At 44.2% G+C, this 72,089-nt stretch overlaps 1 protein-coding gene and 1 non-coding gene across 2 annotated transcripts; both read right to left on the bottom strand.

Annotated features, from left to right (window-relative positions):
- Window positions 1–30,477: 30,477 nt before the first annotated feature.
- Window positions 30,478–61,114, bottom strand: ZNF365 (zinc finger protein 365). The gene is made up of 5 exons (XM_029061269.2): window positions 60,988–61,114; window positions 59,177–59,920; window positions 43,259–43,439; window positions 34,564–34,601; window positions 30,478–33,711 (listed from the first exon to the last, which is right to left on the bottom strand). Exons 2-5 carry the CDS (start codon window positions 59,905–59,907, stop codon window positions 33,450–33,452), a joined length of 1,212 nt encoding a protein of 403 aa, XP_028917102.1. The 5' UTR covers window positions 59,908–59,920; window positions 60,988–61,114; the 3' UTR covers window positions 30,478–33,449.
- Window positions 61,115–64,021: 2,907 nt separating this feature from the next.
- Window positions 64,022–64,161, bottom strand: LOC114810871. Its single transcript, XR_003758561.1, has one exon. It is a non-coding gene; the product is annotated as a small nucleolar RNA SNORA7 (small nucleolar RNA).
- Window positions 64,162–72,089: the final 7,928 nt, after the last annotated feature.

Raw genomic sequence — 72,089 nt, 5'->3', positions numbered from 1 at the left:
CTTATTCTTGCTCAGCGCTTGAAGAAAAGTTGATTCATTATCAACTGTCACCACCTAGTGGCAGTGAAGACAATGATCCCGGCATGTGAATCCACCATTTAAATCTGCATTTCAATCTGTGAGAACCCTTTTAAATAGGCCAGCGATGGCAATCCCTGCCGTAAGCCATCAGTGTCCCTCTCGGGCATCTGAGGCCACCTTTGAGGATGTAAGTACTAAGCGTTTCATGTATTAGATTAGAGTTGAATGACTTTTTATCATTTCAGTCGGCAAATTAAATTAGACCCCCATTGGATGCAAGCTGCATCTTGACCTAATTGACTCATCGGATTGGCCTAGTGGTAATGCATAATGATGGGCGTATATAAAGGACCATAGTGATGACCCACGTTAAGCTTTTTTATTGCTTCTTTCCTTGTATGTACACTTTTAAATCATCCACCAAAATATCATCAAAATGCAGATCTTTCCTATAACTTCCTCCAAGAGTGGGTCAGTAATGTGTAGTCTAAGCCATATTTAGTTTTTTTCAGGACAGAGACATCTGACTGCTCCTTGAGGACAAGGATCCTGTATATCATCTGCATTGTATGTTCCCAAGAGTTAAGGTCACTGCTCTGCCCAAAAGTAAGTGCTCAGTAACCACAGATTGATTGATGGGGAAGCAGCATGGCCTAGTGACTAGAGCATGGGCCTGGGAGTCAGTAGGACCTGAGTTCTAATTCCCGCTCCGCCACTTGTCTGCTTGTCCATGAGCAAGTCACTTCACTGGGACTCAGTTAGCTCATCTGTAAAATGGGGATCAAGACTATGAGCCCTAAGTGGGACAGGGACCGTGTCCAACCTGATTAGTTTGTATCTACCCCAGTGCTTAGAACAGTGCTTGACACTTAGTAAGTGCTTAATAAATACCATCGATGACTGAAGATCTTGGGAAGAGTTCTGGGCTAGGACTCGGCGAGGCCACTGACAAGGCCTTCAAGAACAGATTTCAGCCTGGGAATTGGCTCAGCCTGAACTCCTAGTGGGTTAACAGTACCCAAGGATCCGTAGCCCTCGGTGGGGGAGCCTCAGACGGGTGGCCATTCAGTTTTAGGACATCACGAGGGAGACGCCAGCAGAAGTGGGAGCACTGATTTCCATTACTATGCATTCCATTTTTGACATCAGTCACCCAGCAAGTTCCTGGAATCCTACCTGACTGTAAAATTGAATAAATCAATTATATTTATTGAATGCTTATTGTATGCAGAGCACTGTATTAAGACCTTGGGAGAGTGATAATAATCATAATAATTGGGAAATTTCTAAATAATAATGGTATTTGCGGTTTTTGTTAAGTGCTTACTATGTGCAAAGCACTGTTCTAAGCGCTGGGGGGATACAAGGTGATCAGGTTGTCCCACATGGGGCTCACAGTTTTAATCCCCATTTTACAGATGAGGTAATTGAGGCACAGAGAAGTTAAGTGACTTGGTCAAAGTCACACAGCTGGCAAGCGGTGGAGCTGGGATTAGAACCCATGACCTCTGACTCCCAAGCCCGGGCTCTTTCCACGGAGCCATACTGCTTATTATGTGCCAAGCACTGGGATAATCAGGTTGGGCCAATTCTCTGTCCCACATGGGGCTCACAGTCTCCATCCCCATTTTTGCAGAAGAGGTAACTGAAGTCCAGAGAAATGAAGCAACTTGCCCAGGGTCTCATACCAGACATGTGATGAAGCTGGGATTAGAACCCAGGTCCTCTGACTCCAAGGCCCATGCTCTTTCCACTGAGCCATGCTGCTTCCCATGTACAATATATACAAGAGTACAGTACAGAGTTGGTAGACATGTTTCCACCCACAATGATCTTACAGTCTTGAAGATAAAACAATTCCTTGTATAAAATATTGTCTTACCTCTCTTGCCATCACCAAACGGAGTCCCACCCTAAAAGTTGTTTTACCGGGGACCTTTGACGATATCCTTGAAGGCTTCATGCATTAATCAATTTTATACCAAGTGAGTATCCTTCACCTGACTTAATTTTTCATTGGAAAAACTTGATTTTTAAACGTGTATGCTACATGAAGAAAGACCGATTCTCAGCTCTTTACTTACCTTGGCCTGGGCTCGTAGCCCACTGTAGACCTGACTGGCCTCCAGGCAGCTCCCAGGGCTCATGTAGGCCGGAGGTTTGTTTGGGAAAGCTATGCCAATGGCAGATCCAGGCTCCACCTGCAATGGACATTCTAGTGGACCACTTAGAAGGTCTGCACAAAGAAGCTGCCTTATCGGGTACCCCCAGCAGCGCTTCCACACGCCTACCTGCAGATCCTCAGGGAGAACAGGGATCAATTGGAAGAATGGATTCACTTTTTTTTGGATCGAAAACAAGGCTGAGAACAATTGGCCTATTAAGCAGTAGGTGGGCTCAGCTGCTCTCCCAGCAGTTTAATGGGATCGGGACCCAGCTTTGAAACCCCTTGGAAAATCAACTCATTTGAGTTGAAGATCATGTTTGAGGATCATCTTACCAGTTACCACAGTTTGAATCCCGGCTCTGCCACTTGTCAGCTGTGTGACTGTGGGCAAGTCACTTCACTTCTCTGGGCCTCAGTTACCTCATCTGTAAAATGGGGATTAACTGTGAGCCTCACGTGGGACAACCTGATTACCCTGTATCTACCCCAGGGCTTAGAACAGTGCTCGGCACATAGTAAGCGCTTTACAAATACCAACATTATTATTCACTGAATTACAATCCTTTCACTTGATGCCTAAGGATGGTAGAGGCCAGAAGAGAGCTGCAGAGATATCAATAAATAGATATGTAATACACAATATATACATGTATAGTATTGCTTCCTTCTCTCTGTAATGTATTTACACATCTATCTCCCCTTCTAGACTGTAAACTCCTTGAGAAAAGATCATATAATAGTGTTAATAGTAATAGCAGTCACAATGTAAATTAGCTTCTGTGTTTTCTGTGCAGAACACTGTACTAAGTGTTGGGGAAACATATATGGGTGAGAATTAGATATGATCCCTGGTTAGTGCTAATTCTATTGTATTGTCCCACATGCCTTGCCTAATACAGTGCTCTACCGAGTAGGTGCTTAATAAATGCTACTGATTGCTTGACTAATCAGATTTCTGAAAAGTGATGCATTGGACATCATTATTTTACACTAGTTGTCCAACCTGATAGATAATAGGATAATGATAATCGTGGTATTTATTGAGTACTTAGGAGGGATAGATACAATACAATCAGATCAGACACTGTATCTGTCCTATAGGGGTCACATGGTCCAAGGGGGAGAGAGAACAGATATTTGAGCCCTAATTGACAGATGAGGTGGACTGAGGCACAGAGCAGGGTAGAGAGAACAGATATTTGAGCCCCAATTTACAGATGAGGTGAACTGAGGCACGGAGCAGTTAAGTGACTTAAATTGCACAGTAGGCAAGTGGCAGAACTTGGATTAGAGCCCAGGTTTTCTGGCTCCCGGTCCTGTGTTTTTTGCAGTAGGCCATGGTGCTTTGCCATGGAGCACGTATCTATCCATCCAGAATCCATGAGGACAGACAGAATCCATGAGGGTCACCATTACCACCCAATCCTTCCCATTCTCATCGGGCCAGGACACAAAAGGTCCAGCACTGAATCAGGTCAGCTGGGGTTAACAGGCAGCCTGAAAATCTAATTGAGGCTGTTTCAGCTCTTTGAAACAAATGTTGATGTTAGAATATAAAAAGTCAATGTTTATTACAATTGGTTACATGCCCTTGAGAGGAAGGGAATACTGGAAGTACTACAAGATAGAACAGGACACTATGGAACAGAGTTTGACATGGATTAATTTAATCCTTTAAATAAATGATTTGTTTCACAAAACCAACTCTGACTGGTTGGCTTCTTAGTGAAGATAGACAACAGTTCTTTCATATGGTATTAAAGTGATTGCTACCATCCTTTTCACTGGGAAGCCTGGAGGGGCATGAATAAATCCATTTTGAACACTGACTTTGTCTATTTTTTTTTTTTTTTGCCTTGGTGTTATAAAGGAATGCTTTGGTTTAGAAGGGAGACGTACCAGTGTAAGTAGCTGTGACCATTAGGATCAGTGTACCAAATGCTTTAATTTGAAAGGGACTTTCCTCTTACAATAGGTTGGAATGCAGGAACAGAGGTTATGCTCATTTCTTCCTAGGAGTACGACTAGAAGCTCTACCCTTCCACAGGGCTTTCTCTTGGAAGAATCCATTCATCTCACTCTCTCCCTGGCAGCAATTCGGAGGGGTAGAATCTTGCTTTGATGATTGCGACTCCAGAAATCCTGGGGGCCTGGGTGTTTTATGTAGGAATCTAGTCATCTGGTCCCTGAGCTTACCGTGCCTTATACTTATGGCCCTGGCAAAGGAGAAGAAGGCAGGCAGCCTCAACTGTTCCCAGATACCCACGGCATGAACCTAAATCAGAGAGATCCTAGAATCTGGAGCTTGAGGGGATCGTCTTCATCCTCCTGTTCTCACACCTAATCCATCCCACTCTAAGGAGAATCTTCCTTTTGTCAAATGCAACCCAAACTGGTAGACAGAAGGTAAAATTAAAATCAAATTTCATTCTTAAAAATAATCCTTGCTCTAATCTCATTTAGTTCTTTTCCTAACAGAGTTGGCATAACTCCTTGAGGGAAAGGTTAGTGTTTACTTACTCTTATTGTACTCTTTCGAGTACTGAGTAAAGTGCTCCGCCCATAGAAAGCACTCAATAAATACCACAGCAATTTTATTGGAGATGGAACTTCAGGTTTTGATATGGAAAATGAAATATCATCAGTCAGTGCTTGGTTATCAGTCATTTGATTTTCCAAAAGTTGTCAACAGGAAAAACAATCCTCTGTACCTCTTACTATACAATCAAATCAGACACAGTACCTGTCCCATAAGGGACTCACAATCTTAGGTGGAGGGAGAACAGATATTCGATCCCCATTTTTGAAATGAGGGAACTGAAGCACAGAGCAGTTAAGTGCAGTTAAGTAGTTCTTATACCCTCTTCTCCTGTCTACCATCATCTTCAGACTTTTCAATCCGTTCACACTCCATTAGCCCGTATCTTTAATGAATGCCTTCTGCTGGCTCCTTTCAGGAGCCTTTCCTCACATACTGGTCCGGCCCTCTGGGTTACAAGTTCTGGTTGGGTGTCTTCTGAGGATTAGCCAATTTGTCTGTGTAGGTGCAGTGAGCATCTTCTTCCATCTGCTGAAAATAATGAATTCCAGGACTGTCGGTGAAACAATGACTAATCCGTTCTCACTAATGCAGTCCATCTGTGAGGCAGCAATTTCTATGGTTTCCCCCACTTTCCATATTGAAATGTTGAATACTAGTAATTGGAGAGGCAGAGATAGTTAGCCTGTCCTGATTCTACTAGAACAAAGGGACAAAAAAACCCCAGATGATTCAGAACCCATAGAATGATTCAGGCTGCCTGTTCAACCATTTACAGTGCCTCAGTGGTCCCCTTGCAGACTGCAATCTCCTTGTAAGCAAGGATTATGTTTTCCAATGCTGTTGTATTGTCCTTTCCCAAGGGCTTAGTACAATGGTCTACACACAGTAAGTGCTTAATAAATACCATTGGTTGATTGAATATCAAGTTCCTTGTCATATACAAGAAATCAGACAGCAGAACTAAGGTAGATCCATCAGTGGGTAAAAATACATTTAGTACATTATCATTTTTGCTCCCACTTAGCTTTCAACAGAATCTGTGGGAGAGCTCTGTGAATTCTCTCCTTCTGGAATAAGACCATTGTAATCTTTTCGCCTACTGATCTAAGCAATGATAAAACTGAAGAGATTTGAATCCCTTTTCTGCCACTTGTCAGCTGTGTGACTGTGGGCAAGTCACTTATTCATTCAATAGTATTTATTGAGCTCTTACTATGTGCAGAGCATTGTACTAAGTGCTTGGAATGTACAAGTCGCAACAGATAGAGACAGTCCCTGCCCTTTGACGGGCTTACAGTCTAATTGTAATTAACTTCTCTGTGCCTCATTTACCTCATCTGTAAAATGGGGATTAAGACTGTGAGCCTCATGTGGGGCAATCTGATTACCCTGTATCTACCCCAGCATTTAGAACAGTGCTCTGCACATAGTAAGCGCTTAACAAACACCAACATTATTATTATTATCATTATTATTATTATTATTAAGACATGTAAACTTGTTGTGGGCAGGGGACTTTCCACCAACTCTGTTCTGTTGTGTTCTCCCAAACACTCTGCACACGGTAAGCACTCGATAAATATGATTGATTTATTGATATGTTAAAGACCTTCTTCTGCTGCTGCTCATGCAGTCCGTGAAATGCTTGTCAATCAACCAATGGCATTTAAAAGGGAAACACTGTTAATCCTTCAGCCAACTACTCTGAGATCCAAGTGATAATCACATACTTGGAATACACAGGAGGACACCTCTAGAAATCCAACTTCTTTCTCAGACACCTATTACGTTATAATATGTCATGTAAAAAGCATCATCAATCTATCTGGTCTAGAACTCAACCTTCCCATGGTCACTAAAAACACTATTGATTTATTTTAATGGAGTTGACACTTAACTTGGACCATTAAATGTTTTAAGCTGGACTTTCTGTTTTAATTGTTCTTGGCCTTGATTATTTATTCTCATGATTCTACGTAACTGCTCTGCCTCACTTGGACTTGGAGCCCTTTGAATGGTTGGTATTTATGGTATGGAGAAGCAGCGTGGCTTAGCGGAAACACGCGGGCTTGGGACTCAGAGGTCGTCTGGCCTAATCCCGGATCTGCCGCTTGTCAGCTGCGTGCCTTTGGGCAAGTCACTTAACTACTCTGTGTCTCAGTGACCTCATCTGTAAAATGAGGTTGAAGACTGTGAGCCCCATGTGGGACAACCTAATTACCTTGTATCTACCCCAGTGCTTAGAACAGTGCTTGGCACATAGTAAGCGCTTAACAAATATCAGCAGTATTTTTATTATTATTATTATTTATCCAGCGCTTACAACCATGCTTTGCATAAACTTAGTACCCTCTAGATTTTGATAGTCAATTAATGTTATTTATTGAGTGTTTACTGTGTGTAGAGTACTATACTAAGCTCTTGGGGGGGGGGGTACAAAACAGCAGAGTTGGTAGACACATTCCCTGCCCACAAGGAGCTTACAGTCTAGAGGAGGAGCTTACAGTCTACAGGCTCAACTTCAACGGAAACTGCATTTCTGTCTTTGGAGATTGGGACCTCCAGCATATAAGTCTTGACTTGTAATCTTTACTAAGAAGGATCCTTAATTTATTTCATGTCATAATATTCACTTAAAAACAACTCTAAGTTCTTTAAGTCCAGGGATCATTTCTATCTACTATATTGTACTCTGCCAAGTATTTAATATAGTGCTCTGGCACACAGTAAGTTCTCAATAAATACCAATTAACTGATTGAGGAGGACTCTTGTGGGCTATTCTTTCTGATAGTCATCTTTCCCAACTGCGTAGCTGTGCCTTGACTGGGCAGGAGATTTCTTGTCTTCTCATTCGCAACAGACTTCTTTCATTCATTCAATTGTATTTCTTTAGCGCTTACTGTGTGCACAGCACTGAACTAAGTGCTTGGGAGAGTACGCTACAACAGTAAACAGTGACCTTCCCTGCGCAACGAGCTCACAATCTAAAGGCGGGAGACAGACATCATTACAATAAATAAAATTACTGATATATTCATATGTCCCGTGGGGCTGGGAAGTGGGGGAAGAGCAAAGGGAGCAAGTCAGGGTGATGCAGAAGGGAGTGAGAGATGAGGAAAAGAGGGGCTTAATCTGGGAAGACCTCTTGGAGGAGATGTGCTTTCAATAAGGCTTTGAAGTGGGGAGGGTAATTGTCAGATTTGAGGCGTGAGGGTGAACCAGGCTAGAGGCACAGATAGAGGCACAGCGAGAAGGTTAACACCAGAGGAGCGAAGTGTGAGGGCTGTGCTGTAGAAGGAGAGAAGTGAGGTGAGGTAGGCGGGGACAAGGTGATAGACTGCTTTAAAGCCAATGGTGAAGAATTTTTATGTGATCCGAGGTGGATAGGCAATGCCTGGAGACTTTTGAGGCGGGTAACATGTCCTGAATGTTTCTGTAGAAAGATGACCCAGGCAGTGGAGTGAAGTATGGACTGGAGTGGGGGGAGATGGGAGGTTGGGAGGTCAGCAAGTAGGTTGCAGCAGTAAACTAGTTGCAATAGGAAGAGTGACATTCTATAAATCTACTAAATTCATTTCAAACTGAAGATGGTGTAACACATTCTCATTCTAGCTGTAAGCACCAAGTCCAGGGAACATCACCATTACAGTCCACGAGTTGAAGATGGAATCAGCATGACTCAGTGGAAAGAGCCTGGGCTTCACAGTCAGAGGTCATGGGTTCGACTCCCTGCTCTGCCACTTGTCAGCTGTGTGACTGTGGGCAAGTCACAACTTCTCTGTGCCTCAGTGACCTCATCTGTAAAATGGGAGTTAAGACTGTGAGCCCCACTTGGGACAACCTGATTACCCTGTATCTACCCCAGCGCTTAGAACAGTGCTCTGCACATAGTAAGCGCTTAACAAATACCAACATTAATGAACTCATTGGAGGTGGAACCCAAATGGGAGGGAGAGTTCTACAGTGAATAACAGAGTGGAAAAGCTGTGTGCCAAGTGAGTGGGCCTGCACTCACAGGAGTGAGGGTCTATAAGAGTCACTGGGGAGAAAGCATGCTCTTTCCCCCACAGTTAAGTGGGCAACAGCAGCACCAAATTGAGAGGTAAATTGGGCTGATGAATGCTTCATCAACATCCTCCCTCCTTCCCTGCTCTGAATCTGCCACTCAGGCCCCACTCACCCCACTGTGGAAGACCAGATCACCATGAAAATTAGTAGCTGATGATCACAACTCCAGCCCAGTTATGAAGGAGACATCTCAAGTGGAAAACTTGAACCAATAGGCAGAGTACTAGACTCCAAGTGAGATCCTAATTCTTGTCCAAATAGTTATAGTGATTCCCAAAATAAAACATTTAGGAAGCTTGGTTTGAGGGGTAGCATCTCGATGGGAAGGAGCTGAAAGGAAATACTCCCGGCGAGAAGCAGCATAGCCTAGTGGATAGAGCACAGGCCTGAGGGTCTGAAAGACATGGATTCTTATCCTGGCCCTGCCACTTGATGGCTGTGTGACCTTGGGCAAATTACTTCACTTCTCTCTGCTTCAGTCACCTCACCTTTAAATGGGGAACAATACTGTGAGCGTATGTGCGTGTGTGTAATAATAATGATAATAATAATATTATTTGTTAAGCACTTACTACGTGCCAAGCACCATTCTAAGAGCTGGGGGAGATACAAGGTCATCAGGTTGTCCCACGTGGGGCTTACAGTCTTCATCCACATTTTACAGATGAGGGAACTGAGGCACAGAGAAGTTAAGTGACTTGCCCAAGGTCACTTATTTCTCAGATGGGTTTCAGGAAAATAACTACACTTAAGGCAAACTGTCTCTGGAATAATATAGAACCACAAAACTGGAAAGCACTTTAAAAACCATTTCTCTGGAAAGAGCATGGACCCGGGAGTCAGAGGACTTAGGTTTGAATGCCAGCTCTGCCACTTGCTGGCTGTGTGACCTTGAACAAGTCATTTAACTGCTCTGTGCCTGAGTTTCCTCATTTTCAAAGTGGAAATTAAGTACCTGTTCTCTTTCCTACCTAAACTGGGAGCCCATTGAGGTACAGGAACTATGTCTGACCTGATTGTATTGTATCTACCCCACAGCTCAGTGCTATGCTTGGTACATACCAACTGCTTAACATGTATAATAACAATCATAATAACAATCACTCTAGTCCATCTCCTGGACACCAGGCAAGGCTACATCTAAAACATCCAGGAAAGATAGCTGGGCACATTAGCAAAGGAAATCCCACGGTCTTCTTTGGTCAAACCTTCCTGCACTGACAGATCCTGCTTTTTAGTACTCAGGATTCCTTGCTCGGTGGGGATTCGGCCAATACAGTTGGAAAGATAATTGTTTCTAGATAGATTACAGATTTGATGGCAGGTGAATCCCAGCCTTAGCTCTCAATTAATCAATCATTCAATGGCATTTATTGAACACTTCCTTTAATAATAATAATGTTGGTAATTGTTAAGTGCTTACTATGTGCCAAGCACCGTTCTAAGCGCTGGGGTAGATACAAGGTAATCAGGTTGTCCCACGTGGGGCTCACAGTCTTCAACTCCATTTTACAGATGAGGTAACTGAGCCACAGAGAAGTTACGTGACTTGTCCAAGGTCACACAGCTGACAAGTGGCGGAGCCAGCATCAGAACCCATGACCTCTAACTCCCAAGCCTGGGCTCTTTCCATTGAGCACGCTGCTTCTCATAGCGGAGCACAAAGTGCTTGGGAGAGTACAGCCAACAGAGTGAGCAGACGAGTTCCCTACCCATAAGGGGTTTAAATCTTTACTCCTGAAACCCTCAACTCTGTAAATGCGCTGCACAGTTGTCCTCACAGAGGCAAGAGCACATTCCCAAATATATCGATCTATTATGCTCTAGTTTGAAAACAAGAACCATATCTTTACAAGGTACATGCTTTTATCTCCCAAAAGAGCAGTCTGGGAATTGACCGTTTCACAGAGCACCAGAGAAATTACCAGGTCACAAGTAATAGATCTCGAAGACATTAGAAAGGAATGCCGCCTTAATGCCACTCTACCTACACAGGTGTGGTTTCCTATTAATTCCAGACAGCAGTGGGTGCTGTTACCACATGCTACAAAAGTCGAGAAAAGAAACTCACAGGAAGGAGGAAGCATACTTAGGACAGAATCCGCCATGCGTGGTTGCCACTGTGAATGTTAATTTAAATAATGATGTTAGTATTTGCTAAGCGTTTACCATGTGCAGAGCACTGTTCTAAGCGCTGGGGTAGATACAGGGTAATCAGGTTGTCCCAAGTGGGGCTCACAGTCTTAACCCCCATTTTACAGATGAGGTAACTGAGGCACAGAGAAGTTAAGTGACTTGCCCACAGTCACACAGCTGACAAGTGGCAGAGCCAGGATTCGAACCCATGATCTCTGACTTCCAAGCCCGGGCTCTTTCCACTGAGCCACGCTGCTTCCCATGAAGGATTGTTTCTGCCTGATAAACAGGATTCCTATTGCCGGTCTGTGCTCCTCATGACCCCAACAGTGACAACAGGCCTCAAGACTCTCTCTCTTACATCTCTTCTTCCTGATCAACTTTGTTTTTCATTGGTGAACATATATACCCATATGTTTCAGAACCGGGGTTAAACCTGTAGGAGTAACTAAGAATATGGGGTATAATTGAGTCACAAATTACTCAAGAGCACTGGCCTGGGAGTCAGAGGATATGGGTTCTAATCTGGCTCTGCCACATGTCTGCTGTGTGACCTTGGGCAAGTCACTTTACTTCTCCGTGCCTCAATTACCTCATCTGTAAAATAGGCATTAAGACTGTGAGTCCCCATGTGGGACAGGGATTGTGTCCAACCTGATTATCTCGCATCTACCCCAGTACTCAGAGCAGTGGTTTGCACATAGTAACTACTTAACAAATACCACAATTATTATTATTACTCAAATGTCGGGATCCATCTCTAACTGGGTAAACTGATTTGCTTTCCCTTGGCCTGTTCCAAATTAGGGGCACAAAGTTCTAGTTATGGCACATTTTCCTGATGGAAGACTGAACCCTCTGGGCCCACCCCATGCTCTCCACCATCCATCATCGTTTTCATCGGATAACACAGCAGAACAAATAACAGTAGGTGCCACTCAAGGTGGCCTTTTCCTCTTTCAACTTTTAGTCAGTTCATAGATCAAAAGAAGCAGGCAAACATATGCCTGGCCATCAACTCCAAGGGTCCCGGAGAGCTAGAGTCTTGGTCATTGATCCACCTTGCCTTTCAGCAGAGTTCCCTTCATTTCGCTTTGATTCCATTTTTAAATCTAAAGTAGGTCACCCCGATATATATCGTCAATCACACTCATTATCGGTGGTAGTCTAGTAAACTCTCATTAGCTGCGAGTCCACCTTACCTCTCCCACAGAGAGGATCCTCAACCTATCACAGGGGCCGTCTCAGGCTCTGCTGAGCCGGGACCAGCTTCCATTATTGAGTGCGTGAGTCTCTGTTTGTACTCTTGTATATGTATCTTTGAAGATGATATGCAAGACATCGAGATCCTATCCACGGTAAGGGTAGGATGAAAAGATTTAGGTGTGACCGACATTGCATTTCACAGTGCGTGCAAGCGGGGATTATCCTTTCCCTACAGTCGTATTTGCAAATCCTATCTCTATTTTCATATCAGTCTCAAGGAAGTCCGATCTTCACAAAATCTCTGAAATGGTGAACTATCCATAATTAGGACCTGGCCCAACTTCCCCCAGTCTAGGCCCTGTTCTACACGTCCCTCGGTTTTGCATTATTTGCTGTTTTGCATTATTGGTTCCCTTTCCTAGTCCCGTTGTGGTCAGGGAATGTGTCTTCCAGCCCTGTTATATTGTATTCTTCCATGCACTTAGTACAGTGCTCTGCACACAGTAAGCACTTGGTAAATATGGTTGATGGATTGATTCTCCCCCACTTTGAATGTGAACTTCTTGTGGTAGGGGTCATGCCTAAATTGTTTGCTCCAGCACTTAGCACAATAACGGACACACAGAAAGTTCTTACTAAATAACATTAAAGGAACAGTTGACTGTAGATACAAATGTTTGGGAATTTAGAGTTGAGTGAATATTTGTGAATTCACATCTTAAGAATCAAGTCCAAAGACACATCCTACTTGCTGTAATTTGTGAATACTGAATATACGTTTTTGTTCAGAGAGGAATTGAAACATCCATCATTAGCTTACCAAAACCCCTTCCCTGCCTTTCCTGGAGAGTTTCCATTATTCTACCAGTCTCGGCTATGGGAGGGAGCATCAGGAGAGGACTACCCATTCCATTCCTAGCTTGGGCAGTGGCTAGGGAGTGGAAGGCAATCTGCTACAAGTCAAAACTCACCTGTGCTGGGCAGCAGCGGCACGGGAGAGAGTTCAGGGCGGAGATTCAAATTTACTGCAAGGAAGAAGGCATTGGTAAACCACTTTCATATTTTTACCAAGAAACCTCTATGGATCCACTACCAGGACAATTGCAGATGAGGTGGGGCATTCTGGGAGAGATGTATCCATGGAGTCGCTATGGATCAGAGTGACTGCACAGCATAAGACAAGACACGTTTGCCAAAGGCCACAGAGGACTATACAACTTCAGAATTCTTCTCAAATTGCCTGTCCCAAATAGCTGCTTTGGTAGTATGCTCCGGATGATGATACAACTCTGAAGGGGCTGCCCAACAGTGTCTCGCTGGTCCAAATCAGCTCATCCAATGTAGCTGTTTATGGATGCAACAATGGATTTGTCTTACGCCTTGGCCTAGATTGTCCATGGGCCTCTTCAGGGAAACCATGAAGGAAAAGCCATGGAACCAAATCAAAATACTTACAGGACACGGGCATTCCCCCCACCTCACAGGCAGGGAATGGCATAGGGAAGCAGAAGGTTAGTGTGGGATGCAAATCAGAATAGGGTGGCAGAGGATGAAGACCTGGCAGATTATGGGATGGTAACACAGTTACATAGCATCAGACCTGCCCACTCATGGTATATGCTAAATTAGCAAAGATCTCCAAAATTTGCCTTTGCAAGTACTTTTGATTTTTTTAGAGCACTTTATATTTCATGATCCATTCCCTAAAGCTCACTAATTTGAAGGTTTTCCTTTATTTTGAGAGCTCATTTTCTCTCGGTTCTCTCCTCTTCTTTTCCGTTCTTATTCTTTCATGAACCATTTTTTAAGAAGGTGCCTCCTACTTTGGTCACTGTGAACTCTAATGCGTTATACAAAATGAGGTTGGGCATATTTCATGTGACTCTATCAGACTTTAAAAATAATCTTAACCCAACAAGTAACAAGAGTGCAACACATCGTGCTTATTATTCAGAGGAAAGAACCCAGGCTTGGGAGTCAGAGATCATGGGTTTGAATCCTGACCCTGCCATTTATCTGCTGTGTGACTGTGCGCAAGTCACTTAACTTCTCTGTGCCTCAGTTACCTCATCTGTAAAATGGGGATTGACTGTAAACCTCACGTGGGACAAGCTGATTATCCTGTATCTACCCCAGCGCTTACAACAGTGCTCTGCACATACTAAGTGCTTAACAAATACCAACATTATTATTATTATTGCTGCAATTATTTTGTACTGACCTATCAAATGGTTTGAAAACTCAAGATGTGCATTCCATTATATTCTAATTGGATTCACAATTCTATAGTTGTTGATTAGTCTTAGTTCCTACTATGAAATGGGCAAGTGGTCATAAATTTGGGTTTTTTCATTCCTTTTGTGTGGTGTTGCCCATTTTGTACATGTGGTGAAGAGTTCTCCATTAAAACACTTAATATCCACACCAATTTATTGTTAGTGAAGATAAACACTCAAGTGAACATTAGTCAGCAAGGGAGAGGTTTTCGTTTGTGTGACTTGTACCAAATTCAAGGCTCTTAAGAGATAAATCAGTGCTCAGTGCTTAGAACAGTGCTCGGCACTTAGAAAAGTGCTTGGCACATTGTAAGTGCTTAACAAATACTATCATTATTATTATAAATTCATTCATTCACTCAATAGTAATTATTGAGCACTTACTGTGTGCAGAGCACTGTACTAAGTGCTTGGGAGAGTATAACATAACAATTAACAGATACATTCCCTGCCACAACAAGCTTACAGTCTAGAGGGGGAGAAAGACACTAATATAAATAAATGTTTTACATCTGCTGTTCTCTGTTTTTTCTCACTTCTGACTTTCCTCTTTCTAGGCATCTTGCACAATGTCCCTATACTCTGCTTTCTTCTGTCTTGCCTCATCTCCCCTGAGTTAGCCTTCACTGCCTGCACTTCTTGAAAGGAAACGAGACGACCTGACCCAGGGTCCCTTTGATACCTAGAATCGTACCCATCTTGGGAACTCTCCTGGCTTCTTGCAGAAAGTCTTGTTGAAATCCCTGGATTGGAATTCCTTGGTCCCCCAGGCAGGACCTCAACCTGGCTAGATGAGAATTCTTTGCTTTCCAATGACCACTAGATTTTAAGCTCCTCGAGGGCAGGGATCATGTCTTTTCCTCTATTTCATTCTTCCAAGAGCTTAAAGCAGAGCTCTACACACAGTAGGCATTGAATAAATTTGATTTGACTGGTGACTAACTTGCATCTACTCCAGCACTTAGAACAATGCTTGGCATATAGTAAGTGCTTAACTAGTACCATAATTATTATTATTACTACGGAGGAAAATAATGCAGGGTGATGCAATCAATAATATTGATTGTCATCCGTATTTATTACACGCTTACTGAGTACAGAACACTACTCTTGGGAGAGTATAATATAGCAATAAACAGACACTTTCCCTGCCCACAGTGAGTTTACAGTCTAGAGGGAGAGACAGACATAATAAATGACAGATATGTGCATAAGTGCTGTGGGGCTGGGGGGGTGGTGATGAATAAAGGGAGCAAGTCAGGGAGATACATAAGGGAGTGGGAGAAGAGGAAAGGGGGGCTTACTGCACACAGAGTACTGTGCCAAGTGCTTGGGACGTATAAAATACAACATAGCTGTTAAACACAATCCGTGCTCACAAGGGGTGTACAGTTTAGATGCCATTTTTGACATTTTAGTCTTCTGGCTGTAACTGGAATGGCTTGAATGTCTTCAACACAGATAACGCTTTCCAACACAAAACAGAATGTTTCCAGCCTCAGACTCCAAACTCTGAGGCAAGCAAACATCAAGCGGAGTATGAATCAGCAAGGTCATCGAGAGCACTGTCGGAACAACATTGCTGGAAAGAGATGGCAAATAGCCTATTGTGGATTTTTCATCCCTGGTTTCATTTTTTGGTGCATCCAACTCATTAATATTGTAAGGTCCTTGGGGGCAGAGATGGTGTCTACCAACTCTTTTGTACTATCTCTAGCACTTAGTGCTTTTCATACATAAAGAAAGCATTCAGTAAATATTGTGAATGGATGAGGAAGGGTATTGTTCCACCCTGTGGGAATAAACTGCCCTTCAGCAGGGTTTAATTTGTACTAGGGTGTGTTAGGGATATGTGCCAGTTCTTGTCAGTGCAAACACTAATTTTTGCCTAGATCCTCTATTCAGTACCACATGAAGGAGCCCCATGTGGGACAACCTGATTACCTCATATCTACCCCAGCGCTTACAACCGTGCTTGGCACATAGTAAGCGCCTAATAAATACCACCATTATGAAGGAGGGTTGAACAAGGGTCCAGATCACAGAAGTAAAAGAGAATATTATCTTCCTCAATTACCTCGATATTTTGGTTAAGGCAGGATGCCTTTGTCCAAATTATCTGGCAATAGTCTCAATTTTCAACTTCACCGGAAGCAGCGGGGCTTAGTGGAAAGAGCACGGGTTTGGGAATCAGAGGATAAGGGTTCTAATCTCGGCTCTGCCACTTGTCTGCTGTACGACTTCGGTCAAGTCATTTAAGTTCTCTGTACCTCAGTTACCTCATCTGCAAAATGGGAATTAAAACTGTGAGCCCCCCATGGGACAACCTGATTACCTTGTATCTAACCCAGTGCTTAAAACAGTGCTCGGCACGTAGCAAGCACTTAACGAATACCACTATCATTATTATTATTACTAAGCATCAGAGACTTAGATAAAGAACATTAAATAGTCCTGGCAACTATAAATATGCCTCATTTCTATAGATGAATGGATCAGTAGGCATTTTTAGAGCCAATTCTTGCACACTGGATATTTGAAAACTTTCTGGAGTAGACGTACTTCATCAAATTCTGCTTCCAAGCAATAGACTTTCCATCTTCCTATCTGACACTGTCTGAAATGCCCAGGGTACTGTTTCTAATTAATTAGTTATTTAATTAATGCTGTTAATTAATGCAAAGAGCTGGTGCCATAAGGTGGGGTGACAGGATTAATCAAGAAAGACAGCTTCCTTTTTCTCAACAATCTTCCCAACAGCGACCAGCTCTAAGCAGCAGAGAAGCAGGGTGGCTCAGCGGAAAGAGGATGGGCTTGGGAGTCAGATGTCATGGGTTCGAATCCCCTCTCTGCCACTTGTCAGCTGTGTGACTGTGGGCAAGTCATTTAACTTCTCTGTGCCTCAGTTACCTCATCTGTAAAATGGGGATTAAGACTGCGAGCCTCACGTGGGACAACCTGATTACCCTGTATCTACCCCAGCGCTTAGAACAGTGCTCTGCACATAGTAAATGCTTAACAAATACCAACATTATTATTATTATTATTATTAATAAACCCAGCCGGGGCCTTTAGAAAAAGAAAAGCTCAAACGAAACAAGGTGGGTCAGGTTTTAGACAGCTTCCCTATCTTCTTTAGATCAAATGAACAAGTCAGGGTTCTAATCTAGGTTGCCACGTGTATTTATCAAGATGAGTTCATTTTTGTTTTTTTCTTCTCTTTCCCAGGCCTTAGGTGAAAAGGTTATGGGTTAGGACTGCCATTGAATTGAATACGACATTAGCAAAGAAATGAGAATGGACATTCTGTTCATGTTGCACCGGGTTCTATTAATAAGAGCCTATTGAATGTTTTCTGGTATGTAAAAAATTAAAAAAAAGCAAGAAAAACATTGCTTGTGCACCAAACACTAAAATAGTCTACTCCAAGCACTTCAGACAGGATGTTCGGTAATGATCAGTATTAGGCTGATGCAAGAGCAGAGAGGAGCAAACATTTAGTGACGCAGACTAAGGAGGCAGAAGAGGAGGATTTAGTTCAAGTAGATTTGAGGACTTGACTACCATCGTGATAGATTTTTAAGAACAATATAAGTGGTAATTTGGTAGGTAACGTAAGTGCTCTTACTGATGCCCACTCCCTTGAATGGGAATATTTGTTTGATATTACGTCCAACGACTAGCCTGCTAGACAAACAGAACCATTTAGAGCTCAAATCCTCTGACATCCCCTGGAGTACTGAGCTGCAGAGAGGCCATGCTTCAGGAGTCTTTGAAGAGCCCGGCCCTTTAATTAGTAGCAGCACATGAAATTACAACAACCCCTAAGCCCAGTTGTGATGAAAGATTTGACAGGTTATCAGTCTCATTGCTTTTCTTAGTATTAGCCTGTAATTTGCATGAACCCCAAACTATCACACTAAGTCTCAGGATCCAGGATGTTTCCCCTTTCCCCATTTTATATTTACGGCAGTGAAGGGAACCGACCTTAAAAGAACATTTTTTTAAAATTTATTTATCATTTAGCCACTCTGGGTTCTTTCGGTAATTTTGTTTTTGATGAAGCAACATCCTACACATAATGGGATACAATCAAATTGATCCTTTGGTAGGAAAAGCTAATAGTAACTACTGATACTCTTCCACCTACAGATATCTAGATTATAGAGGGCTTTATTAGCATCATCAACAGTGGTATTTATTGGGCTTCCTAACTGGATTTGAGTGAAGCAAGTGAAAGCATATTCAGCTTGTTGACAAATCCCCTTGGCTTTTCTCCACATTTCCAGGATCTGCCATTTCCTCTCCAACAAACCACCACCATGCTAGTCCAAACCCTTGTCATATTTTAGCTCGACTACTGCATCAGCCTCCTCACGGGTCTTCCTGCTTCTAGTCTCTTCCCTCTTCAGTTCACGCTTTGCTTGCTGCCCAGATCATCCTTCTAAAACATCCTTCTGCACACATCTCCCCAGTCCTCAGACAGGTCTCCACATCAAGCCAAAACTACTTATCCACTCTCTTCTCCCGCTATACAGCGAAGGAGCATGGCGTAGTTAATAGAGCACGGCCCGGGGAGTCAGAAGGTCATAGGTTCTAATCACGACTCCACCACTAGTCCGCCGTGGGACCTTGAACGGGTCACTTAACTGCTCTGTGCCTCAGTTACCTCATCTGTAAAATGGGAATTGAGACTATGGGACAAGAGGCTGTGTCCGACCCGATTTGCTTGTATCTGCCCCGCGCTTAGTACAGTGCCTGGCACATAGCAAGCGCTTAACAAATACTACCATTATTATCATTTTTGTTATGATTACCCCAACACTCAGTGGCATTTATTGAGCTTACTTTGTGCAGAGCCCTGTACCAAGGGCTGGGGAGAGTACAATACAACAGAGTTGGTAGACATGGATCCTGTCCACCACAAGTTTACAGCCTAGATGGGGAGGGAGACATTATCATAAATAAATAAATTATGCATATGTATATAAGGGCTGTGGGGCTAAGGGTGGGGTGAATACCAAGGGTTTAAAGGGTCAGATCCAGGTCCAGTGGTGACCCATAAGGGAGAAGAAGTAGGGAAATGAGGGTTAATTGAAGGAGGCGTCTTATTGGAAGTGTGATTTTAATAAGGCTTTGAAGCTGGGGAAAATGGTGGTCTGCCATATATGGAAAGGAAGTTACAGGTCAGAGGTAGGACATGGGCAAAGGGAAGCTGTGAGATAGAAGCAGTGTGGCTCCGTGGAAAGAGCCCGGGCTTGGGAGTCAGAGGTCATGGGTTCGAATTCCCGCTCTGCCACTTGGCAGCTGTGTGACTGTGAGAAAGTCACTTAACTTCTCTGTGCCTCATTTACCTCATCTGTAAAATGGGGATTAACTGTGAGCCTCACGTGGGAAAACCTGATTACCCTGTATCTACCCCAGCGCTTAGAACAGTGCTCTGGACATAGTAAGCGCTTAACAAGTACCAACATCATTATTATTATAGAAGAGGTCAAGGCACTGTAAATAAGTAGGCACTGAAGGAGTGAAGTGTGTGGACTAGGTTGTAGTAGAAAATCGGTGAGGTAAAATAGGAGGGCGTGAGCCGATGGTAAGGCGTATAAGGAGCCAAAGAGAAGCATGTGCTCTAGACCCAGAAGTCAGAAGGACCTGGGTTCTATTCCCAGCTCTGCCGCTTGCCTGCTGTGTGAGCTCGGGCATGTCATTTAACTTCTCTATGTCTCAGTTATCTCATCTGTGAAATGGGAATTAAGACTGTGAGCCCCATGTGGGACATAGACTGCATCCAACCTCATATCTACCCCAGTGCTTAGTACAGTGCCTGGCACATATTAAGCACTTAGAGAAGCAGCGTAGCTCAGTGGAAAAAGCATGGGCTTGGGAGTCAGAGGTCATGGGTTCGAATCCCCACTCTGCCACTTGGCAGTTGTGTGACTGTGGGCAAGTCACTTAACTTCTCTGTGCCTCAGTTACCTCATCTGGAAAATGGGGATTAAGACTGTGAGCCTCAAGTGGGACAACCTGATTACCCTGTGTCTCCCCCAGCGCTTAGAACGGTGCTCTGCACATACTAAATGCTTAACAAATACCAACATTATTATTATTATGAATATCATTACAAAATAATTAAAAAGGAGTTTCTTTGGATGGGCAACAACTGGGGACTCTCAAATGATTGGGGAGAACTGAACTGAGCATTTTTGTATAAAAATGATCCCGGCAGCAGACTGAAGCCTGGACTGGAGTGGAGATAGACAGAAGGCTGAGAGGTCAGCAGGAGACTAAGTAGTTAAGGCAGGATATGAGTAAGTGCATGGATTAGCAATAATAGAAGTTTGGATGAGGAGGAAAGAGCAAATTTTATGATGAAGGTCGAACCAACAGGAGTTGATGGTAGATTGAATATGTGGGTTGAATGAGATTAGTTTAGAATAGTGTCAAAGTTAGGGGCTTGTGACAGGGAGGATAGTGGTATTGTCTACAGTAATAGGAAAATCCCCCTCTCAGCATCACACCTGGAGAGTGTCCAGTCCTCTACCAGTCTCAGCTACGGGAGGGAGAGTCAAGCAGAGGCCTAACCATTCCATTCCTAGCTTGGGCAGTGGATAGCAAGTGGAAGGCCATCTGCTTCAAGTCAAAACTCACCCATGCTGGGCAGCGGCGGCATGAGACAGAATGGAGGGAGGAGACGCGAGTTTATTTCACGGAAGGCGGCAATGGGAAACCACTTCGGCATTTTCACCAAGAAAACTCTACGGATCCACTACCAGAACGATTGCAGATGGTGAACGGGGCGATCTGGGAGAGGTGTGTCCGTGGGTTCGCTATGGATCGTAAACGACTCGACGGCATAAGACAAGAAAATAGGAAAATCAGGGAATGAACAGGATTTGGGTGGGGAGATAATGAGTTCTATTTTGGATTTATTAAGTTTGAGGTGTCTGTGGGACATCCAAGTAGCGATGTGCTGAAGGCAAGAGGAAATGCAAGACTGCAGAGAGAAATCGGGGCTGGAGTTGTAAATTTGGGAATCATCTCTGCAGAGACGACAGTTGAAGCCATGGCAGTGAATGAGTTCTCCAAGGGACCGGGGATAGATTGAGAATAGAATAGGACACAGAACTGAATCCCAAGGATCTCCAACTGCTTCCTCTCAAGCTACGTATTCACCGCGCCTCTTTCTCACCTCTCCTGCCACAGACCTTGCAAACACACTTCACCCCGCCTGGAACTCCCACCCTCTTTAAATCCACCAGATCACAGCTCTCCTCTTCTTCAAAGCCTTTAGGAAATCACATCTCCTCAGAAGACCTTCTCGGATTAATTTCTCTTCTCTATAAATGATGACGTAGACTGTAATCTCACTGTGGGCAGGGAATGTGTCTGTTTATTGTTGTATTCTTACAAGTGCTCTGAACACAGTAAGCACTCAATAAATATGATTGAACGAATGATGTGTATGATTAGGCTAAAAAACCATCACTGATATTATACTAGTACATGTTGCTCTTTTCCTCTTGATGTCTTTCCCCTCCCAAGATGTTAAACAAACCCACTGTTAATTCCTCATCAACTGGCGGGATTCCATAGCTAAAGAAAGGTGTAGCACTGATTCAATTATTGCAATAATTTCAGTGGACAAGAAGTCTAGTGCCAAGAGTCCTTAATTGTGCTTAAGAGACAAAATAATAATAATAATAATGATAATAATAATATTTGTTAAGCACTTCCTATATATATCAGCACTGTGTCAAGCACTAGGGTAGATACAGGGTAACTAATTCAGTTCCTGTCCCACATGAGGCTCACAGTAGGATGGAAAACAGTAATATCCCTTATTTTACAGATGAAGAAACTGAGGCAAAGAGAAGTTAAGTGACTTATCTAAACACTCCGCTCCTCTGCCGCTCACCTCCTCACTGTCCCTTGTTCACGCCTATCCCACCGTCGACCCCTGGGCCACATCCTACCACTGTCCTGGAATCCCTCGCGTCCACCAAACTAACTCTCTTCCCCTCTTCAAAGTCCTACTGAGAGCTCACTTCCTCCAAGAGGCCTTCCCAGACAGAGCTCCCCCATTTTCCCTCTGCTCCCCCTCCACCCTCTGCTCCTCCCCCTTCCCCTTTCCCCTCCCCTCAGCACTGTGCTCGTTTGTATATATTATTTATTACCCTATTTATTTTGTTAATGAGGTGTACATCCCCTTGATTCTATTTATCGTGATAATGTTTCGTTCTGTTTTGCTCTGCCGTCTGTCTCCCTTGTTTAGACTGTGAGCCCGTCATTGGGCAGGGATTGTCTCTCTCTGTTGCCGAATTGTCCATGCCAAGTGCTTAGTACAGTGCTCTAATAATTTTAATAATATAAAATACTATTGAATGAATGAATGAATGAATGAATGAATGAATTATGCAACAGGTAAGGGGTGGAGACTGGATAGGACTCAGGTCTCCTGACTTTCAGGGCTCTTACTTTCTACTAGGCCAGGCTGCTTTTCAGATCTGAGACCTAATCCTAATTCTAGAAGTAACATGGCCTAGTGGAAAGAGCCTGTGTGACAGAGGACTTGGTTTCGAATCCTAGCTCTGCCACTTGTCTGCAGTGTCACCTCTGACAAGTCATTTGATTTCTCCATGCCTCAATATCTGTTCTACCTTCCCCATGTGAAACCCATGTGGAGCAGGAACTGTGATAACTCGATTATTCATTCATTAATTCAGTCAGTGATATTTCTTGAGCACTTACTGTGTGCAGAGCACTGTACTAAGCACTTGGAAGAGTACAATGCAACAATAAACAGACAGATTCCCTGTCCACATCAATCAATCAGTGGTTTTTATTGAGCCCTGTGTGCAGTATCTTGGGAGAGTACAACAATACAAAGTTCGGAAACACGTTCCCTGCTCTCGATCTTGTATCTATCCCAGTGTTTAGAATACTACTTGACACATAGTAGGTACGCAATAAGAAGCAGTATATCCTAGTGGATAGAGCATGGGACTGGGAGTCTAAAGGACCTGGGTTCTAATCCCAGATCTACCACTTATTTGCTGTGTAACCTTGGGCAAATCACTTAACTCCTCCTTGTCTCAATTACCTCATCTGTAAAATAGGGATTAAAACTGTGAGCCCCATGTGGGACAGGGACTATGTCCAACCTGATTAGCTTGTATCTACCCCAGGACTTTGTACAGTGCCTGGCACATAGTAAGTGCTTAACAAATACCACAGGAAAAAACCCCACAAATATCACAATTATTATTAATTTCACCAGTGACCGCAATCTTAAACTCCTTAACCCGTTTCTATACCTGTTCTTGTGCTAATCCGTGCTTGCAAATAAACGTCTGCCCTTTAGACCGATGGCGAGATCCTACCCACGAATACGATCGTAACTGAAAGTATGTAAGACGGCCACTCGTTGCACACTTTACCACTCCAATATCATTTTACGAACTCTTGCGTTTCTGCTCTTTCTAAAGATTCTTGCTAAAAGACGGGAAAGCCAATTGCCACATCTCAGGGTCACGTGACTCAGAAATCTGCTGCCAAACCACACTGAGACTGTATATCTTTAAAATCGTTCATCCTGTTTATGCTCGATTTCAGTACACCATACTGGAGCTATGAGTTTGCTGCTCTTACCCATTCTTCTCTCACGTGTCTCCGTGTATAGCTCTGTTGCTTTCAGCATTATCTCACTGCCGATGAGCTAACTGTGTTCACCGATTACAGAATTGATGTTACTGCCTTTTCTGCTGATGTTGTGCGACTTGAGGTTGACACTGATGAAACTGCTTGAGATAAGCACTCATTCATTCATTCATTCAATAGTATTTATTGAGCGCTTACTATGTGCAGAGCACTTTACTAAACGCTTGGAATGTGCAATTAGGCAACAGAGACAATCCCTGCCCATTGATGGGCTTACAGTCTCTGTCTGTCTCCCCCGATTAGACCGTAAGCCCGTCAAAGGGCAGGGACTGTCTCTATCTGTTACCGATTTGTACATTCCAAGCGCTTAGTACAGTGCTCTGCACATAGTAAGCGCTCAATAAATACTACTGAATGAATGAATGATCGGGGGAGACAGACAGACAAAAACAATAGCAATAAATAGAATCAAGGGGATGTACATCTCATTAACAAAATAAATAGGGTAATAAAAACATATACAAATGAGCAGCAAATATACAATGAGCAGAAGAGCACAGTGCTGAGGGGAGGGGAAGGGAGAGGGGGAGGAGCAGTGGGAAAGGGGGTGAAAGGGGGTTTAGCTGAGGGGAGGTGTGGGGGGCAGAGAGGGAGCAGAGGGAAAAGGGGAAGCTCAGTCTGGGAAGGCCTCTTGGAGGAGGTGAGCTCTCAGTAGGGCTTTGAAGAAGGGAAGAGAGTTAGTTTGGTGAGCTAAGCAGAGTGGCCTAGTGGAGATAGCACAGGCCTGAGCATCAGAAGGACCTGGATTCTAAACCCTGATCTGCCTCATGTCTGCTGTGAGACTTGGACAAGTCACTTCACTGTGCCTCAGTTACCTAATCTGTAAAATGAGGATTAAGACAGTGAGCCCCACATAGGACAAGGACTGTGTCCAATGTTATGTGCTTGTATCCACCCCAGCACTTAGTACAGTGTGGCTCAGTGGAAAGAGCCCGGGCTTGGGAGTCAGAGGTCATGGGTTCAAATCCCCGCTCTGCCACTTGGCAGCTGTGTGACTGTGGGCAAGTCACTTCACTTCTATGGGCCTCAGTTACCTCATCTGAAAAATGGGGATTAAGACTGTGAGCCTCCTGTGGGACAACCTGATTACCTTGTATCTACCCCAGCACTTAGAACAGTGCTCTGCACATAGTGAGCACTTAACAAATACCAACATTATTATTATTATTATTATTACATTGCCTTGCACATAGTAAGCGCCTAACATAGCAGAATTATTATGATATGCTGACTGTGGCAGCCAGGTCTCTCAGTCAAGTAGAAAGTTATATATCACCAGAGGGCATCCTTCAGTTTGGTATTAGAGAAGCAGCATGCCTAGTGGATAGAGCACAGGCCTGGTAGTCAGAAGGTTATGGGTTCTAATCCCAGCCCCACCACTTGTCTGCTGTGTGACCTTAGGAAAGTCACTTAACTTCTCTGTGCCTCAGTTCCCTCATCTGTAAAATGGGAGACTGGGAGCCCCAAGGGAGACAGGGACTGTGTCCAACCCAGTTATCTTGCATCTACCCCAGCACTTAAAAAAGAGCCTGGCACATAATCTGGGCATGTCACTCCCCTTCTTAAACAACTCCAGTGGTTGCCTATCGACCTCCGCTCCAAACAAAAACTCCTCACTCTAGGCTTCGAGGCTCTCCATCACCTTGCCCCTTCCTACCTCTCCTCCCTTCTCTCTTTCTACCGCCCACCCCGCACGCTCCGCTCCTCCGCCGCCCACCTCCTCACCATCCCTCGGTCTCGCCTATCCCGCCGTCGACCCCCGGGTCACGTCCTCCTGCGGTCCCGGAACGCCCTCCCTCCTCACCTCCGCCAAACTGATTCTCTTTCCCTCTTCAAAACCCTACTTAAAAATCACCTCCTCCAAGAGGCGTTCCCAGACTGAGCTCCTCTTCCCCCTCTACTCCCTCTGCCATCCCCCCTTTACCTCTCCGCAGCTAAAGCCTCATTTTCCCCTTTTCCCTCTGCTCCTCCACCTCTCCCTTCCCATCCCCACGGCACCGTACTCGTCCGCTCAACTGTATATATTTTCGTTACCCTATTTATTTTGTTAATGAATTGTACATCGCCTCGATTCTATTTAGTTGCCATCGGTTTTTACGAGATGTTCTTCCCCTTGATGCTGTTTATTGCCATTGTTCTCGTCTGTCCGTCACCCCCGATTAGACCGTAAGCCCGTCAAACGGCAGGGACTGTCTCTATCTGTTGCCGACTTGTTCATCCCAAGCGCTTAGTACAGTGCTCTGCACATAGTAAGCGCTCAATAAATACTATTGAATGAATGAATAATAAGCACTTAACGAACATTAGTATTATTAAACATGAGGTGGCATTGTCAAGGGGCAGTGGCTTCCTTCGGTTCATTGTCCATCCATTTGAACTTCTTTCCAAGAATGGAGATGAATAAAATCTCTTCGGAGGGGGATGCATATGCTATATAAATACAAAGCATTTTATTATGATATTTATTCACCTGAGCTCTTCAGATGAAAATCTGAATGTTGAAAATCTGAAGAATCTATGTAAACTATGAATCTGAGAATCTATGTAAATCCTGGGAGTTTTCAACAGGACAATCCTTCTGGCCTCTTTTCTACATGTGTCAGTCAATCAACCAATTGTATTCACTGAGCATTTAGGGTGTGGAGAGCACTGTACTAAATGTTTGGGAGAGTATAACTGAGTAGATGGATCCAGTTTACAATCTAGAAGGGGGAGACAGGCACTAAAATCAATTAAAGACATGAGAAGAAACTGAGTGAAAGGCTATGTAAATGCTTATTACAGAGTTCTGCACATAAAAAGTGCTCAATAAATACCACAGATTGATTAATTGATATGTATATAAGTGCTGTGGGGGAGTGAGAGAGAAATGGGTGAGTATTCAACTGATTAGGGAGAGTGGAGTCCAGTGCATAAGTGATGCAGAAGAATTTTAGTAGGGCTTTGAAGATGGGGAGAGTAGGGGTCTGCCAGGTCTTAAGGGGGAGGGAGTTCCAACCAGGTGGAAGACTGAACAAGGAGTCAACAGCAAGAGAGATAGGAGTGAGGCACAGTGAGGCACAGTGAGGCACATATTAAGACTCCTTAATATGTTAAAGGAGTGAAGTGTGCAGGCTGGGTATAGTGACATTATCCGCAACAAATCTCTCAAATTCAATGCACATACAGAGGCAACTTGGCCTAGCAGAAAAAGCATGGGCCTTGGAGTCAAAGGATCTGAGTTCTAATTCCAGTTCTGCCACATACCTGCTGGGTGACCATGGGCAAGTCGCATTACTTCTCTGAGCCTCAACCCATCTGCAGAATGGGGATTCGATACTTGTTCTCCGTCCTACTTGGGCTGCGAGCCCCATGTAAAATCTTGCATCTATCCCAGCGCTTGGTACAGTGTTTGGCAAGTAGTAAGCACTTAACAAATACTACAACTATCACATACAATATGTCACCAAATCCCATCGGTTCTACCTTCATAATATCACTGAAATCTGCCCTTTTTTCTCCATCCAAACTGCTATGTTTAACCAAGCACTTATCCTATCCCACCTTGACTCCCGAAAAGGCCTCCTTGCTGACCTCCCTGTCTCCTGTCTCTCCTCACTCCAGTCCATACTTCACTCTGCTGCCTGGGTCATTTTTCTACAAAATGGTTCAGTCCATGTTTCCCCATTCCTGAAGAGCCTCCAGTGACTGCCCATTCACCTCTTCATCAAACAGTAACTCCTTCCCCTAGACTTTAAAGCAGTCAATCACTTTGCCCCCTCTTATCTCACCTCACTGATCTCACTGATGTCCTACTACAACCCAGCTTGCATATTTTGCTCCTCGAATGCCAACCTATTCACTGTACTTCAATCTCGACTATCTTGTCACCGATCCCTCATCCACATCCTGTCTCTGGCTGGAACTCCCTCTCTCTTCAAGTCCAACAGACGATCACTCTCTCCACCTTCAAAGCCTTATTGAAAACACACCTCCTCCAGGAAGCCTTCCTCAACTAAGCCCTCTTCATCTTCTCCCACTCCCTTCTGCATGACCCTTGCACTTGGATTGCACCTTCATTCACCTCTTCTTCTCTTCCCCTCTCCCTTCCCATTGGCACTTTTGTACATATATGTAATTTACTTATATTAATCTTTGTCTCCCCTTCTAGACTGTTAACTCGCCATAGGTTGGGAATATATTCATTCAATCCTACTTAATGAGCACTTACTGTATGCAGAGCACTGTACTAAGAGTGGTTGGAAAGTATAATACAGCAATAGAGAGAATCCAGGCCCGCAACCGGCTTACAGTCTAGAGATCTATCAACTCTGTTGTATTATACCTTGCCAAGTGCTTAGTACAAGGTTCCGTACTCTGTAAGTGCTCAGTAAATATCATCTATTGAGAGAGAGCTGATTTAAATATCTATTCTTTCAATTACATTACTTCTAAAAGTAACCTTTTCAAAGGAAAGTAGCCCCTGCAGAACAGGGCAATATTGTCTTAGTTTTGCTAATACAGGAAGCAGTTTGAAGAAATATCTATAGGAGCCAAACAGACTCAGAGACACAGAGTTCAGAATCTTTACCCCAGAATAATATTTTAAATACTATGCACTTTGAATTCATCTGTGAGGGGATCCCAACTGCTAAAAGTTGAAGCCACTAAAAATACTCAAGGTCCAGCCCAGCTGTTTTGGATGTGCCATTTTCTGTTGAATGACTTCCCCAAGGATCGGTAACAAGGCTAGAACCTGTGGGATTTCACCAGTATTTAACATAATCAACACATTTGTACATGTGTGCTTATTTCTAATGGGAGAAAATGGCTTTGTTGCCTGAGATTGATAGAGAGTGTTTTACTAAATGCAAAGTCATTTTTAAATAGTGCAACCCAGCCAACTTTTTATATTGATGAATAGATTAAGAGGGGTCTGAATTAATCATTTTTACTTGTAAAGCACCAGGTGCTCCTCAAACAGGGACACCAGTATATTTTAAACCTAGTGCATAAAATGAATTTCAGTCTTACCTAGGGCCTCTTTTCCAATGACTTACTCTAGCCATTCTGTGAGCTACACAAATTTCAATGCTAATAGAAAATACAAAACAAAATCTATATACCTAAAGCATTTGTGTGGCTGTTTATTGGGTTGCGAGGTCTTTTCTTTGTCTCTCCCTCTAGATAGTGAGCTCCTAGTGAACAGGCAGTGCGTCTACCACGTCTGCTGTATTGTACTCTCCCAAGTGCTTAGTACAGTGCTCTGCACACAATGAGTGATCAATAAATATCACTGATATTTATGAGAAAATTTCAAAAGGGTGTAGGGGTAAGGGAAGAGTAGTAATATGGACCTTGGACTAGGATTTTTAAACATGAACTTTCAAGAGGGAAAATCGTATCTGCTGCTTCCCTCCCTCCCTGCCAACTCTCCAACCTGTTGCTCGTGGCTCCCCCTCTCTGTAGCCTCATATTTGTCTCATCTTCTTCAAATTTTTTCTAAAATTGTGGTATTTATTAAGTGCTTCCTATGTGCCAGGCACTGTACCAAGTGCTGGGGTAAATACAAGGTAATCAGGTTGGACACAGTTCCTGTCCCCCACAGAAAGCACCTTCTCCCATGAGGCAATCACCATCCTGAAAAAAAAATAGGGAATACCACATGGGGAAATCCATTCCAGTCATTCCATCCCTTCGGTCACCTCGACAACATATTTAGGGTGCATAGTTATGTTACTGATTTATTTGCTTGTGTTCATCTATTGACATCTATGCTCACGTTATTTTACTCATCAGTTCATGCTGACCAGCTCCTTTATTAGACTGTAAAATCTGCAAGGGCAGAGATCAAGTTGTTGGAAGGGACTATGCCTACTAACTCTGCTATACTGTACTCTGTTATACTAAGTGCTTAGTTCAGTGCTCAGCACACAGCAAGCACCCGCTAAATATAATTGATTGATTACACTTTTGAATTGAGCCCTGCCCACAGTACAACACTCAAAAAATACTGTTACTATGCCTGCTGACAGGATTCATTTCACTTAGATTCCACCCCAGGATGGTAACAAATACCATTATTATTATTATTATTATTCACTGGGTCTCAGTTACCTCATCTGTAAAATGGCAATTAAGACTGGGAGCCTTTTGTGGGAAAGGGACTGTGTCCAACCTGCCTTGTATCTACCCCAACACTAAGAACAGTGCTGCAGTCAACAGAGACAGACATAAAAGCACAGTTATCAAATTGGCCATAAACTATTTACCCTTGAAAAGCCTCTTTCGTGTTGTTCTACAGTTGCACTAATTTGCAAACATTTCAGTTCCACAAAGTATTACATATGCATACTGACACAAATACTCAGAAATATATCTTTATTATTAGATTTGCTTTATAATCTAAAAACATTTTTTTTCTGGGAATAGTACATTCCAACATCTCTGCAAATGGCCGGCCCTGCAGAGGGTTGGAAAACAGTGTCTTTAAGTAACTTGAACTTTGGAAATGGAGTAAAAGACGATACAACATATTTAAGGTCAGTTTAACGTCAAGATTTCAAGTAATAAAGAATAAATTAATGATTCAGTTGAACACAATGCATTTTTCCAGGTAACTTCCAAGATTGCAAAGACAAAAAGCTAACTGTTTTACCTCATGATTCCCGTTCACTCCCTGTGAGATAGAAAAAGGCATTTTGAAAGACACAAAAGAAGCCCTGATACACAGCCAGGTTCTCTGGGGGACAAACAGAGGTTTAGGGCCACAAAGAAGCAACTCCCAGGGTGAGGCGGGCCTTACATTTCAAGTTTTCCTACAGGCCTCAGCAGTGAGCTCATATTCGCTACGTGATGCGAGGACTCATGTTGATACCCATGCCTTGCGTGACTCATCTCCAAAACTGGGTGAGAATTTAACTGCAGTTTTGGTTTTAAAAGCAATCTAACGGCCAAACGTAACAGACAACTATGTGAAAAATTACTGAGATCCTAACTTTTTTCTGCTTTATAACGCGGACAGTGAGTATAGACACATCGTAGTGCTTCCAGAAGATGTCTGTCAAAAGAGGGCTGAAATTTCCAAACAAAAGGAAACTGTAAATGGGAGCAGAACTAGAAAAGGGTAAATCATTTTAGCCCACATGATATGCAACACACAAGTTGTCATTATCATCATACCTACATTACCTGACAAAAGAGGACATGCAATACGATTTACAAGGTTAAAGTGCAAGAAGGTTATAAAGTGATAATAAATAACAACTGGTCTTCCAAATAAATATTAAGATCACATTACAACTTACAGTACCTGAATTTTTTTACAACATGATTTTCAAACTAAACAGTGATACACTAATTTCTTCCCTGAAAACACTCCGTATAATTGAATGCTGCACTAGTGTCAGGAAAAATCCAATTTATTTTAGGAGGAGACTTTAAATATTTACCATATTTACTCACATAATTGCTCTACTTCCTTTATGAGGAGGAAATAAAACATTATTTTTGGCCCCATTTAATTGTAAACAGTGACAGGGCCCACCTGGAGAGGGGAGGACCAGAAGGCTGATACCAGAGAACTGGAAGAACATGTTGGGGGGAGTTCATTTCTTAAGACTACGGCAGGCTGGGAAGAAGAAGCAGATTGTTGAAAACACAGTGACAAAGGAGGTTGCGAGAGAGTGCTCTGATCCTGGGGAGGACGAGCAGAAGGGTGGGAACTTGAGAACACATGGGGGTGGAGTTGATTGTCAAGTATCCATTGTATACAGCACTCAGAATGGTGTAACTGAAATAGGAGATGCAATCTTCTTCATTATTCTTCCTTGCCTCTTCTTTCCTCATCTTTTTCATCTTCCTCCCTTATTTCTAGACTTTATTTTTCAAAGACTCCAGAGCTTACCCTTTTTTAATATTCAGAATGAGTGGAGAAGTTATGCAAGAAAATATGGTATGTCCTCCATTTTACAAGCATTTCAACCCCAGCCACTTCACCAATAATGCAGGGCTTGCATTCTCATAGAACTCTGTACTAGGGAACACTTGATTTATCACATTCACGCCTTGTCTGATGCCTCGCAACGGCTCCCAACCATTTCTTTCAATATTGCATAATTTTCTATGCAGGCAAGAGCAGGCTGCCAGAAAGACATTCTGATTCTTTCATCATATTCTTTCCATAAATGCATACTGAAAATTTACTTTGAAAAAGAACACTGTAATTCATTGTCACTGTAATGCATTATAATTCATTTCAACACACTGTTATTACAGTAAGCAGCAGACTAACGAGCATGTTGATATGCTTTTCCAATATTGATAATTAGGTTATAATAATATCTGGGGGAAGGGAATTAAAGAGTTCAATTTACAAAAACCTTTCCAGACATAGTTTTAAAATAATCCTCCACAGAGTCACGCGTACTTGCTTCTTGAGTCTTTAAAAATAAATTACACATAGAATGAAGGCATTTTTTGACAAAGTGTATAAGTTAAGAATGATAGCACTTGAAATGCTGAATGAGGAACTATGATCAGAAACCTTGGAAATTCCTTTTGGAAAAAATGATAATACAGTAGAATCCTCTTAATAGACACACTTTTCTGGAAACAGACACAGCTTCCAGGGGACTCACTGGTGTACACAGTATACAGGCCCACACCCTTTTTATTTGAGGGAATAATGAAAATACAGGCAGGTTACAGCACTCAACATTTAAAATATCAGATTAGAGGCTAGGTCCACAAATTCAGTCACGAGGCAGCACAGAAGCAGCTCAGAATGAAAATAAGGGCAGTCCAAGGGGGGAAGCCAGGCAATTTAAGACAAATTCAAACCTCTAGCTACTACAGAGGGGACTGGCAGACAACCCTACATATGCTACTGCATTTACCTGGACCAGGTGTGCCCATTTATCCAGCGTTCACAGACCCTGGAATGAAAGACGCTGATTATCATACCTGCTAGTCATCCCGATGAGATCTGGGTGCTGATTAAATGGATTCTACTGTACTTCACAGCCACAGAGCTATATAGCCGACATGCCGGCACCGGTGTCTCGGGGTACAGAATGCACAGCCACAGGACAGTACAGAGAGGCACCCAAATCAAGTTACACGTGCCTCTAGCAAAACAAGAGAGCCCTTGAAAATGGAAAAATCTAACTTGAGGAAGAGGTCTTTTATGCAAACCCGACAAATTAATGAGTGAATGCTTAATATCATCACTACTTGATAAAGGCGAGGTGCCAGGGTATGGGCTAAATCGATACCAGATGACACACTTACTCTCCCAAAGGCTCAGGGCAGGTGGCCCCGAACCTCCACCATTTTTTACACTATATTGACTAGAGCTGTCTGTTTCTTTTTCACCATTTTAGATTTGACATTAACTTTTCGGGTGGCACCCAAGGGTTCGCCTTTCTTGGATGCTCTCCAAAGCTCCCTTGGGGAATCAGCTGGTTCGTGCAAGAATTTAGCCGGCTGCATGCTGGCTTTATCATCCTTGGTCTTTTTCAGAAAGATTCTTCCTTTTGGGTGGAAATGTGGTTTGAGATCAAGATTGTTACCGGCAGAATGCGAGTTCCCTCGACTTCTGTAACAAAGAAAAAAACCCAGTGAACTCCTACCTAAGGTCCCGATTTTTAGCTTTTAGCTAGCCTTTTAGCTAGCATAAGCCTGCTAGGCAAGGAAGTTATATAACTGTAAGAACATTTCTATCCCTCAGGAATTATTAATATTGGGTCTGTACTCCTTAAACACTTCGATTCTCTCCCAATCCTAGTCCCACATACCCAGAAGCACTTTTGATGTTCATCCTACCTCAGTTCCATAGCCCTTCTCTTCATATTCTTAATTTATTTTAATGTCTCTCTCCTCCACTAGACTGTAAGCTCCTTGAAGACAGGGATCACATCTTCTATTTTGTATGGTGTTCTCCCAAGTGCTTATTACAGTGCTTTGCACACAAGAATTGCTCAATAAATATCACTGATTCAATTATTTTTATAATCCAAAAAAATTTTAAATACTTAGGTTTGGCATAGAACCTGTCTTCTAGAGCTCTCCAAATATTTTCTTGTGAATTACTTCATTCTCTTCATTCCCCAGTTTAAAATCTGAGCCACAGATAGACTAAAATCACTACCTGTGGATGACATAATGAGTCAGTGGTGGAGAAGAGGTAAGAATCTAGGTCCCTATCACTCTCCAAAGCTCTAGGCACTTGACTGCACTTTTAAGAACTCCCAATTTATTTGTCTATTACTCTCTTTAAATTTTCAGGAACACAATATCATAGAGTTTAGATTCTTTGCCTAAAATGTAACAACCGTAGCAAGACATTATTTTAAATTGTTCCCTGATCTGCAATGGAGAAACATGTTTAGCCATAGAAAAACATTCTTTATTAAAACAATTACATGACTGAAACAAACTGCATACATACAGGCATTTGAGCTTCCTACTTGAGCAGATGTCCGTAAACTGGAGGAAAAGAAAACAGAAAATACATTATTTCACATGCAGGTTTCACAGTTCTCTAGACCTTCAAAAAAATAAGACGACATTCAAAGAGAGGAATACAATCAATTAAGACCCAGCTGGTTCACCATACTAGAGGATAGATTTCAATGTTGGCAGCTGACAAGAGATTTTTATGCTTGACAGTCCTCATGCCCAGCAACCTGGATTGCTCTTCTTTAGTTGCCAAGGGGTCACAAACACTTGCTCTGAGGGTGCTCAAGGATCAGGCTCAGCCTAAATAAAGCACTTAACAAATACCATCATTAATAATAAAGGATCTGTAGCCCAAATGGCAGGGTACCACACAGTCCCTGAGGTTGGCCCTTTACAGCAGTGTCTAACGTCATAATGGCTGGTAATGATGTTCACCTATTTCTTGTTGGATTCTGGCTGAATTGATCACCAATTCCCTACAGCTGAGGTGGAGGAAGTAGACTGGAAGGGGGAGGACAGACTAATATATTTATGGCCATAATTGCATGCAAAAGAACTTAATTGTGTCTCTAGCCATCTTCCATTTGGGGTATAGGCAGCACTTGGGGACATATCTGTAATTTATTTCTTCATATTTATTGTGAGAAGCAGTGTGGTTTAGTGGAAAGAGCCCAGGCTTGGGAGTCAGAGGTCATGGGTTCTAAACCCTGCTCTGCCACTCGGCAGCTGTGTGACTTTGGGCAAGTCGCTTAACTTCTCTGTACCTCAGTTACCTCATCTGTAAAATGGGGATTAAAACTATGAGCTCCACTTGGGACAGCCTGATTACCTTGTATCTACCATGATGCTTAGAACAGTGCTTGGCACATAGTAAGCGCTTAACAAATCCCATCATCATCATCACTTGTACCTCCCTCTAGACTGTAAGCTCACTGTGGGCAGTGAAAATGCCTAGGCACTCTGTTTTGTTGTACTCTCCCAAGAGCTTAGTACAGTGCTCTGACTAAAGTAAGCACTCAGCGAATACAATTCACTGGTTGTCATTTTATATTCACGGATAGACTACACAATTGACCTTCAGCAGAAGCCTCTGTTATTGGATGAAGAAATCCCTCCAAGGTTTTCTTTCCCATTTCTCCCTCATTCCTTAGCCATGCCCTTGGACGCTGCTGGAGCTGTCTAAAAGTTGGTGCCTTGGGTAGACCAAGCACTCATTTCAGAGGATCCACCTCCATCATGAACTCCCTCTTCCCTCTCCCATGAAGTCTGCCTGAAGATCAACTGGAGAGAGGCCTCTTTGTCTCCTCTCTCCAGGGATGGTGACTTGGTCAGGGTAGGGGAATCAGTGGGGTCTGGAGAGGGAATAATAATAATTGTGGCATTTGTTAGGGTATGGGTTTTAATTCTGGCTCTGCCACATGTCTGCTGTGTGACCTTGGGCAAGTAACAAATACCATTGTTATTATTTTTATTCTCTGGGTCTCAGTTACCTCATCTGTAAAATGGTGATTAAGACTGGGAGCCTTTTGTGGGAAAGGGACTGTGTCCAACCTGCCTTGTATCTACCCCAGCGCTTAGAACAGTGCTTGGCAGATAGTAAGCACTCACCAAGTACCATAATCATCATTATTGTCATTTGTTTAGTACCTACTATGTGCCAAGCATCGTACTAAGCACTCAGGTAGATGCAAGTTAATCAGGTCTCATATGGGGCTCACAGTTTAAGTAGAAGAAAGGAGGCGAGAGAAGAGAGGAGAACCAAGGTCCCCCATCTCAAAACAGTAGTTTGTCCAGGTTCCTTTAACTGGGTCCACACACCCCACCTACCCCTCCCCTAGTCAGAAATTTTTTTTCCAGATCCCCACTGCCTTACTGTCCATTTCCCAGTCAGCTAGACCTGGATCTGTGGCAAAGCCCAATGCCCTCTTTGATATGGGACCTAGGTTCCCGGCCCTTCTCACCTCATCCCCTCAGACTAAAAAAAGTAAGTCACTATCACAGGAGAAAATATGAGATTGGAGCGCAGGTGACAGAGGAAGAGATGTAGAAATCATCCACAAAGAGGTGGAAGCTAAAGCTTTGTGAGCTGATGAGCTCCTAGAGGGAGTGAAAGTTAAATGAGAGGATAGAGATACAGAGCTGAGCTCCGAAGGGCACCCATGTGAAAGAGTGAGGAGAGGAAGAGGAAAACAAAAGAAACTGAAAAGGAGCACCAAGAGGTCAAATGAGAACTGAGGGAGGGCTGCATCTTTAAACCACACTCGATGAGCATGTGGTCAACCATGTCCAAGTGGCAGAAAGGTCAAGGAGTATTAAGGGCCAAAAGAAAACCATCAAATTTCTTGGAGAGAACTGGTCACTGGGTCGAAAGCAGCAGAGAAGTCGAGAGTAAAATGAAGTACATTATTTTCTTAGGAGTCAGTCAAGTTAATGGAACAAGCAAGAACAAAGGTAATTTTTAAAAGTTCATAAAAAGGAGTGTTAAATCAGCATGGACATTAAATAAAGAGGAAGGAAATTATTTAAAAAAAGTTTTGATTGAAGGAATTAAACCAGTAAACTATCAAAAGCAAAGAAATAATCTTGAAACTATTGAGGAAAGAAACCAATACACCACAGAAGGATTAATTTTAAAGTGGTTCATTCAATTGTATTTATTGAGTGCTTACTGTGTGCACAGCACTGTACTAAGCGCTTGGAAAGTAAAATTTTGCAATAGAGACAATCCCTGCCCACACTAGGCTTACAGTCTAGAAGGTTTTGATCCCAGTCTAGAAGGTTTTGATCTTTACCAGGAGGAAGATAGAAGGCAAGCATGGAAATTAAAAAAACAAAAAGATGAAATGTAAATTGCTCAGTTTAATCTATCGGCAGCCATGTGGATAGAGGAAGGAGAAAGGTCTAGCTGTGAGCGGGAAACATGAGGTAATAATAATACTAACAATCATGGCAATTGTTACGCCATGGCTGGGGTGGATAAAATCGTTGGGTTGGATGAGGTTCTGCCTAACGTGGGGCTACTGGTCTTAATCCCCATATCACAGATGAGATAACTCAGGTACAAAGAAGTAAAGTGACTTGCCCAAGATCACACAGCAGATAAGTGGCAGAGCCGGAATTAGTTCCCATGTCATTCTGAATCCCAGGCCCATGCTCTATCCACTAGGCCATGCCGATTCTCTGATGGCCAATTCCTTTTTGGAAAATAAATTTAAGGGGTTCAGTTTTCACGGAGGGAATTGACATATTCAAATGGATACTCATTCACAACTCTTTTTAAAGATACATATTTGGTTTGCATTTGGCACGGATGCGAGTTCATTTTTACCACAGAATCGCAGGCTGGTAGGAGAGTTCCAAATTCGCCAGTGAGAAAGTGCAAGTATAGACAGCCCAGAGAGTCTCACTGCCCTATGCTACCATGAAGCACTGTGGGAGGGATTTGAAAAGTAGCAGTGAAGACCCTCGTGCAAGGTGGGGCTTCAGTCCATATGACAGCTAGCCCTGATTGCTGCTTTCTCAAATTCTGGGCCCACGATTTTGTTGTCATCACCATAAATCCACTATTATCAAAAGCTAAAAGCACTGAGAGAGAAACCAACTTGTTGTCGTCAGAAGGACACACATTAATCATCCCAAATGAGGAAGTCGTTTGTGGGTGTTTGAAATTGAGCCCGTCGTTAAACTAGACTTGAATTCCCCTAAAATTTCCAACACATCTTCTATTTATAAACTTATTTTTATGTGCAGAGATATAAACAAAATACAGATACTGTATATAAAAAAATTTATCTTTAAATGTAGAGATGGTGTAATATTCTATTTGGTGCTCTCAGGATGCTTTAGGCAAATGAGGTTTTGCAGGGTTTTTTAATACTTTAAAAAGCTCTTCTTATTGCAATGAGTTCCAACAGTTGAATTTCTAATCATTGCTGTTGCATACATTTTTTCAAATTTTACAGATAGGTTTTCATTTCATTGGTGGATTCTAACTAATCAAAGAAAAAGGGTAAGTAGGGTTAAGAAAACACTTGATGCTTAATTACACTTTCTAGAGACAATGAGATGTAATTGCCAGGTTCTAGATTTTGAACTATTATGCCTAGAAAAATGGCATTATCTGAAAATTCCAGTCACAGGGTTCATTTTGGTACTATGGACTCACTTAGGAAATCCCTCAAAGCCATTCAGCAGATGGAAAGACAGGGAAAAGAGATTAAAGAGACCTACTGGGCTAACTTTCTGTCCTTCCCCCACCACTCTAACTAGTTCTACTCTTTCAATCTCCCACTTTATCTTCTGGGCTAGTCTAGCTGAAGGATCTTCGAGGACTCAGCGCCATGATACAATAGCAACTCCACTAAGATCTTTTCTAGATGCTTTATTGAAAACACTGGATTATGTAAAACTATGTGATGTAAATTATTCAATCAATAGGGATTTGGAAGATTTAAGTTCTTGAGGAAAGCAGTGTGGTCTAGTGGAAGGAGCATAGTCCTGGGAGTCAGAGAACCTGGGTTCTAATCCCAGTTTGTCCACCTGCCTGCTTGTGACCTTGGGCAAGTCACTTAACTTCTCTGCGCCTCAGTTTCCTCATCAGTAAAATGGGGATTCAATACCTGTTCTCCCACCCATTTGAACTGTGGGCCCAATATTGGAGAAGGGACTGTCTGATGATCTTTTATCTATCTCAGGGCTTGGTAAGTACTTGGTACATAGTAAGCCCTTAAAAATTAGCAGCGTGGCTCAGTGGAAAGAGCCTGGGCTTTGGAGTCGGCGGTCATGAGTTCGAATCCCAGCTCTGTCACTTGTCAGCTGTGTGACTGTGGGCAAGTCACTTAACTTCTCTGTGCCTCAGTTGCCTCATCTGTAAAATGGGGATTAAGACTGTGAGCCCCACGTGGGACATCCTGATTCCCCTGTGTCTACCCCAGTGCTTAGAACAGTGCTCTGCACATAGTAAGCGCTTAACAAATACCAACATTATTAAATTATTATTATTATGGGCACTTTTTTCAATTTTATTTTGACACATCTTTCAGGACAATCGATCTTATTATGGTTTATTATTTATATTATAAATTTTATAAACATACAGTTTAACCCAGAAGTTAAAGAACACCTATTTCTTCTGTAACACAGAGACTGGATTTTTGCAAAACCCTGCATTAAAGCAAAGTCACTCTGATACACTCACCCGTCCAGATGCCATCGGTATTTGCAGGAATCATTCTTTCTGATTCCCTGCTGTGTTGCAACCAAGCAGGCTCACATTGTCAGACAAATGTTTCCCAATCCCATTACAATGTTCTAGTCAAAGCATACAGTGTGAACACATGTTACCGTAGAACTGAGTGTACTATAAAAATGAGAAGCTGTCCATTTCCCTTTAAAATTGGACATGGACTTCCTTAACATCTGAACACTAATTAAGGGTTGTCATATACTGCATCAGCATCCTTTCTGATCTCCCAACCTCCGGTCTCTCCCCACTTCAGTCTATAATACACTCTGCTGCCCAGATCATCTTTCTACAGAAACGCTCTGGGCATGTCACCCCCCACCTCCAAAATCTCCAGTGGTTGTCTATCAACCTCTGTATCAAGCAAAAACTCCTCACTCTTGGCTTCAAAGCTCTCCATCACCTTGCCACCTCCTACGTCACCTCCCTTCTCTCCTTCTACATCCCAACCCATAGACTCCGCTCCACCAGTGCTAACTTCTCACTGTGCCTCATTCTCGCCTCTCCACCGTCAACCCCTTCCTCCAATCCCACCTCTGGCCTGGAACGTCCTCCCTCCTCAAATCTGCCAAACAATCACACTTCCCCCCATCAAAGCCTTACTTGAAGGCTCACCTCCTCCAAGAGGCCTTCCCAGACTAAGCCCCCATTTTCATCAGCTCCCCCCAACCCCTCCCCATAGCCCCAACTCGCTCCCTTTGCTCTCCTCCCTGCCTCACAGCACTTGTGTATATATGCACATACCTATAATTCTATTTATTTACATTAATGCCTGTTTACTTGTTTCACTTGTGTATACATCTATATGATAATCATTTATAATTACAGTATTTGTTAAGCGCTTACTATGTGCCAAGCACTGTTCTAAGCATTGGGGTAGATACGGGGTAATCAGGTTGTCCCATGTGGGGCTCACACTTTTAATCCCCATTTTACAGATGAGGTGACTGAGGCACAGAGAAATTAAGTGACGTGCCCAATGTCACACAGCAGACAAGTGGCGGAGTCAGGCTTAGAACCCACATCCTCTGACTCCCAAGCCCGTGCTCTTTCCACTAAGCCACGCTGCTTCTATATTTCTATTTGCCATTGTGGGCAAGGATTATTTCTATTGCTGAATTGTACTTTCCAAGCACTCAGTACAGTGCTCTGCACACAGTAAGCACTCAATAAATACGATTGAATGAATGAATGAATGAAATGAATATAGTACTGTTTAGCTTGGCTCAAGTGGATTTACTGTTTCTAATCCTATAGGCACTTGAGAATCATTGCCTAGTACAGTGTTCTGCACATTGTATGTGCTCAGTAAATACCACTGATTGATTGACTGATTGCCATTTTCAGCCAACGGATGGTTCTTGCATGCCAGGCTCACTAGCAACAATCTGATTCTTGTACCTTCTAACTTGGCATAGTTTGAGAAGCAGCGTGGCTTAGGGGAAAGAGCCCAGGCTTGGGAATCAGGGGTCATGGGTTCTAATCCCGCTCTGCCACTTGTCTGCTGTTTGACTTTGGGCAACTCACCTAACTTCTCTGTGCTTCAGTCACCTCACCTGTAAAATGGGGATTAAGACTATGAGCCCCATGTGGCACAATCTGATTACATTGTATCCCCCCCAGCGCTTAGAACGGTGCTTGGCACACAGTAAGCGCTTAACAAATGCCATTATTATTATTATTATTACAGTACCGCCATATATTACAGTCCAAATCTGGAGGGAGTTTACGGCTGCAGCAGGAGAGGCAGCTGAAAAGAATTGAACCAGAGAGAGCCAAAAGGGATAGTATCCCGATGACCTAGACTCTCGATGACTTTCAGTCAGCAGTCGGGCATATTTATTGAGTGCTTACTGTGTGCCCAATGCTGTACTAAATGCCTGGGAGAGTAAAATGTAACAATATAACAGACACATTCCATGCCCACAACAAGCTTACAGTCTAGAGGGGGATATAAGCATTAATGTAAATAAATTACTTTCCTACTGTCTCTCCCAAAGCTCTCCTGCCATTTCTCTCCCTGAACACATCCTACTAGATTCGATCATATTTACTACTACTACTAATAATAATGTTGGTATTTGATAAGCACTCATTATGTGCAAAGCACTGTACTAAGCACTAGGGTAATATAGGGTAATCAGGTTGTCCCACGTGAGGCTCACATTCTTCATCCCCATTTTACAGATGAGGTGATTGAGGCACAGAGAGTGCTTACTGTGTGCAGAGCACTGTACTAAGCCCTTGGGAAGTACAATTCGGAAACAAATAGAGACAATCGCTGCCGACAATGGGCTCACAGTCTAGAAGACATTAATGGGCCAGAAACTCTTGACAAGGGAAGGAATCTCTGAGAACTAAACAACAATCCTTGCAGCATGAATAGATTAACAACATAAAAGTATGAGACACCATTACTGAATCAGACCCACGGTTCACCCCGTCTAGGATCCTGCTGACAGCGGCGATATGGTGTTTGGAAAAATAACATGGTTGCCCCACAGCACTAATACACAAAATTGTAATTTATTTTAATGACTGTCTCCCCCTCTAGACTGTCAGCTCCTTGTGAGCAGGGAACATGCCTACCAACTCTGTTATATTTTCTCCCAAGCACTTAATACACTGCACTCCACCCAGTAAGCATTCAATAAATACAGTTGACTGATTGATTTGACGTCAAGTAACATCCAAAGCGCAAACAATTGTGTTGGTTTTTTAATTATTTGACTTTGGTGAATGAATACTTTTGTTCCCTTTCTTCCTGATTATGGTTCTATTTTAAATATTCTGGTCAGACTGTGTTAAATGGTTATTCTACGACCAGGAATGTACTAGACTTCTTTAGTCTCTTGTTTGACTCTGCTATCTTCCCAGTCGAAGTGACTATGAATAATGCTTAGAACAAAACTATATTGTGCTGGAAATAACCAAATGAAACTTTAAAAGAGAGCAAACTAGCATGCCCTGGTAGAGACACAGCGTGGCTTAGTGGATAGAGCATGGCCCTGGGAGTTAGAAGGACCTGAGTTTTAATCCTGCCTTCGCCACTTATCTGCTGTGTGACCTTGGGCGAGACAGTTAATTTCTCTGTGCTTCCGCTACCTCATCTGAAGAATGGGGATTAAGACTGTGAGCTCCACATGGGACCGGGATTGGGTCCAATCTGATTACTTTGTATCTACCCCAGAGCTTAGTATAGTCTCTGGCACATAGTAAGCACTTTACAAATACCATAAAAAAATCTAGATTTTTGGGAAAGGGGAGGGTGATCAGAATTTTACTTCAGAGTGAAAAGCCTTGCCTAGTTTGGGGTTCAACAACCGAAGTTGTCTCGATCATTATCTCGAAATCACTGTCCACTCCACCACTGACTTTCTCACTACTTAAGATATGCTCATAATTAAATTCAGGTTTAAACTCTACAGTGTGCTGGACTCACCACATTTTCGCTGACATCATTGCAGTGTCCCATAACCTGCTGACTTTGATAATATTCTAGCTGTCTTTCTGCCAAATCAACTCGCTGTAGCAGATTCTCAATAAAGTTCTGGAGTCTGGCTTTCCCTTGAAGTTCTTTCTCCGCTGCTGCTTCCAGGAAGTGATTGAAAGTCACGACTTCTCTGCGAAATGAAACAATGGAATAGAAAAAGGGAAAACTTAAATTAGATGGGAGAGATTACCAGCCTGGAGAGTTTATACTTATTGTTCCTAGTTGGGAATCAAATGAGATCTGAAGCCTGAACACTTGAAAAGCAGCATGGCTCAGTGGAAAGAGCCCGGGCTTGGGAGTCAGAGGTCATGGGTTCGAATGCCAGCTCTGCCACTTGGGACAACCTGATTACCCTGTATCTACCCCAGCGCTTAGAACAGTGCTCTGCACATAGTAAGCGCTTAACAAATACCAACATTATTACTCCTGAACTGTCTTCTACTACTGATTATCTTCTAAGCACAGGAAATAAATGTGTTGCTATACCCTGGATTTATTGGAGTTATCAACCTTTGCTCCAGGTACTTTTAAATTATTCCTGGCAAAAGGACATCAAGGTTACAGGCACCTGTGTCTGAGCTTCGAAGAATAGAGGTAAATCCATTTTGAACTTTAAGCTCCTGATCTGACCTGACTAGGTAATCAAGTGTAAATATGGAGTGAAATGACTTAGCAGAGAGACAGTGTCAGTTACTGGAGGTCAAGACAGTTTGGGAGCAGAATGGGCTTACGGCTTCTCCCCCCCTTTAGGTCTTCCTGATAACATGACCAGCTTCAAAGACAAAACGCTATTAGGTGAAGGAACAGTGAAGTTATGGGTAACTCTACATGGGGCCTCTAAAATGGATTGGCCCAAGGCTATGACCTAATTTCCCTATGACTCAAACACACAGTAGACAATAATCACTTCACCAAAAGATAAGATTTAGGATAGATTTAGATTTAGGATATTAAGTCAGAGGATATTCCAATTTTTAATTAAAGAGTCAATACCGCTGCAAAACTTCAGATGCAAATCCGAGAAAGTCCAATTTTTATTCCTCCTTTCCTCTCCAACACAATTTTCAGTGTACAAAAAAAACCCAAACCAAATGATAGCTTAATCTGCCTCCTAGCATTAACCTCCACAAATGCACCATAACAAATCTAAATGCACTCTCAGACTATTATTGTAGACGTGTTTTTAATCATGTAATGTTTTGCTGCCGGCACTCTATAAAATAACTTTTTAAATTAGTATTTATAGATCTCACAAACTCTGAAGTGTTATGTCAGAGGAAAGAAGGATCCTTTCCTAACCTCGCTCAGGCAATTATTTTAGGCCCTGAGGCTGAAGTGATTTGTACTTTCCATTGTATTCTTTCTACTTTTCAATCAACCTTCCAAATATTACCCCTGTTCAAAGTGGGTAACATTTTTGGAAACAGCAGTTAAAATGATAAATCTGCATCTTGGGTGGAAAATTTTTCTAATAGGAGAGATTTACTATCAGGTGTATCATCATCATCATCATCACCACCATCAGTGTTATATTTATTTAGTATAAAGTATTTATATTAATGTCTGTCTCCCCCATTAGGATGTGAGCTTACATCCTAATGGGGGAGACAGACATTAATATAAATACTTTATACTAAATAATTTTAGATAGGTACATAAGTGCAGAGAGGCTGATGGTGAGGCAAATATCAAATGCCCAAAGGTCAGAGAACCAAGTTGTAGCCCAGTTTTGGAGCTGTTGCTATTTCTTTGGGTTTTTTACTATTCAAACCAAAACTGGTCGTGACCCATGACCAAGTAAAGCACTTGGTACAGTGTTCTGCATGCAGTAAGTGCTAATAAATAGGATGGTTTATTTGTTTTGCTTTGTATCTGTATCTATAATTCTATTTATATATATTGATGCTATGCTTATTGTAGTTGCTTTGATGTCTAATTTCCCCCTTCTAAACTGTGAGCCCGTTGTGGGCAGGGATTATCTCTCTTTGTTGCTGAATTGTACATACGGTGCTCCGCACACAGTAAGCACTCAATAAATACGACTGAATGAATGATTGATTGATTGAATGCTGTGTGTTATACTGAGGCAAAAGCTTTGAGCTCGGGCCTGGGAGACAGAAGGACAAACTCCCTTCTCTCTTTCTACCGCCCACCCCGCACGCTCCGCTCCTCTGCCGCCCACCTCCTCACCGTCCCTCGGTCTCGCCTATCCCGCCGCCGACCCCCGGGTCACGTCCTCCCGCGGTCCTGGAACGCCCTCCCTCCTCACCTCCGCCAAACTGATTCTCTTTCCCTCTTCAAAACCTTACTTAAAAATCACCTCCTCCAAGAGGCCTTCCCAGACTGAGCTCCTCTTCCCCCTCTACTCCCTCTGCCATCCCCCCTTTACCTCTCCGCAGCTAAAGCCTCATTTTCCCCTTTTCCCTCTGCTCCTCCACCTCTCCCTTCCCATCCCCACAGCACTGTACTTGTCCGCTCAACTGTATATATTTTTGTTACCCTATTTATTTTGTTAATGAATTGTACATCGCCTCGATTCTATTTAGTTGCCATCGGTTTTTACGAGATGTTCTTCCCCTTGACGCTGTTTAGTGCCATTGTTCTCGTCTGTCCGTCTCCCCCGATTAGACCGTAAGCCCGTCAAACGGCAGGGACCGTCTCTATCTGTTGCCGACTTGTTCATCCCAAGCGCTTAGTACAGTGCTCTGCACATAGTAAGCGCTCAATAAATACTATTGAATGAATGAATAATCCTTGCTCTGCCACTTGTCTGCTGTGTGACCTTAGGCAAGTCACTTCACTTCTCTGTGCTGCAGTCACCTCATCTGTACAATGGGGATTGAGACTGTGAGCCCCACATGGGATAGGGATTGTGTCCAACCCAATTTACTTGCATCCATCCCAGTGCTTCGTAAAATGCCTGGCACATAGTAAGTGCTTAACAAATACCGTTATTATTATTATTATTATTGTTATCAGTGTTATCTATCCCAGTGCTTAGTATACAGTGCCTGGCACATAGTAAGCACTTAGCAAATACCACAAAAAAATCCTGTTGTTAATGCTACACGTGACTGTTCATTCATTCATTCAATCGTATTGATTGAGTGCTTACTAGCACAACCTAGCAGGAAAAAGAAACTTTACAAGGCTCTTTGTGGAAATCTACAGAGCCTTAAGATGTGTCACTGAGGACCTGGCTCCAGAGCCGTTGCGGATTTTTTGTTTTGTTTGGTTTTTAATGGTATTTGTTAAGTGTTTACGCTGTGCCAGAAGTAAGTGCTTGGAAAGTACAATTCTGCAATAAAGGAGACAATCCCTGCCCATAGTGGGCTCACAGTTCAGAAGAGGGAAGACAGACATCAAAACTACAACAGCCATCAATAGCATCAATATAGATAAACAGAATTATAGATATATACATATAAAAAGAAGTAAATGGGCATTAATATAAAGAAGCAGCGTGGCTCAGTGGAAAGAGCATGGGCTTTGGAGTCAGAGGTCATGAGTTCAAATCCCAGCGCTGCCACTTGTCAGCTGTGTGACTGTGGGCAAGTCACTTCACTTCTTTGTGCCTCAGTTCCCTCATCTGTAAAATGGGGATGAAGACTGTGAGCCCCACATGGGACAACCTGATTCCCCTGTGTCTACCCCAGTGCTTAGAACAGTGCTCTGCACATAGTAAGCGCTTAACAAATACCAACATTATCATTATAAATAGAATTATAGATATATACATATGTATACAAGTGCTGTGGGGCAGGGGTTAGAACAAAGGGAGCGAGTTGGGGTGACGGGGAGTGGAGGGGGAGCTGAGGAAAAGGGGGGCTTATTGTGACTCCTAAGGGGTTCATGTTTTAATTGGATTTTCATGCAATCCCTTTGAACATTGTAAGCACTTAATATATTTTAGTAGACTAATAGTATAAACTGTCATTTCTCCAAATTATGCCTGGTCCCATACAGTTCAGATAATGCAGTTTCTTCTATATTTTGTTGGCCCTAAATAAGTCTAGCCATCTTAATGGCAATTTGCAGAAGCCATGAAAATTGGACAATTTATAATGTCTTTAATACACCTCAAATAATGTGAGGCCTTAATGGGAAGCATTCTGAACCATAGGTCCTCCAAGATGTCATCTTTTCCTTCTGATGTTAATAGGACAACCATCTTTGTCATCTTTTGGTTTGTTTCTCTCTTAAAGACACATTCCATGTTTTTCAGGTAGCTTGCATGACTTTTTGTTTTGTTCCATTGAATTCTCAAACGGATAAGAACTAGCCAAGGGAATATGAGTTTGTTCCATCATCTCCTCCTTAGAGAACTCACTCTGCCAAGTGTAATGGGAGTTATAGTCTCCTCCCATTTAATTTTCTCTCTCACCAGTTACGTTACCCTGCCCTAGGTCCTCCCTAGAATCCCTCTCCCATTTTGGCATGGAAACTCACCTCTCGAGGCCTTTCTCTGCTGACTCATTCTTGGCTATTAAACACCTGGTTTGGTAAAGATCCTTCCCCTTGGATAAGTATTGCCACAAAGGCCCAGTGGGGTTAGCAGGGGATAAGTTTGCTCTTGAAGGCTTTAGGGAATTTCTTTTCTGGTGCAGTGCGTCACAAAACCAGAGTGGGTAAGGGTGGTTACTGACGGACTGATGCCAGACATCCCTTTGCCAATCCAGAAGTATCAGATGTACTTTAGGTACGTTATGTAAGGTGATTGATCAATCAGTGGTGTTTATTAAGAGCTTACTGTTTGTAGAACACTGTCCTGAGGGCCTGGGGGTGTACTGTACAGCGGGTAGACACAATCTCTGACCTCAAGGAGCTCACAGCCAAGCAGAAAAAAGAGATTTTACAAGGTTCTTTGTGGAAATCTACAGAACCTAGAGTGTGTCACTGAGGGCCTGGCTCCAGAGCCGCTGTGGCTTTTTTGTTTTTATGGTATTTGTTAAGTGCCTACTCTGTGCCAGAAACAGTTCTGAGGACTGGTATAATTACAAAATAATCAAGTTGGACACAATCCATGTCTCACACGGGGCTCACAGTCTTAATCCCCATTTTACAGATGAGGTAACTGAGGAACGAGAAGTTAAGTGGCTTGCCCAAGGTCACACAGCAGACTAGAGGCAGAGCCGGGATTAGGATCCTGGCCCTATGACTCCCTGGCCCCTTCTCTTTCCACTACCCCATGCTACGTTCTCCTCCCAAATCCCTGTAAACAATGGAGCCATTTCCAAATGATGGGACTCAGTGGCAGATAGATAGAACATTTAAGGTAAAATGACTGGATATGATGGTGTCCACAAGACAGCCAAAAAACAAATGAACAGCCACTTTAAGAACGAAGGCTGTAGAAACTGAAGAGGACAGAGTAGAGAAGAACTGAGGGACCCTGCCAACTTGCTTCTTGGTGGCAAAAGTAGAATGGGGTCAGGTGTAAGGAGCTCATTTCAGTAGAGCTGTGCTACTCATCTTTTGTTTCACCGACACTGTCCTTTCTTGGCGATCCTCCTAATTGTCTGGCTGCTTCTTCTTGGCTTATTCAGTCCGTTCTTCCTCTGCCTCCCACTCCCAAAGGATTAGCTCTAAGTCCCCTTCTTTTCTCCATATGCACTCACTCCCCTCAGGTGCTCATCCACTATTAAGGCTTCAGCTCAATCAATGCACAGAGAAGCATACTAAGCACTTGCAATATAGTTGGTAGATATGATCCTACCTTATCCTCAGGGAAGCGAGGACATAAAAATAAATGACAGGTGAGGGAGGCAACAGAGTATAAGAATATGGACATATGTACAGTCTCTAGACTATAAGCTTGTCTCTAGAGTGTAAGTTCATTATGGGCAGGGAACGTATCTACCAACTCTGTTGCACTGTATTCTCCCAACTGCTTAGTACAGTGCTCTGCACATAGTAAGGGCTCAATAAGTATGATTGATTGGTAAGGGCCTGGGAGGTGGGAATGACACTCCATACATGGGTGGAGGGATGTGCGCTTGAAAGGGAAGGCTTCCTGGAGGAGATATGACTTTAGTTCATTCATTCATTCAGCCGTATTTATTGAGCGCTTACTGTGTGCAAAACACTGTACAAAGCGCTTGGGAGAGTGCAATATAACAACAAATGGACACATTCCTGCCCACAGAGGGGGAGACAGACATTAATATAAATAAACAGATAAATAAATAAGTAAACAGAGATATACAGATATATACATATGTACTGTGGGGATGAGGAGGATGAATGAAGGAGCAAGTAAGAGCGGCGCAGAAGGGAGTGGGAGAAGAGGAGAGGAGGGCTAAGTCAGAGTATGCTTCTTGGAGGAGATGTGCCTTCAGTAATTTAGTCGCTCTTGCCCCCTCCTATCTCATATTGCTCATTTCCTGCTGCAACTCTTCCCACACTGTTTCAATGCCAATGCCAACCTAATCATTGTACGTTGATCTCGTCTACCTCGATGCCAACTTCTTGCCCACATCCTGCCTCTAGGCTGGAATGCCCTTGCTCTTCACATCCAAGAGACGGTCACTTGCTCCACCTTCAAAGCCTTCCTGAAGGCACATCTCCTTTCATTCATTTATTTCTCCTTTCATTCATTTATTCAACCATCCATCCATCCACCATTCATTCATTCATAAGAGCGAAGGACACATCTCTACACAGATGACTCCCAAATCTACCTCACCAGCCCTGACCTTGCTACTTCTTTGCAATTTTGCATCTCCTACTGTCTCCAGGACATAGGCTATGTGGAATGTCTCACTGGCACCTCAAGGTGAGCAAATCCAAAATTGAACTCATCCTTAACTTTCCCATCACTACTGACAACACCATCACCTTCCCCTTTTCCCAAGCTGGCAACTTTGGCACTATCCTTGATTTATCTCTTTTAATCTGCATATTCAATCATTCACCAAATCCTAACAGCTCTTTTCCTCACATCTCCAGAATTTGCCCCTTTCTTTCCATCTATGCTAACATCATGCTGGTTCAAGCACTTGTCACGTCTCGACGAGACTACTACATAGGCCTTCTTTCAGACATTCTCTCTTTTCAGTCTCTCCCCAGTCCATATACTTCACTGTTTCTTGGATCATTTTCTTAAAACATTGCTTTGCAAACATCTCCGCCCTCGTCAATATCCTCCAACGGTTGCTAACTTTTCTCTACATTAACTCCTGATCATTGACTTTAAGGCACTCAATCATATCTCTCTCCCCTTACTATTTATCCTTACTCCTCCCCTATTAAACCCCAACTTTCATGCTTTGCTCCACTCAAGCCAACCTATTCACTGTACCTACCTCATTCTCACCTCTCGGCCACTGATCTCTTACTACGCTTTCCCTTCCGCTTGGAACTCTCCTTCCCTTTCACAGTCAGCAGACCACTGCTCTCTCTATAGTCAAGGACCTTCTAAAATCACCTTTACCCCAGAAGACCTTTCCTGATTAATCTGATATTTCCCCAGCCCATTTCTCCCCTAATACTACAGTACTTTCATCTCACCTATGCACTAAGATAGCAGTTATATATGCATATCTTTAAACTCTGTTGATTTCCCCTTGCTGTAATTTATTTTAGTGTCTGCCTCCCTCACTAGATGTTAAGCTCCTTGATGGCAAGGGTCAGGTCTACTGTACTCCTCCAAGTGTTAGAGTGCTCCGTAAAGAGTTAGTGCTCTGAAAACACTACTAACATTGCACAACCACATATCTCACTGTGTCAAATCAACAGAGGGTGTTTCAATATCCCAGAAAACTTTAAATGTGTTCACAGTGTAAATGGGTATAAAAATAGGGTTTGGCTGAACTTCAAGATACATTCAATTTGGAACATAAAATGCTACCTCTTTTCTTTTTTCAAAGTATACTTTAATGTCAGAGTGTACCCAAAAAGTCAGTGAACCACTCAATGATTTAAATTCCATTATAAGTCACTGACTCATCATCTTAAAAATCTTTTCCTGAGTAAGCAAGATGGTCCTGCTAATGGATAAAAATACCCACAAGCTAAAATGTTCTAGCCATTGGTCTTTAGGCTTTCCACACAGCAGATAGATCAGTCACCCAGACAGGATTAATCTTGTTTATGCATTCCTCCGGTAAACTCTTTTCTGGGCGAGGCAATATCTTGTGGATAAGAAAGGCATCATGCACACTTTTAGACAGAATCACCTAAAAGATAATCTCTTACTCCCACTGAAGTATAAGTGAGGTATGACTTGGCAAATCTCCCGGGGCCGGAATTTTCACTAAATCTCACCCCAACCAGAACCAATTTTACACCTGGGGCAGACACACCACTTCAGTGTACCCCTCCCCAACTTGCAAACACCCAGTGGGGCACACACTCAATTCTTTTTATAGACCGGCATCAGCAAATACTATTTCTGGACACGTACAAATCCCCGCAGAATCCCAGTAAAGTAATATAAATTAAACATTTATATTTTATCAACTCACCATCTAAAAATGTCTCAGCCCACGCAGGTGAAGAATATTTCTTTTTGCTAAGCAGGAGACAGATTTTGAGAATAAACTAACTAAAGAGAAAGTTGCCTGGAGGATTTGGGGCCAAACATGTTTTTTTAACTGCAACATTCTAATCTGAGTAAATCTGCTCTAGTTAGAGTGATAGGGAAGTAAGGCAGAATGAACTTTTGGGAATAAGGCAGACACATTGAAGTTGTGACCCATGGCTAGGTTGTCTGTGGTCCTTTGGCTGGCCACAGTTAGGAATGTAAAGAGAGAGGCCCAGATGTCCTTGCTCTTACTTTGAAAAAAAATTGAGCATTCAAACAGGACTGGTTGCCTAGATACTCCAGATCAAGATAATGGAAAAATACTTCAGTTCCATTTTGTTGGATTTCTACAGCTGGGGATATCTACAACTCCCTCCCTCCCCACTCAAATCAATATCCCTTCCCAACTTCAAAACCGTAACCCTAAAAACCACTTCCTCCAGGAGGCATTCTCTCATTATTCCCCACTTCACACACATCCCTCATGTGTCCAAAACAGAATTCCTCATCTTCCCACCTCTATGCTGATGATTCCCAAATCTACATCCCATGCCCCGATCTTTCACCTCCTCCGCAGTCTATGTCCTCTTGCCCTCAGGACATCTCTACTTGGATTTCCCTCTGACACTTCAAACTAAACATGTCTAAAACAGAATGCTTCATCTTCCCACCAAAACCTTGTCTTCCCATCTTTCCCACCCTGACTTTCCCATCCCTGAAGACAGCACCACCATCCTCCCTATCTCACAAGCCTGTAACCTTAGCGTTATCCTCGACTTATCTCTCTCATTCACCCCACATATTCAATCTTTCACCAAATCCTGTTGGTTCAACCTTCAAGACTGCAAAAAACTGTCCTTTCCTCTCCAACCTAACTGCTATCACATTAATCCAAGCACTTATCCTACAATGCCTTGATTACTGCAACAGCCTCCTTGCTGACTTCCCTGCCTCCTGTCTCTCCCCACTCCAGTCCATTCTTCACTCTGCTGATGGGCTCATTTTTCTAAAAAACATTCAGCACGTGTCTTTCCACTCCTCAAGAACCTCCTGTTGTTGCCTCCACAACTCCACATCCAACCGAAACTCCTTACCATTGGCTTTAAAACACTCAATCACCTTTCCCCCTCCTACCTTACCTCTCTGATTTCCTTCTACAACCCAGTCCGCACACTTCACTCCTCTAATGACAACTTACTCACTGTACTTTGAACTCATCTACCTCGCCACCAACCCCTCTCCCACTTACTGCTCTTGCCTGGAATGCCCTCCCCCTTCATATCTGACAGATGATCACTCTTCCCACCTTTAAAGCCTTATTAAAAGCACATCTCCTCAAAAAGGTCTTCCCCGACTAAGCCCCCAATTCCTCTTCTCCCACTCCCTTCTGCATCACCCTTGCCCTTGGATTTGTACCTTTTATTCACCTTACCCTCAGTCTGACAGCACTTATGAACATATCTGCAATTTATTTATATTAATGTCTGTCTCCCCGTCTACGCTGCAAGCTTGTTGTGGGCTTGGAATGTGTCTACTAACTCTGTTATACTGTACTTTCCCAAGGGCTTAGTACAGTGCTCTACACACAGTAAGTACTCAGTAAATATGATTAGTATATTAGTTATAAATTCATCCACCAGACTACTCCACTCATTTATTCATTTTTTTCTGACTTTTGTTGATGACATCTGCATGGTTTCTCTTTTTTTATGGTATTTGTTAAGCAATTACTATGTGCCAGGCACTGTTCTAAGCGCTGGGGTAGACACAGCTAATTAGGTTGGACACGGTCCCTGACCCACCTGGGGCTCACAGTACTAATCCCCGTTTTGCAGATGAGGTAACTGAGGCACAGAGAAATGATGTAACTTGCCCAAGGTCACACAGCAGACAAGTGGCTACTTGTTTGGTTTTGTCGTCTGTCTCCTCCTTATAGACGGTGAGCCCGTTGTTGGGCAGGGATTGCCTCTATCTGTTGCCCAACTGGACATTCCAGTACAGTGCTCTGCACACAGTAAGCGCTCCATAGATACGACTGAATGAATGAATGAAGTGGTGGAGCTAGTATTAGAACTCAGATCCTTCTGACGCCCAGGCCCATGTTCTATCCGCTACCTACACAGTCCCTGCCAGCATTCTGCTCATGCTCCAGACTGAAAGCATCTGCCATTGCTTGTTAAGTGCTAAGCAATTAGTACAGTGCACAGAGTAAGCACTCAATAAATAACACTGATGACAGATTGACTGCCCCTACTAGGGGCTGCCCTCCTAGGTCTCCAGCAACAAGCTGCAAGCAAGTGCCCACTCCAGAAACCCTGGAGAACAGCTCTGATGGCAGTAGGGACATCACCTCCAGTCTGGAGCACGAACGGGTGGCCAGCGAAAATGGCATGGTGGCCACAATCATCTCACCCCCCTCTCTCCCCATACATTTTTGACTGCTGCCAGTCAGTTCTCCTTCTCACGGAAGAACTTCCGACTTCCATGTTGTGTCTGTGACTCTGCCTCTCCTTCCTGTCTGTCACACTGTCATCCTTCCTACCTTTCACTCCCCACTATTTTTGGACCACTGTTCCTGCGCCGTGACACTCCCTCACCCCCCACTCCCGTTATATCTCAAGAAATCAGACAAGATAGTGCTAATGGGCAATTTCATTTCGCTCTATTTAAAGATTAATTCAGTTGTTAATCATTTTAGTTAAGAACATCTTGGTGCGATCCAGCTCTCTTCAAGTGCGACCTACGCACAGATATGTAACTGCATCAGCAGTCCAGCCGGAGGAAGGGGTTTGGCACATCCCCGGGGTAAGCTTGGAGCTGCAAGTCGGCCAAATGTGACAACTTCTCGGGGCTGACCGAGCCACCGGGCGTCTGTTCGGTCACTGCCAGGCCTCATGGCGTAGTGGACAGAGCTTAGGCCTGGGAGTCAGAAGGTCATGGGTTCTAATCCCGGCTCTGCCACTTGTTTGCTGTGTGCCCTTGGCCAAGGTACTTCACTTCTCTGGCCCTCAGTTCCCTCATCTAGAAAATGGGGATCAATTAAGACTGTGAAACCCAGGTGGGACAAGGACTGTGTCCAACCTGATTAGTTTGTATCTACTTCAGTGCTTAGTACGGTGCCCGGTACATAGCAAGCGCTCAACAAACGTCATTTACAAAAAAAGAAAAAAAAAGGACCTACTCAGAGCATTGAGCCCCGATCAGCAGTCGGGGACCCTCTGACCTCAGAAACACGGCCTGCTGCCTGCCAGGGCACAGAGATCTCTGTCTCTCATCAGGATTGCCTCACCTGTCCCAGGACCATCTAACATCGGAACCAGTGCTTACGGGACCTCACTCCCAAAATGCCGTGGCCCAGAAGCAGCAATTCATTCATTTAACCTCTCCCTAACTTCACAGCATCACTAATATCTACCCTTCTCTCTCACCCAAACTTATACTCAGCTGATCCAAGTGCTCTTCACTGACCTCCCTGCCTCCTGTCTCTCCCCATCTAGTCCTTACTCCACTCTGCTTCCAAGATCATTTTTCTAAAAAAACTTTCAGTTCATGTCTCCCAACTCAAGAACCTCTGCATCAAACAGAAATGCCTTCCCATTGGCTTTGAAGCACTCAATGAGCTCACCCCTCCTCCTGCCTCACCTCACTGATCTACAACAACTCAGTCCACACATTTTGCTCCTCTAACAAAATCCTGCTCATGATACCTGGGTCTGGTTTGCCGCACCACAGACAATCCTGCCCATATCCTCCCACTGACCTGAATTCCCTCCCGCTTCATGTCTGACAGACCACCACTCCCCCTACCTTCCAAGCCTTATTAAAATCACATCTCCAAGAGGCCTTCCCCAAATAAGCCCTCATCTCCCCTACTCCCTTCTGCGTCACCTAAGCATTCGGATCTGTACCTTTTTAGCATTTGATATTCACCCCACATTTTCCCCCTGGGCACTATTGAGCCTATCGATCAACCTATCGTATTTATCAAAAGCTTAGTATGTGCAGGACACTGTATTAAGCGCTTGGGAGAGTACAATACAATAGAGTTGGTAGACAACGAGAGGTTTGTGAACACCTATTGAGCCTACTGGTGCATGACAGTACAGGAAACGGAGAGCAGAATGGTGGCTGGTTCCCGTTTGGCTCAGTTCCAGTCAAAGGAAGATCCGGATTTATTGATCAACACTGATCCAGCCCATCAGTTCAAGGTCCCCTTTGGGTTGATGCTTTGAGAGGCCTCAGGCCCAACCTACCTCTCTAGCGTTCTAGGGCTCCATTGCCCTAGGGGCATAGGGTGGAAACAGGGGGCTTCTTGGTGTCCTTTTTCATTACAAACAGAGCCCCAAAGAGAGGGTCACGTTAAGTGAGGCCCAACAGAAGGGGTTCAGGTGGCTCGGTGCCAGTTGTAGGTCAGAAGGGGCCACCGTGGCACATAACGATCCCTGGACTCCCACCTTGGACTGAGCTGAAGGACATGAAGCAGCATGATGGAGTGAAGCAGCATGGCAGTGTGGAAAGAGCACGGGCCTAGGAGTCAGAAAGTCATGGCTTCTAATCCCAGCCCTGCCACTTGTCTGCTACATAGCTTTGGGCAAGTCACTTCACTTCTCTGTGCTTCACCTGTATCTCATCTGTAAAATGGAGATTAAGTTACCTCAACTGTAAAACGGGGATTAAGACTGTGAGCCCCATGTGGGCCATGGACTGTGTCCAACCTGATTAGCTTGTATCTATCCCAGTGCTTCGTTCGGTACCTGGAACAAAGTAAGTGCTTAACAAATACCCAAAGGAAATGAGGGCTTACTGTGTGCAAAGCACTGTACTAAGCGTTTGGGAGAGTATTATATAACAGAGTTGGTAGACACATTTCAGGACACCCCAGAGACACCCTGGTGGCCCAGAAAAGCAGCGTCATGTCTGAACCAGAGCACGTCATCGTGGCCTGCAGCAATGAGGTGGGTCGGCCTCTTGACTTTGATTGCGCTGCTGTCAAGCGGTTCGGGACAAGGAGCCGGGATCCCAGCCCAGAGAAGAGAAGGTTGAGGTTGAGCCAGCGATGGCTTCCCAGGGAACGGAGGGTCTTCAACCAGGCAGAAGCCACCAAGCCAGATCCCATCCTCCCTGTGCCAGGAGGCACCCAAGAGCAGTCCCACAACCCTTTTGCCTCCCACAACCCAAGGTCCCAGAGAAGCAGCATGGCCTAGTGGACAGAGCACGGGCCTGGGAGTCAGAAGGACCTGGGTTCTAATCCCTGCTCCTCCTCCTGTCTGCTGTGTGATCTTGGGCAAGTCATTTAATTTCTCTGTGCCTCAGCAACCTCTGTAAAATGGGGATTAAGACTGTGAGCCCCATGTGGGACAACGCTTAGTATAGTGCTCTGCACGCAGTAACTGCTCAATAAATATGGGAAGCAGCATGGCTCAGTGGAAAGAGCCCAGGCTTGGGAGTCAGAAGTCACGGGTTCGAATGCCGGCTCTGCCACTTGTCAGCTGTGTGACTGAGGGCAAGTCACTTAACTTCTCTGTGCCTCAGTTACCTCATCTGTAAAATGGGGATTAAAGCTGTGAGCCTCACATAGGACAACCTGATTACCCTGTATCTACCCCAGTGCTTGTTGCCGAATTGTACATTCCAAGCGCTCAGTACAGTGCTCTGCACATAGTAAGTGCTCAATAAATACTATGAACGAATGAATGAATGAATAAATGATTGCATGAATGAAAGAATGACAGGGACTGTGTCCAACCCAATTGTTTTGTTCCCACCCCAGTGCTTAGTACGGTGCCTGGCACACAGTAAGCCTTTAACAAATACCACAATTATTATTATTCCCATCAGGGATACTATGGAATGCTGGGAAAAACAGAACCACAGATACATACGTGTTTTCACCACCCCTCCCCCAAATCTTTCTGATCCCTTAATTAATTAATTAATTCATTCATTCAATCGTATTTATCGAGCGCTTACTATATGCAGAGCACTGTACTAAGCGCTTGGAAAGTACAATTCGGCAACAGATAGAGACAATCCCTGCCCAACAGTGGGCTCACAGTCTAAACGGGGGAGACACACAACAAAACAAAACAAGTAGTCTGGCGTCAATATCATCGAGATCAATAGAATCATAGATATATACACATCATTACCAAAATAAATAGAGAAATAATATATACAAATACACACAAGTGCTGTGGGGAGGGTGAAGGGGGAAGAGCAAAGGGAGGGAGTAAGGGGAATGGGGAGGGGAGGAGGAGCAAAGGGAAAGGGAGGGCTCAGTCTGGGAAGGCCTCCTGGAGGAGATGAGCTCTCAGTAGGCCTTAACTAGTGTAAAGACTTCACTGGGCATGAGTGAGCTGCAGCAGCCATGGGAAACTGAAGGGAGGGGACAGCATCTTCACTGTAAACTCATTTAGGCAGGGAACACGTAGGCCAACTTTGTGGTATTGCACTCTCCCAAATGCGTAGTGAAGTGCTCTGCACATAGTAAGCACTCAAAGAACACAGTTGTTGTTGATGATGATGATGACGCAGTGGTGGGGGAGATGGATGGAGAAGCCATCTAGGGGAGTTTCAGGGAGGGGAAGCAGGAGGGCCAGTAAGAGATCTGACTAATCCTGGCCGGCTCTTTCCCGGGAACTTCCAAGCTCCTCTCTGAACCTTCAGTTACAAGACAGATACTGACAGGTCCCAAACTCCTGACGTGCCCATTGGAGCTTCCGAAAACCAACCAACATCTTTGCTGTGCCAACACTGCAGAGACTTGGCCATCTGCCCCCACTAAGTGGTACTTAGCTTAATTGCTGAACACGATGGTCAAAGCTAGACAGATTCATATCCGACTAACAGTCAGCAAAAACGACTAATAATTTAAGTTAACATTTGAAAAGTTAATTTTCTGCCTTACTGCAAGGGTGAGCGGCAATTCTTTGGATTTGGATTCCTCTGATGAACTCAAGGCTGAAGTAATTCTATTTTACCCAATAATATGCAAAGGCTTGCTCCCTGCTAGATGTCGTAAGAACTACCTATAGGGAAAATGCTAAATGAGATTTCATTCAGAGAGGATTCTCTTGGGAAAAGCCATCTTGTCTGAGTTTGAAATCTGGGTAAGTCTTTGCAGGATATCTTACGCCTTCTCAAACAAGATGCGGAATTCTAGAATATAAACGTAAGAATTCTTCAGGCCAAAGGAGATGAGACTGCCCTTTAGGCCGGTACTGTGGTATTTCCTGATTCTGTATTTTTTCCTTCCAGATACAAATGCTGCACTTGACACCGGGTCCAAGAACATCAAAGATCACAAAGCTCCGCTTCTCTAATAACCTTTCAATTCCACTTACTCGTCTTTTCTGAGAAGCTCCTCCTCAGACTCTGAGAGGCGCTGTCTCAGCACAGCAATCATCTCCACTGCAACATCAACCTGTCTGTTCAAGGCCCTCTCGCGCCTCTGAACTTCTTGCTTTTTCTGAGTCAGCTGCACAAAAGCCGCCCGGACTTCCAACAGTTCGGCAGTCTTTTGAGTCAGCTCCTTCGTGAGTTTATCGATCCTCTTCTCTATCGTCTTATCCACAGCTTCTACCATCCGATTGAACTTCTCCCTCACGTGGGCTTCAAAAGAAACTTTGGAGTCCGCGTTGGGGACCCCAGGGCTCGATACGCGGCCATCTAAGGAGTCCGTGGGGGTGTAGGCCGGTCCAAAAGAGACGGGTCTTTCGGCTAACACCTCGACCGGCTTCCTGTTCTTGGCGTTCTCATACACTAGGTCACATAAATTAACACAGGACGGTTTTTGTCTGACCGCTTTGAAATCACTTCCCAGGTTTCCCTGGATCAGAGGTTCCGAAGGAGCGATCAGGTCCGTGTCTTTGAGGGAAGCGAACAGGCTGCATTTGGTCAGAAGGCTTCTGTCATCATAGGTATGGCTGTACTCCAGATGGGCCCTCAAGGAAGACAGGCTTCTGAACCTGGTGCGGTCGCCGCATCTTGGGCACCGGAAAGGTAGGCAAACGGTGACATTTTCAAATGACTCCTGCCAGGGGTATCTGCTTTCCTCAAACGTCTTCTGTTGCATTACTCTCAAAATCCTGGGGAGGGGGCAAAAAAAAAAAGATCAACTAGGTCCCTTTAATGATGCGCCCGATGACGACTGTGTGTATAACTGGGGGTGATGACGGATGGTGGAAATCTGCTAGAGAGGCCCGTTTAGTCGCAAGGAAAAGCAGGAAAACTTTCCCCCGCCCATCACGAGCCACGGCAAATGAGCATGTAACGAAAAATAAGCAACCGTCAATTTATCATCTCCTAACCTGCAAACTCCACATCCCAACTGTCCTCGGACAAGCTATCGCCTGTAGCTATATCAGAGCCATTTAGGACTCTAACAGAATATTTTATGAAGGCACAGTAGGGGGGATACCTAGTTTTTCAAGGTTAACCTCCCGGGTAACTCTTTGAAGCGCCGAGGGCTTTTATTATTTTAGCATAAAAATCATTATTTTCAACTTAGCAGCTGGCCACTGAGGGCAGCCCCATCACATCCTAGGTAACGGTTGCTGTCAGGAGCCGATACGTTCGTGCAACCCACACCTAAAAGGGGCAGAGACTGAAAGGCAGGCCTGCCTGGGGGGGGAATCCAACCTTACGGACTTAGAGACAGAAACCTACTTACACACACAGGCTTGCATGCAGACACATACATGCAAACATATATCGGGCCAGGGTGCCGCACTGGTAGGTATGCAGGTTGTCAGGTACATATGTTGATATGCAATTTCTCCTTGGGCATGAAGATGGCAAAGAGGCTTAGGCAGGGTGCAGGAAGAAAGCATAGGTACCCGCTCCCGGGGGCAGAGGGGTATATTAGCGTGCAGATGGGGGGGGAGGAAGGAGTATGCATTGGGGGGGGGGGGCGCATCACATGTTTGGAGCACTGCGGTGGGTGCAAGGAAGCTTCCTGGGGCCCAGACCTACGTGCCACCCAGGAGGAACCCTGCTTCTCCTCTGGAGGTGGAGGGAGAGGGGGAGGTGGAGGGAGGGTCTTCTGAGCCCGTGGCCTCACTCGCTCCCTGCGGGGCCTGCCGCTGCTGCCCCTCTCCTGAGTCCTGGTCCTGCCCCTGCCCCTGCCCGCTGCGGAGAGCGACCCCGGCCCTACCGGACTTGTTGCTGCTGCTGCTGCTGCTGCTGCTGTTATTGCTGCCGCCCCCGCCCCCGCCGCTGCAGACGGAGCCGGGGCCCGACCTGCTCCTGCTCCTCCTGCTGCTGCTCCTGCTCCTGCTGCTGCTGCTCCTGCTGCTGCTGCACGGCCTGTAGGAGGAGAGGGAGGGGGGCGGGAGGAGGGAAAGAGGGGGGAGGAGGAGGAGGAAGAGGGAGGGGGGAGGGAAAGAGGGAGGAGGAGGAGAAGAGGAGAAATGGGGGGAGGAGGGAGGAGGAGAAAAGGGAGGAGAAAGGGGTGGAGAGAAGGAGGAGGAGGGAAGGGAGAAGGGAAGGAAGGAGGAGGGAAAGGGGAGGAGAAAAGGGTGGAGAGAAGGAGGAGGAGGGAAGGGAGAAGGGAAGGAGGAGGGAAGGAGGGAGGAGGAGGAGGGGAGGAGGAGGAAAGGGAGGTGGAGGAGAAGAGGAGGGAGAAGGAAAAGTAGGGAGGAGGAAAGGGAGGAGAGAGAGGGAGGAGGAGAAGGAGGGAGGAGGAGGAAGGGGAGAGAGGGAGGAGGAAGAGTGGGAAAGGGAGAGCTGGGAGAGCGGTTTTCAGCCGAGCCGGGCCTGGACAGAGCCGCACAGGACCGCCCGCACCCCGGGGCCCCCAGCCGGGCCCGGCCCCACCATCCGCCGACAACGACCCGGAGGCCTGGGAGGAGGGAGGGAGGGAGGGGCGGCCAGGCCTTCCCCGTCTTAAGCCCTGCCACCTCGCCCACCTCTAGCACGACTCGGACCTGCTGAGCGGAGCTGCAAGGCTCAGTTCTCTCCCTGCCTCTTTTAGGAGGGGACAAACTAGGGGCATCGGAAGAGGGAGGTGAAGGTATTTGTTAAGCGCTTACTATGTGCCAAGCAATGTTCTAAGCCCTGGGATAGATACAAGGTCATCAAGTTGTCCCTCGTGGGGCTCACGGTCTTAATCCCCATTTTACAGTTGAGGTCACTGAGGCACAGAGAAGTTAAGTGACTTGCCCAAGCTCACACAGCAGACAAGGGGCAGAGCTGGGATTAGAACCCACGACCTCCGACTCCCAAGCCCTCCCTCTTTCCACTTAGGCTGCTTCTCCCACTACTTCTAGCTGCTCTGGACCGTAAGCTCTGTGCGGGTATCTGTCCGTTATCGTATCGTACTCTCCCAACTGCTTAGTACAGTGCTCTGCACGCAATAAGGGCTCAGTAAATATGATCGAATGAATAACCTGCCCTAGGAATGTGCTCAAAACATAGTGCATGATCTCTCCCAGGGGGGCTTTGGAAATTACAGCCCAAGACTGGGTTTGCACCCCACGGGGAGCAGGGCCTAGGGGTGCCTACCCGGGGCCACCTTTAGAAAGTCCCTGGGGTATGGGCGGGGAACGTGTCTGATAATTCTGCTGTATCATTTTCTCCCAAGCGCTTGTTACAGTGCTCCGCACATAGGAAGCACTCAAGAAATACCATCGATTGATTGATTGATTCCCGGACAGTAACTCTTCCTGGCATTGGTTTCTGCAGTAATGCCTGCGTCACGTTTCCTCTCAGCAGATTTTTTTTTCACTTCAAATCACAAGATCTTCCTCCCCCTAGGCCCCACAGCAGCGCATTTTATATGGTATTATTATACTTCCTCACCCCCATCTTTCTCCCCGTCAAAGGGAAAGGTCTCAGATCTGTGATATTGCTCAATCCAGATCTTGCCTACCAGAAATCTGTAGGTGTCAGAAGTCTCCCCCGCCACAGCTTCACTGTATGTTTCCTATTCTTTTCCAGCCTGAACTTTTCCCAAGAGGAGCCTGCTTGGTAGATGGCTCAGTTATCAGCAAACCCCTCTTGACTGTAAACAATACGATTTAATTTTTGTTTCAGAGGAAACCGTTTTGCTAATCTCTGTGACCTTTTGTTAGACTTTACCCTCCATCCTTCGCTCAGTGTTAAATATCATTGCAAAGTAGATGTTAATAACTTAGAACTAATCTCATCCCTTTGAACTATCAACTGGTCTTTTGTTAGGCACATGTACTTGTACCCACGATAACCACTAGACAATCCTGCCTCTCTGGGTAAAGTTTAATGCTATATGATGGAAAGAACTGTGATCCATTGATTTCACTGAACGCCACACTAAAAGGGTTACATTTTTGTGCCCTATATGCAGAATGTTTTAACTTCCCAAAATATATCCAAAGCCCAGCCCTTCCATGATCTACTTTTCTCCAGCTGTCCCGTGGAATGAAGAAGGAGCTAAAGGGTTCTTCCTCCCCAAGATGTTTCAGCCCATATCCACTGGTGAAGACAATATAATAAAATGTGTTTCTCCCAGGGGAAACTGCTTTAGCTGGACAACTACTTCAGCATGAAATCCTTTTTGTATAAAATACAGATAACAATACTTGGCAATGATCTGCCACAGAGAAATGGGAGAGATGCAAATGACATATTGCTAGAAAAACACTTGACATACCTTGAATAAAAGATAGCTATGCAAATGGTATTTGCATATTGTAAATTGTAAATTTACAGTGGTATTAATTTATACTACTTACATTCCAACAACTCTGTTTGCAATTTCGAGCAATATAAATGATGGCCCTTGTTAGAGAGTTAGTAAGTAGCCTGATGATCAGACCCTGTCCAGTGAATCATAAAATAGTTTTAGAGGAAGTACTAAATTACAATTCAACTTTGGACCTCCACTGGAAGATAATAGTAAACTTGTTTCATCAATGTAGGGATTTAAATTACTGAGCCCCTTCCAATGTTAGCTTTTTGCTGTTTGGTTCAAGGTGTCCTTCTGAGCAGTCTCGTCTGTCTTATGCCATCTCCAACCCACACCAACTCCATGGGCACATCTCTCCCAGAAAGCCCCACCTCCACCTGCAGTCATTCGGGTAATGTATCCATAGAGTTTTCTTGGTAAAAATACTGAAGTGGTTTACCTTTGTCTTCTTCCATGCAGTGAACTTGAATCTTCGCCCTCGACTCTCTTCTGTGCCGCTACTGCCTGGCACAGGTGAGTTTTGACTTGTGGCAAATTACCTTCCACTCGCTAGCCACTGCCCAAGCTAGGAATGGAATGGGTATGTCTCCGCTTGACTCTTCCTCCTGTAGCCGAGACTGGTAGAATACCTCAAACTCTCCAGGTGCGATCCTGAGTGAGGTCTCTGAGCAGTAATGAACCATTATTTAGTTGTTGATGTTATGGAATTGTTATTGTTCCTTTGAAATCTGAACCACATTTCCCTCTGAATCAGTCCTCCCCTCTTTCTTTCAATTATGAGCTCCCTGTGGGTCAAAAGGAGAGGATCTTAATCAATGTCCATGTGCTCTTTCCAGTCCTGAGTACAAGATGTCGCACACTGTTAACGTTTAATAAATAATACTGACTGATTGACAAACCGTAATGGAAGTTTTCCATCCAAATGCATTATCCAGAAGGATTAGAGTTGAGTTTTGGAGCCCCTTTAAAAGCCACGACCATAACGGTGGCATGATAGAAATCCCTACATAGATGCATTTAGTTGGCATGGCAACTGAAAAGCGGCATCCAGTGAGTTCCATTAATCCAGCAGTTCTCTGAGTGCATCAGCAGAAACCAAGTCCTGGTGAAGAACTAAAAATAGTCTTCTCCTGGGACAAGGCTGCCCAAATTTCCATTGCCCTACTAGGATCCGTTTGGTGTGTTTTCTTGAATAAGAAAAAGAATCAATCATTGTCTATTATACAGCTTTGGGTGTTTAATAAGTCTATGGCTGATTGACTGTCTCCACAGAGGGTATCGCAGGGCTGACTGTTCTATGGATTGATTACATTCCAAGCTCTAAGTACAGTGCTTTGCACATAGTAAGCGATCAATAAATACTATTGAATGAATTAGGTCTCTTGCTCCTTCTTCCCAATTTTCCTTCCCTCTCCACTCTAGCCACCTGTATTTTGGTTTTTTCATTGTTTGTTTGCATCTACATCAGCTGAGGCAAGGAGTGGTGTTGAAATTCAAACTGTTAGTTTTTCTTCTCTGGAACAGTTCTGGCAAAAGGGGAGATGATTGGAATCAGAGCCGATTTTAGTGCTTGGCAAAATGAACAGTCTCCTGGAGCCATCAATTTTACAGAGCTCCTGTTTCCAGACCCTGCCCCTTTCCACAAGTGGCCAAGCCCCCTGCTTGATTTCTTTCTGCCCTGCCATTGCAGGTGTTCGGAGGTCTCAGACAAGCTGACATCTTTCTGTCTAGGCTAGACAGGGATAAAAGGGGAAGAGTTAAAGAGCATAAAGATAAACAACATTATCAGTGAATCGATGGTATTTGAGTACTTACTATGTGCAGAGCACTATAATAAGCACTTAGGAGAGAACGTACAACAAAATTAGCACACATTCCCTTCCCACAATGAACTTACAGTCTGAGGAGGGAGATAAACATTTATATAAGTAAATAATATATAATTTACAGATATCTACATAGACTGTAAGCCGCTGTGGGCAGGGAACGTGTCTACCAACTCTGTTATCTTGTTATACTGTAGTATCCCATGCACTCTGTAGAGTGCCCTGCACATAACAATCACTCAGTAAATACAATTGATTAAGGTTAACAAATACAATTGATTGATCCATTACATAATTGCTGTGGGGTTGGGGGTGGGGCAATTATCAAATGCCCAGAGTTCACAGATCCAAATCAATACAGAAGAGAGAGAGAGTCAGGGAAAAGAGGGCTTAATCAGAGAAGACCTCTTGGAGGAGATGTGACCTTAATAATGCTTTGAAGATTGGGAGAGTGGTGGTCTGGCGTATGTGGAGGAGGAGGGAGTTTCAGGGAACGGGGAGAACATGGGAAAGAGATTAGCTCCAAGATAGATGAGGAATATTCAGCACATCACTAAATTCGGTCAGTCCCACTTTCACAATATTGCTAAAATCTGCCCTTTCCTCTCCATCCAAATTGCTACCATATTAATACAGTCACTCAACCTATCCCACCTGGATTACTGCATCAGCCTCCTTGCTGACTTCCCAGTCTCCTGTCTCTCCCCACTCCGGCCCATACTTCACTCTGCTGCCTGGATCATTTTTCTACAGAAATGTTCAATACATGTCACCCCTCTCCTCAAAAAACTCCAGTGGTTGCCCATTCACCCTCCATCGAACAAAAACTCCTCACCATTGTCTTTAAAGCACCCACCACCTTGCCCTTCCTACCTCACCTCACTACTCCTGCTACAACCCAGCCCAGAGACTTCTCTCCTCTAGTGCTAGTCTTCTGTCTATGCCTTGGCCTCGCCTGTCTCGCCGCCGACCCCTGGCCCATATCCTGCTTCTGGCCTGGAACACCCTCCCTCCTCCAATTCGACAGACAATGCTCTCCCACTCCTTCAAGGCCTTATTGAAGTCTCATCTCCTCCAACAGGCCTTCCCAGACTAGGCGTCCGCTTTCCTCTTTTCCCATTCCCTTCTGAATCACCCTGACTTGCTCCTTAGTTCTTTCCCCATCCCAGCGCCACACTCATATGTACATATCTCCAAATTTATTTCTTTGTATTAGTATCTGTCTCTCCACTCTAGACTGTAAGTTTGCTGTGGGTAGAGAATATGTCTGTTTAATAATAATAATAATAATAATTCTTGTATGTATTAAGCATTTACTATGTGCCTTGCACTGTTCTAAGTACTGGGGTAGATACAAGATAATCAGTTTGGACACAATCCCTGTCCCAGTTGGACCTCACAGTCTTAATCCCCATTTCACAGATGAGGTAACAAGCACAGAGAAGTGAAGTGACTCACTCAAGGTCACAAAGCAGACACATGGAGGAGCCAGGATTAGAACCCACGTCCTCTGACTACCAAGCCCATGCTCCTGCCTCTAGGTCATGCTGCTTCTCTTGTTTTATTGTATTTCTCCAAGCGCTTAGTACAGTCCTCTGCCCACAGTAACCACTCAATAAATACAATTGAATGAATGAATGAATGAATGAGATGGGGGCACAGTGAGTAAATTGGTGATAGAGTGGAATGCGCCTGCCGGGTTATAGTAGGAGATCAGTAAGGTGAGGCAGGATGGGGCCAGCTGATTGAACGCTTTAAAAATGATAGTAAGGAGTTTCTGTTTGATGCGGCAGCCATTGGAGGTTCTTGAGGAGTGGGGAGATATGAACTAAACATTTTTGTTGAAAAAATGATCTGAGCAGAAAAGTGAAATATGGACTGGAGTGGGGAAAGACAGGAGGCCGGGAGGTCATCTTGGAGGCAGATGCCGTTGTCAAGGGGGGGTTAGGATAAGTGCTTGGATCAGCATGATAGTTTGGATAGAGAGGAAAGGGTGGATTTTAGCAATGTTGAGACAGGATTTAGTGATTGAATGTGTGGGTGGAGCGACAGTGATGAGTCGAGGACAATGCCAAGGTTATGGGCTCATGAGATGGGGAGGGGAGTGGAATTGTCTACAGTGATAGGAAAGGGGGGGAAGGCGGAGTTTGAGTGGGAAGATAAGGAATTGAGTTTTAGACATGCTTTGTTTGAGGTGTTGGCAGGACATCCAAGGAGAGATGTCCTGAAGGCAGGAGGAAATGTACAGGGAAGGAGAAAGGTCAGGGTTGGAGATGTTGATTTGGGAATCATCTGCATAGAGATGGTAGTTGAAGCCATGGGAGAGGAGGAGTCCACTCTTTGAGTTCACTCTTTAAGCCAAGCTTGAGGGCAGGACCCCCAAAACAATGACTACAGGATTCAACCCAAGGAGGGGCCAGTTTAAAGAGCAAAAGTATTAGAGTAGACCACCTTGATTGGAATTCGTGGGAAAATATAAGTTTGGACAATGACTGGAAATGTCAGTAATTCATGTCCACCATGACCAAGAGTTATTGAATTATAGCTGAGTCCCCATTGTGAATAAAAGAAAAGGAGAGTTATAGTAATTCCAGAATAAACCATTTATATACTCTACTCTGTGAGCTAGAAGGCACAAGATCATTAGATGGATCGAGGATGCATGATTCTAGGGAATGTTTAGAGTTTCTAGAAGGCACATTCCTTCTAGAAGGCACATAAGGTTCATTCATTCATTCATTCAATCGTATTTATTGAGCGCTTACTGTGTGCAGACCACTGTACTAAGCGCTTGGAAAGTACAATTCAGCAATAAAGAGAGACCATTCATTCATTCATTCATTCAATAGTATTTATTGAGCGCTTACTATGTGCAGAGCACTGTACTAAGTACTTGGAATGTACAAATCGGTAACAGATAGAGACAGTCCCTGCCCTTTGACAGGCTTACAGTCTAATCGGAGGAAACAGACACACAGAAACAATAGCAATAAATAGAATCAAGGGGATGAACATCTATTAAAACAATAGCAAATAAATAGAATCAAGGTGATGTACATCTCATTAGCAAAATAAATAGGGTAATGAAAATATATACAGTTGAGTGGATGAGTACAGTGCTGAGGGGAGGGGAAGGGAGAGGGGGAGGAGCAGAGGAAAAGGGGGGAAAAGGGCTTAGCTGAGGAGAGGTGAAGGGGGGGAAGAGGGGGAGCAGAGGGAAAAGGGGAAGCTGAAAAGGGGAAGCTCAGTCTGGGAAGGCCTCTTGGAGGAGGTGAGCTTTAAGTAGGGTTTTGAAGAGGGGAAGAGAATTAGTTTGGTGGAGGTGAGGAGGGAGGGCATTCCAGGACTGGGAGGACGTGGCCCAGGGGTCGACGGTGGCATAGGTGAGAAGGGGAGGTGGGCGGCAGAGGAGCGGAGCGTGCAGGGTGAGCGGTAGAAAGAGAGAAGGGAGGAGAGGTAGGAGGGGGCAAGGTGATGGAGAGCCTTGAAGCCTTGAGTGAGAAGTTTTTGTTTCGTGCGGAGGTTGATAGGCAGCCACTGGAAGTTTTTAAGAAGGGGAGTGACATGAATGAATGGTAGTATTTGTTAAGCGCTTACTATGTGCAGAGCACTGTTCTAAGCGCTGGGGGATACAAGGTGATCAGGTTGGCCCACGTGAGGCTTACAGTTTTAATCCCCATTTTACAGATGAGGGAACTGAGGCCCAGAGAAGTGAAGTGACTTGCCCACAGTCACACAGCTGGCAAGTGGCAGAGGCGGGATTCGAACTCATGGCCTCTGACTCCCAAGCCCGGCGTTTCTGAAGGAAGATGAGCCGGGCAGCGGAGTGAAGAATAGACTGGCGCGGGGAGAGAGAGGAGGAAGGGAGATCAGAGAGAAGGCTGTCACAGTAATCTAGCCGGGATATTATGAGAGCCTGTAGCAGTAAGATAGCCGTTTGGGTGGAGAGGAAAGGGCGGATCTTGGAGATATTATAAAGGTGAGACCAGCAGGTTTTGGTGACAGATTGGATGTGTGTGGTGAACGAGAGAGCCGAGTCAAAGATGACACCGAGGTTGCGGGCCTGAGGGACGGGAAGGATGGTCGTACCATCCACGGTGATGGGGAAGTCAGGAAGAGGACAGGGCTTGGGAGGGAAGATGAGCTCAGTTTTGGCCATGTCGAGTTTTAGGTGGCGGGCAGACATCCAGGTAGAGACGTCTTGGAGGCAGGAGGAGATACGAGCCTGAAGGGAGGGGGAGAGGTCAGGGGTAGAGATGTAGATCTGTGTGTCATCTGCATGGAGATGATAGTTGAAGCCATGAGAGCGAATGAGTTCACCGAGGGAGTTAGTGTATATGGAGAACAGAAGGGGGCCAAGAACTGACCCTTGAGGAACCCCAACAGTTAGAGGATGGGAGGGGGAGGAGGAGCCTGCTAAAGGAGACCGAGAATGAATGGCCAGAGAGATAAGAGGAGAACCGGGAGAGGACGGAGTCCATGAAGCCAAGGTGAGATAAGGTGTGGAGGAGAAGGGGATGGTCAAAAGTGTCAAAGGCAGCTGAGAGGTCAAGGAGGATTAGGATAGATTATGAGCCATTGGATTTGGCAAGAAGGAGGTCGTGGGTGACCTTAGAGAGAGCAATCTTGGTAGAGTGGAGGGGACAATCCCAGCCCACCCCAGACTTATAGTCTAGAAGGGGGGAGACAGACATCAAAACAAGTAAATAGACATCAATATGAATAAATGGAATTATAGACGTGTACATATATATACACGAGTGCTGTGGGGTGAGGGTGGGTGAAACCAAAGGGAGCGAGTTGAAGTGATGCAGAAAGAGAGGGCTTAGTCTGGGAAGGCCTCTTATTGTTTCTCCAGAGAGGCCTTCCTTCATCACATCATTCTTCCAACCATCCTGTTGCCACTGAAGGAAGAATATTGGACTCACTAGATCAGTGTTTTGTGGCACTGTGACATTTCTTACATTCTTCTATTCAAACATCACATTTGATTGTAAGGCAGGGACTGTGGGTTTTATTTCTGTTCTGTTTCCAGTAAGCACACACTCAGCAAATGCTGTTGATGATGATGATACAGGCAACAGGTCTACTAACTCTGTTATATCGTACTCTCCCAAGCACTTAGTACGGTGCTCCGCATACAGTAAGCACTGAGTAAATATGATTGATTGATTGATTGATTGATGATTGTTGGGCAAAGGAAGTATTAAACTCCACAAGTTAACAGAGAGGGAATAAGACTAAGTTTTTTATCATAACAGCTGAGGTGACAACTTATGAAGACGGGGACCATGAAGGGTCCAGCAGCTACCTGGAACTGGGCATTTGATGATGATGATAATGATGATGGTATTTGTTAAGTGCTTGCTATGTGCCAAGCATTGTTCTAAGTGCTGGGGTAGATACAAGGTTATCAGGTTGTCCCACGTGGGACTCACAGTCTTAATTCATTCAATAGTATTTATTGAGTGCTTACTATGTGCAGAGCACTGTACTAAGTGTTTGGAATGTACAAATCGGCAACAGATAGAGACAGTCCCTACCCACTGATGGGCTTACAGTCTAATCGGGGGAGACAGACAGATGAGATAGGCACAGAGAAGTTAAGTGACTTACCTAAAGTCATACAGCAGACAAGTGGTGGAGCTGGGATCTGAACCCACGACGTCTGACTCCCAAGCCCATGGTCTGTCCACAAAGTCACGCTGCTGCTGATTCTTATTTCCAGACCAGGTCACTTTCAGCAGAGCTGGATCAACCCCTTGACCTCACCATGGCAACCAAACAGGCACATAAGCAAGGATAACGATTTTGATGGCACAAAAGTCTCATTAAAAGGGTCATACCAATCATAGGTAGCACATGACCAATGCCAAGCCTGCATGGTAGATTTTTGGAGCAAGAATAATAATAATAATAATGGCATTTGTTAAGCGCTTACTATGTGCAAAGCACTGTTCTAAGCGCTGGGGAGGATACAAGGTGATCAGGTTGTCCCACGTGGGGCTCATAGTTTTAATCCCCATTTTACAGTTGAGGGAACTGAGGCCCAGAGAAGTGAAGTGACTTGCCCGAAGTCACACAACTGACAAGCGGCAGAGCCGGAATTTGAATCCATGACCTCTGACATCCCAGTCCGTGCTCTTTCCACTAAGCCACGCTGCTTCTTCAAGGAAGGAAGGTGATTGACATCATACCACATTCTGTGTCCAGGGCACTTTTTCATATATTTATTGAGTGCTTACTGTTTGCAGAGCACTGTACTAACTGGTTGGGAGAGTACAGTATAACAATAAACAGACACATTCCCTGCCCACAATGAGCTTGTATTCTAGTAGGGGAGAAAGGAGGGAAGAATAGGGGAGGGAAGTGAGAAGGTGTGAATTACAGGGAGGGGTGCATCATTGAGTGCAAATGTTACGTTAAAAAAAATCCATTCAAGCATCATGGACAGAAAGGATTCATTCATTCATTCAATAGTATTTATTGAGCGCTTACTATGTGCAGAGCACTGTACTAAGCGCTTGGGATGAACAAGTCGGCAACAGATAGAGACGGTCCCTGCCGTTTGACGGGCTTACAGTCTAATCGGGGGAGACGGACAGACGAGAACAATGGCACTAAACAGCGTCAAGGGGAAGAACATCTCGTAAAAACTGATGGCAACTAAATAGAATCAAGGCGATGTACAATTCATTAACAAAATAAATAGGGTAACGAAAATATATACAGTTGAGTGGACAAGTACAGTGCTGTGGGGATGGG

This window comes from Ornithorhynchus anatinus, chromosome 3 (assembly GCF_004115215.2).
Source record: "Ornithorhynchus anatinus isolate Pmale09 chromosome 3, mOrnAna1.pri.v4, whole genome shotgun sequence".
Classification (NCBI taxonomy): Eukaryota; Metazoa; Chordata; class Mammalia; order Monotremata; family Ornithorhynchidae; genus Ornithorhynchus; species Ornithorhynchus anatinus.
The sequence above is the reverse complement of the archived record's forward strand: the minus strand, read 5'-3'. Positions and strand labels throughout refer to the sequence as shown.

Coding starts and splice junctions, on each gene's coding strand:
- ZNF365 (XM_029061269.2), bottom strand. CDS start 59,907: ATGCAACAGAAGACGTTTGAGGAAAGCAGATACCCCTGGCAGGAGTCA. Junction 43,440..59,176: donor GAGCTTCTCAGAAAAGACGA/GTAAGTGGAATT, acceptor TTCATTTCGCAG/AGAAGTCGTGACTTTCAATC. Junction 33,712..34,563: donor AGTAGGAAGCTCAAATGCCT/GTATGTATGCAG, acceptor TCTTTGTTACAG/AAGTCGAGGGAACTCGCATT.